The sequence below is a fragment of the Silene latifolia genome, chromosome 5 (genome assembly GCF_048544455.1).
Source record: "Silene latifolia isolate original U9 population chromosome 5, ASM4854445v1, whole genome shotgun sequence".
Classification (NCBI taxonomy): domain Eukaryota; kingdom Viridiplantae; phylum Streptophyta; class Magnoliopsida; order Caryophyllales; family Caryophyllaceae; genus Silene; species Silene latifolia.
The window spans coordinates 4,284,023-4,356,111 of record NC_133530.1 but is presented as its reverse complement, the minus strand read 5'-3'; the positions used below and the strand labels follow the sequence as shown (position 1 = coordinate 4,356,111).

Here is a 72,089-nt window from a genome sequence, read left to right as displayed (position 1 = left end):
TATACAAGCCTTCCGCCGAGGACTCCACCAGGATTCAGATCTCTACAAGGACCTGACGAAGCACCCTTGCACCACCTTTGAGGAAGTATAGTCAAAGGCAATTGTTGTCATAAGGCTGGAGGAAGATTCTGCACCCATCAGAGGTGTCTATGATTCAGACCCAGTATCCAGAAAAGCTCCAGTAGAGAACATGAGTGAAAGGCCCAAACCCTACAGCAGGAGCGTAAACAAAGTTTCTGGAAGTTCTGAAGGAAAAAGCGAAGCAGATCTGCCCCCAAAGGTAAGTGAGTATGGTTTTACCACTAATCTTGCAGGACTATTTAAAGCCTTGAAGGAGCGATAAGTAGGGTCGATCTCCACAGGGAGGCGGTCACTATCTACTTGTCAACTCGGTCTGTCTACGGTCACAATTGGGGGTTTGAGTTGAATAAACTAAACTAATGGAGATTAAGGCAAGAGAAAAGGTTAAGAGGAATTAATAAGAGAGAAAGAAAACTAGGATCGTCGGGTCATCAATGAATGTCAGTTGATTGCAGCTAAGGTCACAGATCGGTCGCATGTGTCGGTCTAAGGGGCAACGAATATCTCCTTCCGGTCTCAATTCGCCCTAAAATACTATTAGCTTAGCTTCCGCCCTCACTAAAGCATCCTATTGTTCATTGCGGGTCTCACCTCTTCCAACCTTCCGGTCTAGGTCAAGGCTTACCAAGGTTTAAATGGCTAAGTGCATCGATTCAAATAGCTGAGTACAGTTGATAGCAGTGATTAACAACACAGACATAACGACAACGAAAGATCCGTAACCTAGTTAGCAATTAACAACAAATCATCGAATCCCCTAAATCCTAGCAAAAGATTTAGCTACGCATAGTAATAAAAAAAAGCAAGAGCGAAAGATAAAGAAATAATAAGCATCGTAAATTAAAGAGAGTAAAGAGTAAGAGAAGATTACAGATTAAGATCTAGAAAATAGGGAGAAAAGCAGTGTTCAACAGTAAGGGAAAGAAAAATAAAGTATGAAGTGATATGTAAACCTCATGTCGTCTTTCCTATTTATAGGAAAGACAATTATTTAACCTAGAATACGAAATTAAAGAAAAGAAGCCCGAGCCCATTAGCGAATTACTCGATCGAGCAATTTAGAACTACTCGATCGAACAGATTCATAGCAAAACCTCTCGATCGAGTAGAAAACCTACTCGATCGAGGAACTCCAATTATGCGCAATTCGATCGAACATGGATTTCACTTGATCGAAGTCTTCTGCTATCCAAAACTACCCGATCGATCATAAAAGCCTTCGATCGAGTGACTTTGACTCAGCCAGCTACTTGTTTCGTTGATTTCAGTATTGACTTGTTTATTTAGCTTCCGAAATGACTTTACACGTCCCAAGATAGCAGCGTTTCGGCTCCAAATCCACCCATCCTCTAAATGCAAGCAAACTGGATGATAAAAGGCTTGATTCCGCTACTTTCGGGTCCATTCCTGCAAATAAAGCAAAACAAACCAAAGTAGAATATTTGGGGCATTTCGTAGTATAGAACCACGAGAATCGCATAGAAATACGTGCATAAGAGACTTAAAAGGATTATATAAAATGCACGTATCACAAACCAGAAAATTCCTGCAGGATCAATCGCCAGAATCTGCCATCAGTCACCTTTGACGAAACAGATGCTCAGTCTGCTCCAGAACAGCACCACGACGCTCTAATCATCACGCTCCCCATAGGAAATTGCGAGGTGAGAAAGATCTTGGTGGATACCGGAAGCTCCGTCAACTTGATCATGCTAGAGACACTCAAAGGCATGGGATTCACCGAGAAAGATCTAGCAAAGAAGGCGGTTCCCTTGGTTGGTTTCAGTGGCAAAACAAAGCATTCCCTAGGAGAAATCGTCATCCCAACCTATGCCGGAGGCGTAAACAAGCAGGTAAGATATCTGGTTATTGACGGACCCTCTACTTACAATGTGATCCTTGGCAGGCCCTGGATCCACGAGATGAAAGCAATACCCTCAACGTACCACCAGTGCCTGAAGTTTCCAACGCCTTGGGGGGTGCAAGAGATACGTGGGGACCAGGAAGAAGCTAAGGATTGCTATAAAGTGGCTCTAAAGTCAACAACCAGCTCGCCTGCATAGCAATTACAGAGCCAGCGCATCGAGGACGAGTACATCAAGCCCAAAGAAAGTGAACTAGACGAAGTCACCCCGACGCGCCGCATCCGCAACCAGGAATCGTGCTTATCGGATCAGAATGTACAGGTAACGTTCGCGAAGAACTCATTCGGTTGTTGAGAACTAACATGGATTGTTTTGCTTGGTCGCATAATAATATGATAGGGATAGACCCAAGCGTGATAACTCACAAGTTAAGTGTGGATCCAAGCTACAAACCTGTGCAGCAGAAAAGAAGAAAGTTTGCTTCTGAAAGGAACCAGGTCATAAACCAGGAAGTGGATAACCTGCTTGCTGCAGGAAAGATTCGGGAAGTGAAATATCCACAATGGTTGTCTAATGTGGTTGTCTGCGTTGATTTCACAGATTTGAATAAAGCTTGCCCAAAGGATCCGTTCCCACTACCACACATAGACGCCATGGTGGACGCTACTGCAGGTCATGAGATGCTGACATTCCTGGATCCCGACCCGCTTTGACCCGACCCATAACCGACCCGGGTGACCCAATTGCCACCTCTAACCCCAATATATTAAATGTGTGCTGTATACTACGAATAGTGAGATATTTTAGCGACTTGGGTTGGTTGGTCACGCCTAATAGAGCTAAGATCTATCTCTCGTTTTAAGTAAAGATAAATAAATAATTGGAATAAATGGATAATAGATTTAGACATTTTATTTGTACTCCAACGATAAATTCAAATTTAATTATCAGTACTTGGTGTGTCGACCATGAAAACATCAAAATCATCCCTTGTTTCTTGTTTTTCTTTGTTTTGACTAATCAAACCCACCTTCAATTTCCTATATACTCAGTATGTGCATTCCTTCTACTACACCTTTGTCGTAAACATATAAATTTGTCAGGTCTTTCGATTTTGTAATGAATACAAATAGTATTAAGACCCACAACAAAGTCTAGTCATTGCATCGAATCTTATATCTATCTATCTATATTAATAAAGGAAGCTTTTTTCGAACAATTTGGTAGTCTCCAAGCTTTTTAAACTACCTAAATATTATTAATTTGTTTTTAAATACCTAACTATTAATATTTATATATTAGAGGTGATAATATTTGATTATTATCTTATATACGTTAGATATCAACGTCCACTACTATTGATATGTTTTTTAATAAATAAACTAGAACTTTATCCAAATTTCACCTCCAGCTAATTCTTAAATCCAAATAGAAATACATTGTGTGTAAACCTTCTCCTGCTCAACTACATACACCTATGAGACGATCAAGGAGATGGACTCAATTTGTTGTTCTACAAACATAAATAAATAATTAAAAAACAATGAATATTCCATATAGGAATTTTGGTACATGACGACAACTAAGCTATATATCTAGGATATATATTAAGATAAAAATTGGACTAGCTATAATGATAATATAACTTCTACTTTTTGCATTTGATGACTATAAAAACTCTACTGGGAAAGAACTTCTATGTCATGCCTTCTATATATAGTCAACGAGGAAACAAGCAAGACGTTGTATTGATAATTTGTTTTCCGTTCATAATCATATATATATGTCATACGACTCATATTAGGTTGTAGTTTATTCTTAATAGCAGTTAATGCTCCTACTTTATATCTCATATTCATGTGTTGTTTTTCTTAATGATATGATTTGCACATTGTTTTTGTATGAGTTAAAACTTAGTGTTGATTTGTTAATATAATGTTGTTATTTTACTCACACTAACTAATAGCTTGAGTTTTCATTTTTTTTTTTGTAGGAAGTATTCCATCATGATCGAGACAAAATCAATTAGCAGCTCGAGCAACTTTTAAATGATAACATCGTCATTGATGCGGTTAGAAAAATTTTTCTTTTTTTCCCGAGAAACACGTAAAAGAGGCACACTTTTAAAACTACCCATATTTTAGAACTATTAAATTTAGAACTCAATATTAAGATATTGAAAACATTCGTTGAATTTTTATCCCACCTCTTTCATCTCTTTTAAAACTAAAAATTTAGAATTATTAAATTTACACTTTGATTTTGGTCGTGTGGCTTTTGTGGTTGATGCGCAATACGGTGAATTATGATCGATGAGCAATACGGTGATCGACGAGCAATACAAAGAGAAATTCAAATATTATATCACCACGTGCGATGTAGACAAATTTCTTAGAAACAGATTTTGTTAAATTAGTTAAACCAAGATATTACTTAATCATTGAAAAAGAATCTCATGCATGAGAAGAGTAGAGTACTACATATATTAGTTGGAAATTGAGAAAGATAATATTCTTCTCGATTTTTTACGTTCAAATTAAATGACACAATTAACCAAAATAGATGGAGTGTGGCAGTATGCTGCTTTGCTACTTATTATTCCTACTGCCGCAAACTTTATGTTCACAAATAAAGTTTAGAAGTTGAGAATATCAAAATGGACTTAAGAGTTAAGATCAATGACATGTTACTTTATTGGTGTGATACATTCATACGCATAACAAGCATAAAAATATGTTGAAAATAAGAGGATCAAAATACAAATAAGTTGAAATAATATTTTTTGGGAAAAAATTTTCATTACCGATTTAATTACAATTATCAAGCTTACTTTTAAAGTTATTGACGAAGAAATATGCCACTTTTATTAATATAACGCCAATATCGAATAAATAGTGGTAGCTTTTGAGAGCCACTTAACTGAAATATATATATTTTTTGGTGTTAACCAGGAGTATCCCTACCGACAGTTGAGGCAATCTCCTTCGGGATACTAAAGGCAATTTAATGGGTTGACCCTCCCAAGTTTGGCTTTTTCATTCGCAAGAGTCAGGAATCGAACCTCTAACCACTTGTTTAAGAGATGAGAGCCCTTACCCCTCACACCAGCCAACTTTGGTACTTAATATATTGATTTGCAATTTCGCATTTTTTTGTCAGCCTGAAAAAGTAAGATCATTTGATACTTAGAATAAGTATTTACGAAACAATCTAAACAAAGCGGTTTTTAATAATCTTCACGGACTTCTTTATTACTAGAAATCAACCATTAGAGGGCTAAATAATACCATTTTTATATAATTGAAAATATTACAAAAGATTCTATCAAATGGCCCGTGCATCGCACGGGCATTAAATCTAGTATATATATAAAACTGGGTTGAAACGCTGTGGATGCGCCACGTGTCAACCCAGCATTAAATACAAGTATTAATTACAGCTGAATATTAAATATAAATATAATAAATGCTGTATAAATCTCAGCAAAATATATTATAATTTAATAAATTAAATTATAAAATTAAATTAAATAATTAGAGTGATTTGATTCTAAATTTATTAAAAAGTTATTTTGATATAAATTCTAAAACGTAAATAATCACGTTCATTGCGAAAAATGCTTCAAATTGAGTATAATTTTCATTATATTTATTGAAATATTTTTTTTTTGTTGAAATGATTAAAGTGAGTGTCTCATAATGTTTTATGTTTACGTAAAAAGAAATTTTGAGAAAGTTATAAAACTTAAATCATTAAATGCTAAGAAAAATATATTTGGATGAGTCATTGTATTTCTTAAAAACATAACTTAAAAAGCCTACTAAAAGATAAGTTCTTAAGTGGGAATGAAAGAAAATATATTGCGAAAAACTGAATATATGTGAGATTTTGATAGCTTTAAATAGTGTGATAACGAGTATGTATGTACACAGTGATCGCGAGTGTATTTAAATAATCAAAACAAAAGTAATGATTATAAAATAATATAGAATTATAAACGACATGAAGAAGTAGAAAAAACGTTATATTTTTCTTTAATATTTTCAATTAAAATATGTATACGTCGAGTATAAATATTGATCATGACTAGCTAAATATTACTTTTAGTTAAATATTTTATATGTCATCTTCTAAATACTTTGAAGTTAAACCTCAAAAATATTATTTAAGAAAGTTTAACCTATTTTATTTACAGGTAAATTCTTAAACATCATTTATATATAGTTGTTTAAAAATACAAAAGGTGCAATTCTTATAGATATGTTTGTCGCATAACACGTGTAAGACACAACGAATACATTTGAATAAGTTGAGTTTGAACTCTATATGTTCGATACATTAATATCACACGTTATAAATAAAAAACAAAAAATTATATAAAATTATATTCACATTATTTTGAACGAATATTAATTGATTCGGAACATAAAGTATAGTGAAATGATATAATTTGAGAACTTAATGTTGATTGTTGCATTATTCGAATAAATTTTATTTTAATTAATATGATATTTGATCAGTCATAAAATAATTTATAAACATTGATCATGCATAATTAATTATCACTTATTAGTTTTAATTAAAACGGTATGTATTTTATTTTAAAACATTGAAGTTAAACTTAAAAAATTCAATTTGAGAAAAAATGATTTATTTTTATTTATAGTTAAAAATATTAAAGGTCATATACAAATTTTGTTATTTTTTTCAATTATAATAATAAAATTTTAAAACAGGCCGCCGCGCGAAACGCGGGATACTACCTAGTAATTTTGTATTTGTCAGGATTCAGGAACCATCAATACGTTGTATCAACTCAACAAGTTGTTCCTAATAGTTGACTTGGTCATAATTTGAGTGAATAATATGGGTATCACAAATTCTTATTTCAGACCGCAAGATCCGTCTGAAATAGTAAGTTTGACCATGATGAAAATTCATACTTATTTATAAATTATTAATATAGTAGGTATATAACTGTAATTTACAATCTATTATATTTATAAATTATTAATTAAAACTAAACTATATCTAACATTGCACGGCTATACGTATCATAACACATCTTCATCGTCCTCAAATCATAAGTTTATACCAATTAACAAAAAAAAAATGATAGATGTCCATGGAGTATGTACCGACTAAATGCGTACAAAATTGGCTTGATAACAAAATCGTAAAAATATGTTAGTTATCCTCTTTAGAACAACTTTTAGTTTGGTTAATATAATTGTAATACTAGAATTGCCTTATTAACCTTTGTCATTTCACTTTATACATTTGAAAATACTTGAGCAATTTACCATTATATCTATGAAACCAAATTAATGAACTAAACTTGATATGAAACATTGATGATGATTAGAGAATATGGAGTAATCTTATTATTGATATTTGTTATGATTACAAGCAATTTGATTATAGGAGGATGGTGTTCTATTTATAGTAGTTAGTTAAGTCGGTTAGAGCTAACTAGTGTTTGTTAGGTTTAGTTAGTTACAACTCTAGTTAGTTAGTTACAAGCCTAACTACCTTTATATGTTCTCATCCCCCCCTCAAGCTGGACAATCCTTTGAAATTTGAAGAAGTCCAAGCTTGGAAGATAACTTCTTGTGTTGAGGACCACCAAGAGGTTTTGTCTTGATGTCTGCCAATTGCTGATCTGAACTCACATGCTGAGTGTATAAGAAACCTTCTTCCAGTTTATCTCGAACAAAATGACAGTCTGCATTTAGGTGTTTAGTTCGTTCATGGAAGACAGGGTTCATAGCAATGTTTTGGGCTGCTTTATTGTCACAATAGAGAGGAATAGGTAGTGGCACAGTAACTTGCAGATCCTGGAGTAGAGCAGCTAACCAAACTATTTCACTGGTAGTATATGACATACTACGGTATTCTGCTTCTGTGGAGCTCTTACTGACAGTTTTTTGCTTTTTTGTTTTCCATGATATTAAAGCCTTGCCCAAGAACACACAATAACCACTGAGAGACCTAGAACTAAAAGGACAGTGTGCCCAATCTGCATCAGAATATGCCCTGAGTGTCATATCAGACTGTGCAGGATAGAATAGCCCCAGGTTTATAGTAGATTTCAGATATTTTACTACATGTAAGGCAGCAGTGAGGTGTGGCACTCTTGGTTGAGTTAGAAACTGGCTCAAATGCTGAACAGAATGGGAAATGTCAAGCCTGCTCAGGCTCAAATATAACATTCTTCCTATCAATCTCCTGTATTGTTCAGGATCAGAAAGTAATTCTCCTTTTTCAATGCTTAACTGTAGTCCCTTAGGCAGAGGAAACTCAGTGGTTGAGCAATTTTCCATTCCTATATCCTTAAGAATATCAAGAATGTACTTTCGTTGATTTATAAGGATACCTTTGTCATTCCTAGCAAGTTCCAGTCCAAGGAAATACCTAGCAGGACCCAAATCTTTGATGGTAAACTTTATATGCAACCCATCTTTCACCCTCTGAATTTGTTCTTTGCTATTTCCAGTAAGTAAGACATCATCTACATAGACTAAAGCAACAAGGAATGCTCCAGATTTTGTATCTTCCTTTGTAAACATGGAGTAATCATGTCTTGATTGTTTAAAACCTATGCCAAGTAAATATTTTGTAAGCTCCTTGTTTTATTGCCTTGAAGCTTGTTTTAAGCCATATAATGATCTTTTTAACTTGCATACTTGACCTGGTTGAGCCTTTGTATAACCTTGTGGCACTGTCATATAGACTTCTTCATCTAAAAATCCATGTAGGAAAGCATTATTGATATCTAACTGATGTAAAGGCCATTGTTTAGCAGATGCAAGTGCAATCAGTGTTCTCACTGTGGTAAATTTAGCAACAGGTGAGAATGTATCTTTGTAATCTTTGTCTTTTAGTTGGTTGTAGCCTTTGGCTACTAGTCTAGCCTTGTACCTCTCAATGGTACCATCTGCTTTGTGTTTAATCTTATAAACCCATTTATGTCCTATTGCCTTGTGACCTAGAGGCAACTCAGTTAGTTCCCATGTTCCTGTTCTTTCCAATGCCTCTAATTCCATCTTCATAGCATCAATCCATTTTGGATTCTTGACTGCTTGAGCATAATGAGTGGGCTCAGGCTCAGAAATAACATTTGATAATGAGACCACATATTCTTGATCAAACTGAGTAAGATCAGTCAATATAGATGCATGCAATGCTTGTCTTGCTTGATCAGAAGTAGATCTGGTAGGGAGTTTTATGCTGCATTGATAATCTTTAAATCTCCCTGTAGGAATAACAGGTCTTGTAGATCGTCTTGGTTCAGTCTCAGTGACTGTAAGAACCTCTGACCCTGCAGACCCTGAATTCATTGCAGGAGTAGTTGATGTTGCGGTAGGCATTTCAACTGCAACATTGGGTGTAATAACATGTTCTGCTGTCCTTGTAGCATCAACTATTGGTGATGGAATATCAGTAGCTACTGATGATGGAGTATCAATGTCAGTTGCAACTGAGGTCTCTATATTATTGGGTCTCTGAAAAACAAGATGCTGAGATGCACCAGGATTGACCAGAGTCAGTGGATCATCAGAACCATTTTTGTCTGATGTGCTATGAAGATTATTAGCTGAACCTTTTCTGAAGGGAAATATATTTTCCTGAAACTTTACATCCCTACTAAAGAAACACTTGTGTGTTTCTAGATCATAAACCTTGTAACCTTTCTTGCCAAAAGGATAAACAATCATAATGCACCTCCTTGCCTTTCCTGCAAATTTATCATGCTGACCCAATGGAATGCTTGCATAGCATAGACATCCAAAGACCCTTAATTCTTCATACTTGGGTTTTTCTTGAAACAAAATCTCATATGGAGTTTTCCAATTAAGAATTTTAGTTGGCATCTTATTTATAAGATATGTAGCAGCCAAAACACAATCTCCCCAAAACTTTGCAGGCAGATTAGCATGTAATTTTAAGGATCTAGCTGTCTCTATTAAGTGCCTGTGCTTTCTCTCAACACGGCCATTTTGCTGTGGTCTTCCTGCCATGCTAGTTTGATGAATGACACCCTTATTACAAAACATTTCATGGCATTGTGCTTGAATAAATTCAGAACCATTGTCACTTCTAAATACTTTGAGTTTTTTCTCAAATTGTGTGTTTATCTGGTTTAGAAACTGATTAAGGAGAGCTGGTACTTGCATTTTATTCTGAAGTAGTTAAACCCAAGTAGACCTAGAACAATCATCAACCAGTGTAAGAAAATAACTTGCTCCATTCAAAGCAAGTGTCCTATAAGGACCCCATAAATCAGCATGTATTAAATCAAATGGAGCATGAGCATGAGAAAGACTTCTTGTATAAGGAAGATTATGATGTTTAGCAATAGAACAAGTGTCACAATGAAATTGTTGAAGAGTACACTTATTCAACCCCACTACATGCTTTAACTTCTCAAAAGATGTATGACCCAGTCTGTCATGAATTAGCTGAGTTTCAATTGTTTTTACATTGAACACTTGTCTACTAACAATATCCTGGGATTGTCTAAGACTACAACTACTTATTCTAGTATTCCTTCCAGTTAAGCTCCCTGCTACTGGTTTATTCCTGCCAGTCATGCTCCCTGCTGCTGGACTAAGCTTGTAGAGATCCCCAATTCTTCTAGCTCTCCCCAGAATGTTCCTACTTGAAAGAACCTGTAAGATACATTCAGTAGGTGTGAAGATAGCTGTCATCTTAGACTGTTCTACAAGCTTACTAACAGAAAGAAGATTCTGTCTAAAACCAGGAATAACTAGAACATTATTCAATGTAATTGTAGGAGTTAAAACAACTCTTCCCATATTGTAAACAAATTTGATACTACCATCTGGTAGGGCAACAATAAGGGGCTTCTCTAATGTCTGAACATTACTCAGAATTGATAACTGAGATGTCATATGATCTGATGCCCCAGTATCAACAATCCAATTAAAAGCATCAAAACAGTTGACCACAGCATTGGACCAACCAAATTTACCTACAAAACTTGCAGTAGCTGTAGAACTAGTGCTAGTCTTGTCACTCAGGTTTTGCATAACTTTCTGCATAACTGAATCAACAATGCCATCAACCATGTTAGAATCAAAAGCAGAATTAACTTGTGAATGTGGAGCAAAATCCATCAGAGGCTCATACTGAATATATTCATTATAGTGCAGGACATCAGCATTGTTTGCATTTCTACCAGAATAACCTCCTCTAGTAGAACCTCCTCTATGATAACCACCTCGGCCTCTGCCTCTAATGCCCCTGCTTTGCTTATACCAAGTACAAATAGACTGAATATGACCCTTTTTACCACAGAAAGAGCAAGTCTTCAGTTGATAACACTCATCAATAGAATGCCCTTTTCTGTTACATTGAGTACACTTCTTGACAACAGTTTCAGCATCAGCAACTGCTGAACTATCAACCTTAGCCTTTTTAGCATCCGGTTACCTGACCTCAGCATTAGCTACATAAGCATTTGCCTCAGCAAGCACATCAACAGCATCAGAAACTTGCTTCTGCCTCTTAATCTTTTGGAGTAATGATAAAGCTTTGTTCAGAGGTGGTAATGGCTCCATAGACAAAATATTGGTCTTAACACCCTCATACCCACTATTTAATCCCATTAAAAACTGTATTAACTTGGTGTGAGTGTCCCTGTCAAGAATTCTTTTGAGTAACTGACAGGTACAAGCTGACAAAGCTCCACAAGTACAGGTGGGAATAGAGTCAAGAGTGTCAAGATTCTCCCATGTCCTCTTGAGAGTACTGTAATACTCAACCAGTGGAGTATTACCCTGACTGAATGACAGCATTCAAATCCTTACGCAACTGATATATTTCTATGGCATTAACATCACCATATCTCTCAATCATCTCATCCCATAAATCTTTAGAAGAATCAGCATATGACATATTTTCTTTTATATCAGTATCCATAGAATTACGCATCCAATGCCTAACCAAAATATCACATCTCATCCATTGGTGATACTTCTTATCAGTAATATCAGGTTTCTTAACAGACCCATCAATGAATCCTTCTTTGTTTTTGGAAATTAAAGCAACATAAGTATCCCTTTTCCAATTCAGAAAATTTTTACCATTGAACTTGTAATCAATCAGTTTTAAACATGGTTGATCATTAGTTGACAGAAACAATGGATCATCAAAGAAAGAATACGGAGAAACATCAGAAGTATTGACTGATTTAGGCATGATTATATTGCGTAACAAGAACAGAAAACAGAGTGATATGAAGGAATCAATAAATAAGCTTGATAAGAACAATGGTGAATGAAGAAATCAATACCAGAATGTTCCAAGAAGACGAAAATACAGCGGAAGAAAGAACTAATAACCCAGAAACGAACGCGCGATTGATACCATATGAAACCAAATTAATGAACTAAACTTGATATGAAACATTGATGATGATTAGAGAATATGGAGTAATCTTATTATTGATATTTGTTATGATTACAAGTAATTTGATTATAGGAGGATGGTGTTCTATTTATAGTAGTTAGTTAAGTCGGTTAGAGCTAACTAGTGTTTGTTAGGTTTAGTTAGTTACAACTCTAGTTAGTTAGTTACAAGCCTAACTACCTTTTTTACCATTATATCCCGGTGTTACTCAAATTGAGTACCACTCGGTATGGTCATCTCATTTTTTCCATTGACGACGGGTGTAAGGGTGTACTCTAGAATAGGTGAATTTGGAATTACCATTTTAATTGTCTATATGGAACATTATTAGGAAGAAAGAAGAGGTAGCATTGCATTCTTCAAAAGCTATCGACCATTAGTACCAATGGACATACTCTTGTAAAATCCCTTCAACTTCACAGCAATGAAGAACTTCGCATGACAGACTGGAGACTCATATAATTACAATAATGGATATTCACTTTCACATGTGGTTTTGAAGACTATTATCACCCGTCCACATTTGATTGCATAACGCGTCGACCAAGACTATTCTCACAGTAATGTACCCTGATATATTAAATGTGTGCAGTATACTACCAATAGTGAGATATTTTAGTAACCTGGATTGATTGGTCACACACTCACACCCAATAAATCTAAGATCCGTCTCTAATTTTAAGTAAAGATGAACAAATGATGGAAACAGATGGAGTATAGATTTAGACATTTTATTTGTGCTCCAGCCATAATAAATTCAAATTTAATTATCATCAATATTTGGTGTCGACCTTGAAAACATCGAGATCATCCCTTGTTTTTCTTTGTTTTGACTAATCAAACCCACCTTCGATTCCCCTGTGTATTATTCCTTCTCCACCTTTGTCGTAAACATATAAATTTGTCAGGTCTTTCGTTTTGGCAATGAATACAAATAATATTAAGACCCACAACAAAGACTAGTCATTGCTTCGAATAATACGTAGAGTCGACGTACAAGTTGTTCCCAATAGTAGACTCGGTTATAATATGAGTGAATAATATGGGTCTTCAATTTAATTTACATGGTATAGTTCCAAGTAATGGACAGCAGAAAATAAAGCAAATTCTAAATTCTAAAAAAGATTGACGAAATAAAATAAGTAATCAAGGAGGAAGAGGAGTGTAAATCGACCGTACCGTTGTTCTGGTTAAGATGTCTCTAAGTGATGAGGAGCAGATTGTTGCAACTACATACGACTCAGGTAACTTATTCATTCATTGCATCATGTTCATTTATGTAATATTCTAAGTGATGAGGAGCAGATTTTTTTTCTACTCAAATGAGCCATAAGAATAGTATAATGAAAAGGACGGTTATTCGAGACAATCAGCCTCTCGTCACGACCTATCATTTGATTTTCAATATTATTTAGACAATGGTATAATTTTAATCTCTCAATCAAACAATTTTGTAAAGTAGCGGTCATTCGATGTACTTCTCGACACAATTTTCATCTTGGTAATTCGGAAACAGCCTCTTTAGTTTGACCATGATGAAAATTCATACTTATTGTTTAATGATTTATTAGGGACAAAGCATGAGACATTGAAAAGAGGCAACATAAAAGTGACTACCATTAACAAGGAGGAAACGGGGATAGAAGAGAGCCATTTAAGTGTGTTTTTGGAGGTAACGGGATCAGGATACAAAAACGAGAGACCGGGGGTGGATATTGTGACGGTTTTAGATGTTGGCGAGAGCATGAAAGGTGAGAAATTGGAGACACTGAAAGGTGTTATGAGACTCTTGATCGATAAATTCAGCTCAGCTGATCGTCTTTCAATTGTGACCGTCTCAAAAAATCCTCAGAAGTTGTGTGGGTTACGACAGATGAGCCTTGTTTCTCAAGCTGAGATCGAAAAACTAGTTAGTGGTTTGGAAACGCGTCCTGGCAAAGACGTAAATGGCAGCCTGGACATGGCTTTTAAAGTGATCAATGACCGCAAGTACGTTACTGGACGGCGGGTGGCAATCCTGCTCATGTCTGACGGTGACCAATTCGAAGTTCCTATTAAACATACTTTCTTTGAATCGATGCCTGTTTACACATTCGGATTTGGTGATGATCTCATCAATTCAATGGTACACCCCTAGTTTTTCAGTCTCAGTCATTTGTTTGCATTTTTCTGATATCTTGGTCGTTTTAACATGTATGGTTGTTTCGGGTAGGTGCTAAACGACGTTGCAAAAAGTAGTGACGGAGGAATTCATTGTTCTATAGATGTTGCAAGCTCATGTCCAAGCAACTTGAGGAGTGCCGTTGCTGAATGCTTCGCGAAACTATTCACGGTAGTTGTAAGTGACTTAAAATTGACCGTCAAAAGGGCGAAATCAACGGCCAAGATAGACAACATTTGTGTAGGCACCTACTCTCGCTCGTACATCCCGTTTACAGCATTGGAAGACAATGTTATTGTTTCATTTGGCGATCTTTATGCCAACGAAACTTGTAAGGTTGAAGTCAATCTTCACCTTCCTCATGTGACTTCTCAACAACCTTGCGATCTTCTCCATTTCTCGTATTCATGGAGGTAATTCTTGTGCAAACTAGTTTTTTAGTCTCGATCTGTCATTTGTTTGCATTTTCTAAAATCTTTCTAAGAACAGTATGTAAACAAATGACTGAGACGAATAAAGTATTTGTACACATCCAACTATTTGCGTCATAAGTTTCTTAATCCTTCTCGATGTTATTGCTAGGTAATAGGTATAAACATGAGCAACTCACCTACATACATGCTCAAGATCATACCTAATCCTTGATGATTTTGCACTACTTTAATCTTAATAGAAAGGGGAAAAAGAATGGAAATTTGGATAATGTGTGAAGAAACTAGATTAAGGCTCTGTTCTTTTGGACTTATTTTTAGTTCTTATCAGTTCAGTTCATTTCAGCTCCATTAATTTCAGTTCAGTTCAGACAATTTTTGTCCAAAAGAACATGGCCTTAATAGTTAATCCTTTTACCAATTGTAGGGCAATGGAAGAAGTCTTTAATTCAAGTTCTCGACTTGTTCGTGTGAATCGCGTAGCCAATCATATCAGGGAAGGTGGTAGTGAACAAGAAAACGGCGAAACAGGGTTGAGGGATGTTGATCGTCTTAGCAAATTTCAAGGATTATCCGAGCTTCTAAAGGGGTTGTGGCTGCAATTAAACAACATTTCATCATGCATTTACAAGCTCTTGATCCCGCCTTTTCTAGTCGTTCTTAGCCTTCTCTCGTCGAGAACCCAAGACATGTTAAAAAGTCTTACAATGGTCTGGATCAGATTTCGGGAATCTATAAAATCTGAGGCGGGTGGCAATAAGGTGCCTACCAAGAAGAATGACCGGTCTCAAGCAGCACCGCTCAAGGGGCTTGGTTCACAGGTTATCGATGTTTCATTACGCATGTCCAAATACTTGTTCCCCCTTCTTATCATCATTCTAATCCTCTATGGTATGAGCAAACAAGTTGGGATTAAGAGTCCGATTGAGCGAGAAGTTTTACAAAGAGATGTTACCCGAGTTACTGATTTGAGGGCTTATTATTGTAACAGTCATGTGGGAATCTTGTCTGATCATCTAAGGACGGCGTTGGATTCTGTTATGATATTACGCGATATACTAAGCAATTACATGGAACAACATATTAGGCTTCAACCGCATGAAGGACAATCGAGTGATCATCTAGTTCGTTCGAGAAATGTCAAGGCCGCCTTAGGTGAGCATATACACATGACCTTTGAGTGGTCTAAAGCCATTAAAAAGGTATTACATAATGCTGAAACCATCCCGTTATATGTGAAGAATTGGGAGGCCAGAATTATCGATCAAAATCCCGTGAAAGACGAATCAAATAACAGTCGTAAATACTTGGCTTGTCTTGTTTTGCTCCTTGCAAGCCTTGTTGGAATGCGCCTCAATAAACTGTCAGTCCGATCACTTCAAGGCTGTCTAACTCATGTCTCGACGAGCATCAAAGCCATGGCAAAGAGTCTCCTTGGTTCATCCAAGAAGATTGACCCGTCTCTTACAGCGAAACTCATGGAAGACATGAGTAATCATATACAGAAAACCTTATATTCTGTTCAAATAATTCGGGGAATACTAAGCGATTATGTGAAGCAGCATACTGAGTTTGAAGATAACAACAATAACTCGAAAGACTCGGTTCGTTCCCGTAATGTGAAAGCCTTGGGTGACTATAGACATTTTCAGCTAGCCCTTACCTTGTAATTTGTGACAGCTATTGAAGCATTGAGATAATGTCGCTGTATTTGAATTGTACCAAGTTTAATACTTGGATTCTTTTGAATATTTAAATTGTGAAAGATTACCGAACACCCTTATTGTGCGGAAGCGTGAATATTCCCGTGTTGGGCCTCTGCTGCATCTGTGTCCATTGTCCATAATAGTACGATATTGTCCGCTTTGGGCCAAGCCCTCACGGATTTACTTTTGAGCTCCTTCCCAAAAGGCCTCGTACTATTATATTTTGTAGACACTTATATAGATGATCTTCCATCTTTATTCTACCGATGTGGGACATGAGTTTGCACCCTAACAACCCTAAAAAAAATCCTTGCGTCCCCCGAAGGTCGGTACTCCTTACACTCAAATAGAATCTACTAAATAGAATATTATAATAGCTGATGTATAAGGAGTATCGTCCTCCTCAAGGACAAAACAATTTTTTCCAAATTAAATACCCAACTCCCAAAGTATTTTACAGAATTAGTGTCAAGTTCCCATATAGCACACTACGATGGAATACTGGAGTCTAAAGGCCACTTCAATAGATCACGCATGTTCTTTGTATACTCATGGGGAGTTGAATTGGAGGTAGAAAACAATCAGACGAAAGTCAAAGTAGGATTTTTTTCTTGGGTCAATTCACTCGTCTCAAATCAGCACTTGCAACCAACAACTAACACAAACAACACAATGACGGCCGACTTTACACTACCCTATACCTACCTACCAAATTTCAGATCAAACAAAACATCCTAACCCCATTTAAATACCCACGAAAAACTCCATGACCACTCGCTTTACAGCTAGCCTCTCTGACTAGCCTTACTTTACACAGCAACAAACCTCACATAAGGCCACCTTTGACTATCATGTTGATAACCCCTGGAAAACTTGTATTGCAAGAACACCTCAAACCAATCTCGTTTGCAATTTCAAATATCGAATCAAAGTTACCCAATTGCAAAATGTTGAGTTCTCCGGCCAAAATATCGTGTTTGACAAAAAAAAATTATTGAGATTGTGTTTTACAAACTTTTTTTTAGAAAAGTGGTGTTTGAAAAAAAGTTATTTTAAAAAGTTGTGTTTGACAAAAAAAATCTACTGGTATTTTTTAAGGGTATTTGATTATACACATAAGCCATTATTCACTTGTCACTCAATAGCAACCCCCTACAAATGCACGGTCGCTCCTCTTTATTTAGGGTCCGTTTGGATTGAAGGAATTGGAGAGAAGGGGAGGGGAGGGAAAGGGAGGGATTTAATTTCCTTTGTTTGGATAAAAAATATGGGAGAAAGGAAATGGAAGGGGAGAGAAATGAGAGGACTTATTTTCCCTCCTATAGAACAAATTATAATCTTTCCAAGGGTGGCAAGATTTGGAAAGAAAACATTATTTGGACTCTAATTATACCACCACCATCCTTCAATCCTCCATCCATTCTTCATCTCCCTCCTTCCTCCCCTTCCATTTCCCTTCATAATTTTTGTTATCCAAACACTCACATTCCATTTGCCCTCCCCTTCTCTCCCCTCCCTTCACCTCCCCTCACTCCCCCTCCCCTCCCTTTCCCTCCTAAAATTGTATCCAAACGGACCCTTAGTCTTTGTGCATTGTGCCAAAACTAAAGATAAACAAATAATCGGGATGGAAGGAGTATTATGTATTATGAATACCAAAGAAATAACTTAGCATATTATAATCACACATAATATATAAGATACCATTCTTCCAAATTTTGCTACAACATTCATCCAAGCTCAATACTGAGGAGAGAAAGGTTGACGATACTAGATATAATAGTAAACAAATGCAACAAAAGTAATAATATTACTCGAGAGAATTAGACTCTCGAAACTATGGGGTGGGTCGAATGTATACAACCTTACATAAGTGATACGAAGACGTAAAAGCAAACAAGTGAAACAACTTTATTTTTTAGGAATGGTGCGACGATGAACTTTAACTTAGGTGACAACCTTGGCTGCATGAGCATGGTTTGAACTCGAGACCTTAATCAACAACATCTTCTAGGGAGGTAAAGGTGGCCAGTGGTGATAAAACTCTCACCCCCACTCTTGTTGTCTATGAAAGGACATCTAGGTGAGGGACCTATGAAAGCATTCCATGCAGCAGTGGTGTTCTCATTCGAGTACATCGTCCAAGTGGCGGTTGAATTCTCATATTTGCTGTGAGTGACTCTTGTGAACTTGTCTAGATTTTTATTCTTGTTTATGTCCGTCATATCAAGCTCTACGGTGAAAATATCACCGTAAGGCCTAACAGAGTGACTGAAAATAGGCAGAGAGATGGGATCACAGGAAATTGCAGCCAGGTCCGAGGCAACAACGAGAGACCTCCCGTCTGGGCTAAAAAAAGGATGGTTCACATGTCCAGCAAATAAATTACCCATGTAATCATATCCACTGTCGATAACCTTAACCACTGGGTAGCTTTTGTTGGTGACGTTCACAAGGTACACCCCAAAGTAGCCGGGATCAGGCAGATCCATTGGCTTCTTGGCCGTTTCATTGCCACGGTTTGATGAGAATGCAATCCAGTCTCCTCTCGGAGACCATTGGCAATGTGTGTCGGTCCATGGCCCATTTGTGATCCTTTCTACCTCCGCGTCACCAAACTCACCCATTGTTGCGTCCATTATGTATAGGTTCTTCGACCCTTCCCTTGTAGACCGATATACTACTCTCGTCCCTGTTTAATGTAGCCAATTATATACTTTATATAACTAGAGAGGTTAGTTACCTTCAGGGTTGGTTACCTTCAGGGTTGGTTGATGGGAAGGCATTATTATTACCATCTGTAAGTTCCTTGCGGAGTTGGGTGCCGCATCGAGGATGGCACATATGTCCACTGTTTGGGCTGTACTGAAAGAAGGACCTTTGCATATGTATAGTATATCCTTTTCTGGATTTTGATTCCATACCGGTGAGAAAACGCTGTTCGGACCTCTCATCTACATCATCATGTCATCCAAATTAGTTACCGAGTATTATACAAATATATATAAGTCCGCTTTCAAGTGATACTATCTAGAGAATTATATGCTCTTTTGGATTTAATTTCAGTTCTAATAAGTTCAGTTCAGTTCTATCCAAATCATTTTATTTTTGTTATTTCTTATAAGTTTAGTTCAGTTCAATCCCGCCAGTTTTAGTCCAAAGAACAGGCCTTTAGAGCATGAGCAATAGAGAGGATGGTATGATCCTCTTATTTATTCTTTCACCCTCTCATTTTTTGACATATCATCTTCTCTATGACCCACCTCCATTTCCACCATGTTTATCCTCCTCTCTATATTTTTGTCCACAATAGAGAGGATCCTCTTATCCATCCTCTACCCATATATGTACATTTTAACTTTTTACAAAAGAAAAAAAATAAAGGGAAATAATCCACATGGAAAAATATTATTAGATAGTTGGCACAAGGGTCAATGTTATACTTCCTCTAAAAGTAGAGGAAATAGAGAACATCCTCTTGCTAAGAGGATGTTCTATACATCTCCACAATAGAGAGGACCTCCTTTTATAGGAGAGAGAGTGCTAAGAGGAGGGTACATCCTCTCTATTGTGGGTGCTCTTATACTCCGCAATCAGCTAGGGGCAAAATTGGATGTTCACTTTTTTCTTGGAATAAATGGAGGGAAAATAAATACTCCCTCCTATTCATTTTAACCTTCCCCTTTTAAAATGGCACGCAAATTAAGGGTAGGATTATTTTATTGTAAAGTATTGTGGTGGTGTAAGGTAATTGGAGAGAGGGAAGGTATTATTGTGGGGTAAGATGATTAAAATAAGTATTGTTGTGGGGTAAGGTGATTAAAATAAGATAAAGTATGAGTATTGTGGGGTATTATTGTGGGGTAAGGTGATTAAAATAAGTATAAAACTTTACTAAATAAGGAAAGGGGGAAAGTTATATGAGTAGATGAAAAAGGAAAGGAGGAAGGTTAAAATGAATAGGAGGGAGTATAATGAAGCAATAGGTAGAAACTTGAAATACCTCGTATACGGCACGTAAACCTTTATTATCAGCGACCCATACTAGCCATATGACCAATTTAATTATTATATTAAACATTGTATTTTTCTTAGGGCTTAATCGTTGAATTAAGTACTCCGTATGTGTTTTACCTAATTTTTAGATGTGCTTTTAGTTACTAAAAGTTTAAACTTGACCAAACACAAATTTTTTGTATATAAACTAGTTTAAATTCCGTGTAATAAATGCACGGTATATATAGAGTTTCTTTTTAATAAATTACTTATATAATAGTGGCATCTCATTAATTATTCATATTTTTCGTCATTGTATTTTGTTTTGAGAAAAAAAAGTGGTAACTGACAATTAATCAAGAAAATTGAGTAACGTGTAATAAATGCACAGTATATATAGAGTTTCTTTTTAATAAATTACTCTGTTTTTCTCCCTTTTCCCCCTTTTTCTTTGTTTGATCTATTTATAGATTGAAAATGATTTTTGTGTTTTGTTTTTGGGAAATGAAAAGGCGCCACCGGGTGACACTTAATTTAGGCGCTACCCTTTCACATAGTGTGAGTAGAGACCCCTTTAATTAAGAATGGTTGTGAGAGGGTGGCACCCAATTTGGGCGTCATCCGGTGGCGCCCTATCACTTTTTTTGTTTGTTTTGCGGTCAAATGAGCGCATTTATATTGCAGGTAAAAATTGAACTTTTGACCTCATGGTTGCAGTAATTTTTATTGTTAACACTAATTTTTATTGTTAAAAATATTAAGGGTCTTTTTGCTAAAATAGATATTCTTTCAAAGTATTTGCCAAAATACAACCATATTACCAATTTAATTATTAGATTAAACATTAAAAAAAATTTAGGGGTTAGCCGTTGAATTAGAGGTGGCAAATAATGACACCACCTGAAAACATGACACGAACCCGTTAATAATTTTGGGTTAGACTTGATGACCCATTTATGTAAGTGGGGCGATATGAACATGACATGATATTTAATTGGGTTGTATTTGAGTTGGAACTCTCTAAACACGAATGACCTGTTTACTAAATTAATCCTAATTTTTCTTGATCCTCCATCACATTAATATATTTAAACTTTTTAAATATGGACATGACATAAAAACACGATACGAAACTAACGGGTTATGGTTGAGGCTTTATGACTCATTTATGTAAGTGGGTCGACACGAGATTTAATTTGCTCGAATTTGGGTTGGAGGGTTTGTGGGCTGTTTACATTTGACACAAATACGAACCCGACACTATCCCATCTGGTTGCCAAGTCTGGGTTGTATTATCAAATATGTGTTTTGCCTAATTTTTAGATGTGCTTTTTTTAGTTACTAAAAGCTTAAACTTGATGAAAAATTTGTAAGTTCTAAACATTTCAATAAAATAAGATAAATACTTCTTCATTCATATTTTCCATTCTGTATATAGATAGAGACCCATCTTAATATACTTTTACAATTTTTTTTTTTCATACACAAATAAAAACGCTAATTTCAATAAATAAATAAAAACACAGCTAATTTGTACCAAGTCGAATGCATCAACAATTTAACATCGTCAAGAATGAAACATACACAATTGACAATATACCTTATAGAAATGATTATAATTAAATCTCATCGAGAATGAAAGACAATTATTTTTTTTTTTTTTTTTTTTTTTTTTACAGAGATAAACTTTCATAAATAAAATAAAACTACGAAAGACAATTAGTTGCCAAAAATTATAGCCCGGTTCACAATTTCAATAAGTAGTAAGGTTAGATGCACAAGAGAAACTCACTAATTACACAAATTCTTGTTTCAGACGGACACTTTTCGTCTTATTTGTCAGACGGATAAAATGTTGCCATTTTTTAAGAAAATGTAACCAATTAATTCATAAAATGTTATGACTAGAGGTGTCATTTTTTAACCTGAAAATGATGTGAACAATAATGGTAACATGTTATCAGAAAATAACAACATTTTATTGTAAAATGATGACATGTTACCCGTCTTATTTCAGAGCAAAAGCAATGATCTTAAGAAAAACGGACTGCACTAATTATGATCAATAATTTAATTTAATTTTCCGCCATGGAACGAAATTGAATCGAATACCCATATTATTCACTCAAATTATGACCAAGTCAACTATTGGGAACAACTTGTTGCGTTGATACAACGTATTAATGGTTCCTGACAAATACAAAATTATTCACTCAAATTATGACCAAGTCAACTAGTCTTTGTTGTGGGTCTTAATACTATTTGTATTCATTGCAAAATCGAAAGACCTGACAAATTTATATGTTTACGACAACACAAATTCTCATTGAAGACATGACATATCCGTCACAAGCTGAAGACGGATACCATTTTACCTCACAATGTACCCACTTTTTCTCTCTCTGCAACACTATTCATGTGGTCCCCTTTCTCCACTAACCCATTTTGTTACCATTTTATCTCACAAAATATCCGCCACAAATGGTAATCCGTCACAAGGGAGACCAATTGTTACGACAAAAGTGTAGTAGAAGGAATGCAAATATATAGGAAATTGAAGGTGGGTTTGATTAGTCAAAACAAAGAAAAACAAGGGATGATCTCGATGTTTTTATGGTCGACATCAAGTATTGATAATTAAATTTGAATTTATCGCTAGAGCATAAATAAAATGTCTAAATCTATTATCCATTTGTTTTAATTATTTGTTTATCTTTACTTAAAACGAGAGATAGATCTTGGCTCTATTAGGCGTGAGTCCAACCAACCCAAGTCGCTAAAATATCTCACTATTCGTAGTATACAGCACACATTTAATATAGAATAATGAGATGGCTCCGTCGACGCGTTACACAATCGAATGTGGATGGGTGATAGATAATACACGTAGTCTTCAAAACCACATGTGAAAGTGAATATATAGTCTCCACTCTCCAGTCTGTCATGCGAACTAGAAGTTCATCATTATTGTCAAGTAGCACTGCTGGACTGGACGATATAGCTTATTTACCTTGTGAAGAACGCAAAGCTACCTCTTCTTTCGATATTTCTAATCATACAATTTTGCTTGTGACGGTCACAAACTTATGACCTTTTACAGGTGTCCTCCCATTTGCCTTCCCGGCCACTTGTTCTTTCACTTATTTCTTGTGAGAGGTTACAAGCTTGTGACGGAATAATATCGTTACAAATGAGAATTTTTGATTCCTAATAATGTCGCAAATAGACAATCAAAATGTTATTCCAAATTCACCTATTGTTGTACACACTTATACCCTTGGCCGATTAAAATTATTTCTCCGGCCTTTCTATTTAGTAGTACGACCTAACTAATTTGTGTTCAAGTTTAGATCAATAAGGTTGGCCTCATCACAGAACTTTTTGGCTAGGGTCTGGCTCGGAGCTCGATGAATCTAATGTTTTTTTCTGTCATAGTGTCATGTTTTTGTGGCTTAATGACGCAGGAAGTATTTTGGATGTTAAACTGTTTTGTCTTTCAATTAGGGTAATACCAAACACTAGTGTAGTTCAAAACTACCTCCCACGAAAATTTGTAAATCTACAAAATAAATAGAAAAAAAAAAGCTGAATAATTTGTCAAAAAGTTAATTAGAATTTACTCTTTTTTAAAATTCAGTTATTTTTAATTACTCTCTTTTTAAGTTTTTCCATAAAATTACTCCCTTAAATTGCATTTTGGCCTAAAATTGCTTCAAAATTCCAACTTAAATGACTTTTTATTAGAGATATAAGATATTAGGAGATATTATTATGGATAATATTCTACAGGATAGTCTACTTACTGATAATAATATCTTATATCTCTAATACTTTTTTTCCTTTGTTTTTGAACTCTCGCTCCCTTCATTTGTCTACCTAGTTATAACTTTGAAATTATAAATTCGCTAAGTTACAAATGGAAAAAGTTTAAAAACATACGAAATAAGCTACTTAGGTTCGAGTTATGAAACAATTATAGTTAAACATGCAAATTAAGGGACTAATTTTAGGAAAAAAAATTAAAAGTAAGTAATTTTTAAAATGTGAATTTCAAAAGGGAGTAAAATTTAATTAACTCTTTGTAAAATTATTAGTGAGTGGGACATTTTTATTTAACAATTCAACATTAACCTAGAAAAATCATTTTGGTTACGTACATTAAGAGACCGTTTCTCACAACCTTAATAAAAGACAATCAATAAGAGCATCTCCAATGGTTAAGCAAAAGGACTTGCTTGCAAATAAAAAAGTTTTCAAGCTACTTGCTTAACCATTGGAGCACTTTACATGTACTAGCTTAAATTGACCTAGTAGCTCAAATGGGCCCACAAGAAAAAATCTACCAATTAAAACAACACTTAAATATTTTTAATTTTTATTTTATAGATAAAATAAGTAAATGTATTAATTAAAAGAGTGATGTTGAAGGTAGTTGACATATGGTGTATTTAAGCCACAACACTAAGCTAGTAGCTTACCATTGTAGTAGTTTGTAAGTTAAAAATATTCTAGCTTGAAAATCTTATGTGGCAAAAGTAAGCTAGTAGCAACTAGCTTACCATTGTGCATGGATGCTCTAAACAAACTAATAATTAACTAAATAGAAAAACATAAATCATACTCTCATATCCACTATGATCTTTCACATTAGTTTTGGGGTAAAATTTAGTGGTAAGGTGATATGTGATATAAATGAAAGTAAGAGAGAGAATGTGGGGTCACAAATTACTATAACCACAAATGATAGACAAATAAGGAAAGTGGAATATCTTAGTGAATTTGCCGTTTTAGGAAATGTGGAAGATGTTAGAGAATAGGAGGGAGTAAAATAATAACTACCTCTCATGAGAGAGATCTCTCACTAACATTAATAAAAGACCGTGTTTCTTAAGAATTTGTGTTTAGTTATTGAACATACAACTAATTATATGTTAGTTAACTTACAATATATATTATTTATGCTTTAAAAATACCTATTATCAAATACTCTTAATCAAACCGAAGTAGAATAACAGATTATTTAAAAAATATTTATCAAATTTGTCAGGGTTCTGGCCCATGACACCATCGAGCATCAACCATTTTACGATAAAATATTGTTATCCATTTTATGTTAAAGAGTAACAAGATTAGTTATAACATTTTATTATTAAATGGTCACTTTTATAAATAAAAAAATGTAACATTTCCTCGTCATGTGTTGATGAGACCGTTTTAAGGGAGCTTATCACGTATTTAAAGATTGTCAATTTGTTGTTGTTATTATTATTATTATTATTGATGGGGCATATTCTGCACCGTTGACCAAGTCAACACACTGAGCAAGGTCAGAGACATCCACAGCAAAGTCAACATATCAGACAGCCTAGCCGACGCAATCCATCGGCCTGTCACTTGGGTCCCGGCCTGGCACCTAGCCAGCCGGGAGACATATCCGCGTACTCATATCCAAGACCCGTCGGCCGGCCTGCCATAGGTCCATCGGCCGAGGGTAGAACGGTCTTTCCACCCGCTAGCCACTTGGCCACTTGGCCACTACGTGACAAAAGGTGAAAGTCTATAAATACTCTTCAACCTTCGTTGAGGAAAGGATCCCACAACTTAACCTAAATACACTATTCATCTGGTAATATCCTCTTTATCTCTCTACAATACATACCTAGCCAAGTAACACAACTTAATCCTTTAAGTTTACTGACTTGAGCGTCGGAGTGAGTACGCTTGGCACAAAGCCAAGCCCTCAGTTCGTTCAGTGTTGCAGGGGAAGCCGAGAGGAACAATAGAGGCAAGAAGGGTTCAACTCAAGACATTATTCTACAAGCACGGGTGGTAACTTATAACTGCTCTGGAATTACACCCGGAACAATTGGCGCCGTCTGTGGGAAAGACACTAGAAGCTAGTCACATTCATTCCCAAACAAAAAAAAACAACAACAAAAACCCACCCAAAAAGCTAAGAAAATGTCGAAACAACAAGACGCAGTCGTGACCGACGAAACCGCGTTCTACCAAGATGATGCTTTCAACAACTCTGGAGTCGTGCAGCCCTCCACCGGCGGAGTAATCCAACCAGAGTTCGGGATGCCAATAATACCCGACACGCCGCTGCCAGCCAACCAGGTCGCCATCATGGGGCATGTGGTTGACATAGCGAAACTGAAAATGCTCCCGGACCTGTCGATGTCGCTGCTCACACTGTCACGCCGACAAGAGCGGCGGTAACCGTCCAGGAGACCAGGGCCCTAAACGTGACTCCAAGAAATTTGAACGGAGCACTAGGAGAAGCTGACCCAGTCAAGACGCCGGGGGAGCCCAAAGTGGGCGCGGTAGACCTAAGTCCTTCCCACACTCGTGGGAGGACAGCGTCCCCGCCACACGAACGAGGCTCACCCCAAAGGAGCCGGAGGAGTCCGACTCGGCGAGTTGGAGAAGAAGTCCGAGTCGAAGAAGGAGCCCCTCCCGCTACGGGGAGGAGCCAGGTTAGGGATGCGAGGAGCCGATCGCCGCGTGTCGTTCGACACGTGGTTAGGCAGCCCCTCAATGCCTACGTCCTAGAAGTCCCGGTGCCGACTAAGCTCAAGTTGCCACCCATATCATATAAAGGAGATAGTGATCCAGCCGACCACGCTGAGGCTTTCGAGTCTTACATGTCGGTATGGGAACAACTGATGAGGTCAGTGCCGAGTTTTCCCAACAACTTTGCATGGGATGGCTCAGAGCTGGTACAAAGGGCTTCCCGACGGCTCGGTGTACTATTACGCCGACCTGAAGGACGCTTTCCTAGCCCAGTATTCCTGCAACAAGAGAAGAGCCGTAGAGACATCTGACCTCCTGACTATCAGACAGGAGGGAGGCGAGTCTCTACGAAACTATGTGAAGAGGTTCGACGGAAAGGTCCAGCAGATTCGAGAAATCAATCCCGAACTGGCGGCCTTCGCACTAATGAAGGGCCTCCCAAGGGGAGATTTAAAAAATGAGCTCATCAAGTGCGGAGGCCTAGGTTTGGACGCCGCCAGGAAGTTGGCTGACCAAGCCATCAAGGTAGAAGACTACCACAAGACCTGGGTAGGCCCCAGCGAGGCCGAGCACTCAGAAAAGAAGAGCCGCCGGGAGGATAACCCGAACGAAAGACGCCGTGACAACAACGGGTCATGGTCCGGTGAAAGACGCCGTGAGAATAATAGGTCACGGTCAGAAAAGTCTGCCAGGAAACAAAGCTCGGCGGATGCCGGGGGGAGCTCGGGAACATACTACAAAAAACGGTACGATGATCACACTCCCCTAGTCGTGTCGGCCGCCGAGGTCTTCGCTTTGAGCAAGAACGAGGGCCAGAAATGGGAAAGACCCCCTAGGCCGAGGAGTGACGGTGACACGAGCGATCGTGAGTACCACGGCCACACCGGACACTTAACCAACGATTGCCGACACCGAAGGATGCCATTGAGGAGCCGATCCGGATGGGGAGCCTCGGCAAATATGTTGCCGAGGCCAAAAACCGAGATCTTGGCGGATCAAATAGCAGTCCGCTCCCGAGCGAGTAGGAGTAGTCAATGTCATCATCGGGGACAACGAGAGCGGTGGGTCCGCTCCCGGGCACAAACGGCACTGGATGAACCTTATCGTGCCATCAACTTTGTGCCCAACACAAAGAACCCCCCTTCCAACATCCCGACATGACCATCGGACAGGAGGACTACGAGGGAGTCGTCGCTCCTCATAGCGACCCACTTATGGTCCACCTAGACATAGCCAACCACTTGGTGAAGGGGTGCCGATTGACACAGCGCCTACACGAATGTTATGAACAGAGAATGCTTTCTCGGCCTCGGTCGAGGATTGAAGATTTGAGCCCCCGCACCAACCCGTTGTACGACTTTTTTTCTCGGGGCCGGCTGGCACCCACAGGGTCGGTCGGTTTGCCGTGAGGTTCGGCGAGGAGGTGCGCCAAGAATGTTATGTCTAAATTCGTAGTCATCGACGCACGCCCGCCCTACGACGTTCTCATAGGCCGGGTCACCTTGAGCGAAATCGACGCCAGTAATATCCATCCAAGCCCGACATTGATATATGTCTCGGACCGGGGGGAGGCACATAAGCTCATCTCGAAGAAAGAGGAAGATCCCGGTTTATGGAAGGTTTACGCTAACGGCCCCTCCACGACGAATAGCTCGAAGGCCGACATCGTTATCATCAGCCCAAACGGAGACGTATTCGAGCACGCCTCAAACAAAGAATCCAAATACGAGGCGGTGATAACCGGAATTGAGCTAGCTAAAACCGCCGGGGCAGAACGTATCATGGTGAAGACAGATTCGCTCCTCGTGACCAACCAGATCAGAGGGGAGTGCGAAGCCCAGGACTACGAGACGATAAGGTATCTAGTGAGGGTAAGAGCGCGTCGCCGGAACTAAAATCGTTCCTGGATACGATACACCCCCGGATCGGGAACGACCGGACCATCGGCATGGTCGAAGGAGCGAGACCGAGGAGGTAGAGATTGATCCGGCCGCACCGTAACCGTCGGTGTCAACACGGAACCAAAATTGAGCCGACCTCCTGGACTCTGCCGAGGAAGAACAAATATGTTTTCGCATACTCAGCGTCCGAGATGCCAGGCGTGAATCAGGAAGTGATTGTTCACAAGCTGAACGTACTCTCCACCGCTCGCCCAGTCAAGCAGAGAATGAGGAACTCCTCGGCCGAGAAGGACGAGGCCATCAAAGCCGAAGTAGATAAACTACTAGCGGCAGGTTTCATCATGCCTTGTACTTATCCTGAGTGGTTAGCAAATGTTGTAATGGTGAAGAAGTCATCGGGGACATGGAGAATGTGTGTAGACTTCACCAACCTTAATAAAGCATGCCCCAAAGATTGTTATCCCTTGCCTCGAATAGATAGTTTAATCGACGCCACGGCGGGCTACACCATGCTGAGCCTGCTGGACGCCTTCTCGGGGTATCACCAAGTGTTTATGGCCGAGGAAGACATGCCTAAATGCGCATTTATAACCGCCAACGACACATACATGTACAAAATGATGCCGTTTGGTTTGAAGAACGCCGGAGCAACGTACACGAGGCTGGTGGACAAAGTGTTCCAAAACCAAAAAGGACGAAACATTGAGGCTTACGTCGACGATGCTATTGTAAAAAGCAAGTCCGACAGCGAGCACCTGGCCGATTTACACGAGACGTTTTGTTCACTAAGGAAATACAAGATGAAGCTCAACCCAATGAAATGCAACTTTGTCCGGCAGTAATTCCTCGGCGTACTTGTCGGTGCGGAGGCATCGATGCAAATCCGGACAAAGTCCAAGCAATCCTGAGACTGCGGAACCAAGGAATCGAAAAGAGGTTATGATGCTGACCGGAAGAATGGCGGCGCTCGCCCGTTTCATCTCTCGGTCAGCCGACAAGAGCACCCCATTCTTCAAAGTCTTTGAAAGGAAATAAAGACTTCAGCTGGGAGGAACAAAGCACGGCTTTCAAGCAATCCGAAAGCTCATCTTCGACTCTCCCAACTCTGTCCCGTGCCGATATCTTTGGGGGAGGCGTTATACCTATACATAGCAGTTACCTCGGCCGCGGTCAGTGCCGTGATCGTCAGGGAAGAAGACAAACAGCAACACCCAATCTACTTTGTCAGCCATACACTGTTGCCCGCCGAGAGAAATTACCCGCTAATCGAAAAAGCACCTTGCGCGTAAGTCGTTGCCACAAGGAAGTTAAAACCCTACTTGACGCACACCCCGTGACGGTCCCTAACCGATCACCGTTGGAGAAAGCTTTGGAAAAATTCGAACAATCCGGCAGGCTCATCAAATGGGCGGTGGAACTCTCTGGTTTCGGCATTCAGTACAAACCAAGGCCTTCGATAAAGGGGCAAGCACTTGCAGATTTCCGGCCGAGTGCACGTATCGTGAAGTGCCAAACCCAGGCATATGGGAAGTCTACACCGACGGCTCCTCCACGACGAACAGCTCAGGAGCCGGCATCCTTATCATCAGCCCAAACGGGGACGAGTTCGAGTACGCCTTGAAATTCACCTTCTCGGCATCGAACAATGAATCCGAATACGAGGCGGTGATAACCGGAGTCGAGCTAGCTAGGGCTGCACGAGCGAACACATTGTGTTGAAGACAGACTCACTGTTGGTTACTAACCAAATCAGAGGGGAGTTTGAGGCTCGAGACGACGGAATGGTAAGGTACCTAGAGAGGGTAAAAGCCGACATAGCAAAGTTGAAATCTTTCCAAATCCATTGCGTTCCCAGATCCGAGAACAACCGGCCGACGCTCTCTCCAAACTGGCCACTCAACCATCAAGAATGTCGGTACCAACCGTGCTAGTAGATATCGAGAATGCGAAAAGCATCACTGAGACCATCGGCATGGTGGGTAACATAGAGACCGAGACGACGTGGATGACTCCGATAATGAAATACAAACTTACGGGTGAATTCACGGAGGGCCGCAATCCCTCGGCCAAAATAAAAAGGATCGCCGCCCGGTACTTGGTGTTCGAAGGGGAACCGTACGAAGATCCGTAATAAGACCACTCACTGAAGTGTGTCGGTCCAAACGACGCAGAATCGAGCATCGACAGAGATTCACGAAGGCATCTGTGGACATCACATGGGGGCAAGAACACTAGCCCACAAAGCTCTCCGAGCCGGCTACTTACTCGCCCACCATGCTTCAAGATTCCGAACAAAGACCAAGAAGTGCACGAATCGTCGGATGCATGCCCCGGTGATACACGCTCCCTCCATGGACCTACAACCGGTGCTTAGTCCCCTTCCTTTCGCACGAGTGGGGATGGACATGCTAGGGCCGTTCCCAACGGCCTCCGGAGGAAGGAAGTTCTTAATCGTCGCCGTCGATTACTTCACCAAATGGGTTGAAGCCGTAGATACCGGCCGAAGACCACACGGCGTGCCGAAAGGTGATCTGGGAAAATGTTATAACTCGCTTCGGATTACCCCAAGTTATGGTATTTGACCACGGCCGAGAGTTTTGGAGCGACCTGATAATGAACTGGTTAGAAGAGCTTGGCATCAAGTTTGCGTACTCCTCCGTCTGCCACCCACAGAGCAACGGGCAGGCGGAGGCAGCCAACAAAACAATCCTCAACGGTTTGAAGAAGACGGTTGAAGACCTTAAGGGAAGGTGGGCCGATGAACTACCCGGCGTCCTGTGGTCCCTTCGGACCACGGAGAAAGAAGCAACGGGGTACACCCCCTTCCACCTAGTCTACGGTTCGGCGATCCTACCAATTGAAGCGGTGTGCAACGTTGAACGGCTACCTTCAACCCGGTTGAAAACGAGGAAGGCCTGAGAGCCTCCCTAGACCTGGTCGAAGAAAGCCGAAATACCGCACGCCTCAACTTGGCCGTATACCAAAACCGGATGAAGAGAGCCTACAACCGCAGGGTCCACAAAAGGGACTTAAAAGTGGGAGACCTAGTCCTAAGGAAGTCGGCTGCCACCAACAAAGGAAATGTTCATGGTAAACTGACGGCCAACTGGGAGGGTCCCTACAAAGTGGTCGAAGAGATGAGGCCGGGTACATACCGGCTGACAGACATGGGAGGCGTGCCTTTGATGAGCCATTGGAACACCGATAACTTGAGAAAATACTTTGTATAGCGGCGGAGGTGTCCAAACCCATTGTGGACACCCCAACGCACGATCATGAACAAATAAATCGCCCAAGTTTCCCGTCAAAGTGTTTGTCCCCTCCACAAATTGCCACCAGGCAGGAACTCAAAGAGAAGAATCGCTATCGAAGCCGCAACCCCGATTACCTCGGTCAAAACCGAGAGCGACGGGGAACACGCCGGTCGATACGCTAAAAAAGAAACGTATACTCAGTGCAATTGAGACGCCAATCTAGCGGTCAATATGCCTACAGTTACGAACGCTAAAGACGTTAAACACAGTTGAGACATGCATTCAAGCTGCCTCGGTCATGCCGAGTGTAAAAACGAAGGCACTCAATTAATAACGCAAAGAGACAAACGAGGAATCGTGATCAAAGCCCCGGCCAAGCCAAAGGCCGATAAGATAAATTTATTAAAAATGATTGCAAGGAGAGTACAAACGACGGCCGTCCCCATAAGGATAGCCTAAACTCTACCTACCAGAGCTTTACAAAAAGCGAAGAAACAAAAAAACAAAAGGTTACAGACTTGGGATTTGAAGCGCCAAAAGGATGGCAGGGAGAGAAGGCTCAATAATTGGCCCCCGAACAGCTAAAGCTATCCGAGACGCCGGGTGAGTCTGGTGACGACCGCCCGTCTCCCTATGCCTTCGTTGCCCTCCTCCGTCGCAGCAACAAAGATCTTCGGTGGCCGGCTTTGAGGAAGGCTGAGCATCTTCAAGCAACTTCACCTCTCACCCTCCTTCACTTTCGCATCATGGGCCGCCTTGGCCTCAGCTATCTGGAGCCGCCTTCGCTGCCTCTGCCTTCTCTGCAGCCCGCGCCTCCTCGGCATCGGCCATCTCGTCCGGAAGCTGTTCAAATTTATCCCACGGGAAAGAGCCCTCGGGGACGAGTCTTCTTATCGCCTCCCTGGCCGCCTCCTCGGCCTGGTCCCGAAATTGGGCGCACATTTTAGGGAGAAGAACATCTTGAAGCATTTCGATATCCTTCTCCTTTTGATCAAGGGCAGCCTGCGCGTCCCTGAGCGCCTCGGCCTGGTTGTGGAACAGATCCTTCCACTTTTCTCCCTTGGCAGCCACGGCGTCATAAGCATCCTTGTACTTGTCCCGCTCTCCCATCATCCTGGCAGCGGCGGCATCAGCTTCCTCCACCTTGGCCCTCTCGGCCCCTAGCAGCTTCTCAATCTCCCCCACACGCCGGTGGCAAAAAGAGATCTGTTTAGCCTTCGCGGCTTCCCCCTTTGCGGCAGAGAGATCGAGTTTAAGTTTTGCGATCAGCGGCGCAGCTTGGCCCATGGTTTTCTCCTGCTCCAAGATGTAGGAGCCGGCTTGTTGGGTCCACTTGGCCATCCTCTTATAACATTTCACACCCTCTGCCACAAGCTCGGAGGGAGAAATCTTCTGAGCCGAGGAGTCAACGACGATGTTTCTGTCACCCGCCTTCTCAACAACCTTCTCAGGCTGTTTCCCTAATTGCCGTTCAGTGAGAACGGCGGCTGCCGAAGGAGGATCTACAAAAAATTTACACAAAGCATCCATGTCACCATGCATTGACACATCAGAAAGCCGGTCATCTGGAATGTCCAACGAACCAGCTAAATCCGAACCACAAGTTAGATCCGTACCGATCCGGACCCTCTTGGTTCGAGGGCCTACCGAGTCGCCTTCTCCCCGGCAGCGTTGGAAGCAGACGGAGGATCTTTTCTCTTCTTCGGAGAAAAGCCCTTAGCAACAGTCACCGACCCGTCAACGATTTCGACGACCTCCACAGGCTCCTGAACCACGAGGGTCGAAGAGGAGGAGGCACGACGCCGCCGCCGCTTGACGCCGACTTCTTTGATCTCTTGACACGCCACCAAGAACCCGTGCTTGAGCCGTCTCCCGATCCAACGCCCTCGTCTGTTTTGTCCATGAGTTCGTTAGGGGGGACGTCGGCGATCACGCGCTCACCGTAGGGATGACGGATGAGAACCTTCCCGTCCTTATCAAGCCCCCGGCCTCTCCAAGTCTTTCTCGGACAGATCCCGACCAAACCGATCTCGCAGGGATCAAACAAGAGTTACATAAAGGAAGTAAGAAAGCTCCAAACAGGAACATAACAAGCAAAGGTAGGCCTCACACCGACCCTACTCACCACGGCTGAGGGCCGGTATGAGGCCGACGCGGCATAGCAACTCGTCCTGAAGAATAATCTGAGTTGGGGGCAACCATCCCTTCTCGATCAAACAAACCGCATTGCCCGCCTCTCATCCGCATTAAGAGGGACCAACGAAGCGTCCATCTTGACCTTGATACCCCGGAGATATATTTCTCATACTCTTCCGGTCTCACACCGCAAGTGAACGGGACTGCGGAAAGACCGAGGCAATGGGTAGTCCTCCGGCACTTGGACGTACACCCATCGCTCTTGCCGCCTTTGCGAAGTAAGCTTGTTTACGGAGACATATCCTCGGCTCCGTCTGCACGCCGTACCACCCCACCTTTCGGGCGATTGACGGAAAGACTATGAAGTCGGCGGAATAAGTTGACCGTAGGGACCTCCCCTTTAAAGAGACAGAGCCACACAAAGCCGATTATCGTCCTCATGGCCAACGGATGCAGTTGGGCCACGGCAAGGTTCATAGCTTTGATGATGGCCATGACGTGTTCGCTCAAAGGAAACCGGAGCCCATACTCCAAATGCCTGATGTACACGCCGATATGGCCCGGGGGAGGGCAACAGACCACCTGACCCTCCTCAAGGATAACAATTTTATACCCCTCACCGAAGGAGAAATGATCTCCGAAAAGAGTTGCTCCGGAACTGCTTGCGAATTTGTTTGTCCAGGCACGGTCGAGGCCAGTCCTGCAGGCCTCACCATGATCCGGGATGGTCGTCCTCTCACCATCAACAGGAGCCCTCTCACCATCATCATCAGCATCATCCTCATCCTCCCCTTCCTCCGGAATGGACAGGCCAACTAAGGGAGAAGAAGACCTAGGGCCCCCAAACCTTAGCGGGATGGCATCTAGTATCCCCTCCTCGTCAAGACGCGACGGGGAACCCCCCGGCGCAGAAGTGCTAGTCCCGGCATCAGTAGAAGACATGTTCACAACAAATTACTAGCAAGATAAAAGAAAAAATTCGTTTGTTTACCTTAAAAGAAAAAACACTCGCCGGATCAAAGACTCTGAAGATTGGAAGGAAAGGAAGCCCTTGAAAGTTTAGAAAGATGAAGATTTTGGAGAAAATTTGAGAAAATGAAATTAGCGACCAAAATCACGGAAAAACTGCCCTATTTATAGGGAAAAAGCCCATGAAGAAGGACCAATCAGAGCACAGCCCATGAAGCGACAACAATCAATCGAATGAGCGACACGTGTCGAGCATGCAACCACGGAATGTCAATCGTCGCAATGATTTAAACGTCAATCAATGCAACAATGACCAAGCGTCTTCAACACGCCCATTCACATCTCTTCGACTATTCATCTTCCTCAACAAATTCCTAGGTATCTAGTCTCCCGCCACCGATCAACCAAGCTAGGAAGCACCGGCCGGGGGCAATCAAAATCAACCGGCACTCTCAGCCCTGGTCTCGGCCAGCGTCATGTTCTTTTCCACATCGGATGCCCTTTACGCATCCATGTGGAGGGGGGATATGGTATATGGTACGGCCTAACAAGAGCCACGCCGATGCACAAGAAGAAGCCGATACAGAAAAATTTGCGAAAATAACTTGTGCAGAATATATGCTCAGCATACATCGGAGCCCATACCGCGGCATAGACTACGCTGGGGGCAAATTGATGGGGCATATTCTGCACCGTTGACCAAGTCAACACACTGAGCAAGGTCAGAGACATCCACAGCAAAGTCAACATATCAGACAGCCTAGCCGACGCAATCCATCGGCCTGTCACCTGGGTCCCGGCCTGGCACCTAGCCAGCCGGGAGACATATCCGCGTACTCATATCCAAGACCCGTCGGCCGGCCTGCCATAGGTCCATCGGCCGAGGGTAGAACGGTCTTTCCACCCGCTAGCCACTTGGCCACTTGGCCACTACGTGACAAAAGGTGAAAGTCTATAAATACTCCTCAACCTTCGTTGAGGAAAGGATCCCACAACTTAACCTAAATACACTATTCATCTGGTAATATCCTCTTTATCTATCTACAATACATACCTAGCCAAGTAACACAACTTAATCCTTTAAGTTTACTGACTTGAGCGTCGGAGTGAGTACGCTTGGCACAAAGCCAAGCCCTCAGTTCGTTCAGTGTTGCAGGGGAAGCCGAGAGGAACAATAGAGGCAAGAAGGGTTCAACTCAAGACATTATTCTACAAGCACGGGTGGTAACTTATAACTGCTCTGGAATTACACCCGGAACAATTATTATTTTGGTTATTTACCAAAGTCAGTCGATGTGAGATGGCAATTTGGATCGTTTTTTCCAAATATACTCCAGGTTTTGGTACTATGTAAGTTTTAGATAAGAAGACCTATTATCAAATACTCTTAATTAACGCGGAATGTTTTATTAAAATAATATTCAAAAATAAAGAATTTAGGGGGCGTTTGGTACGGGAAAGGGTAAGAGAATGAAATCAAGAAAGGGTAAGAGAGGGAAATGAATGGGATCACCCATATTATACTTGGGTGTTTGGTTGACAATTAGAGGGAAAGGGAATTAAAAGCCAACATCCTTCACCTCCACCACCATTACCCACCACCTGCCACCATTATCTACACCGGCACCACCACAAGTAGCGGCGCCGACGATCTTCCTCACGGTACCCCACGGCGAACCTAATTACCGCGCCTCACGCCCTCAACAAACACCACAATCCCGACCCCAAACACCTTATTCATTCTAAAAAATCCACCACAACCCTTCGAAAACCCCTCCCCCACCCCTTAAAACACCAGATCTGGTGTGGCCGGCGTCGGGCGGTTGCAGTGGTGTGGCCGAGGAAGGTGCTGGTGGTGGTTGGTGGGGTGGGAGAGTTCCTGAAGGTGTTGGTGTAGTGTTTAGTGGTTGAGGATATGGGGTAGCGTGGACAGACGGCGTCGCTGGTGGTGGTTATGTCGGCGTCGCTGGTGGTGGTTGTGTCGGTGTGGTGGGTGTAAGGTGGCAGTGGCAGTGGTTGACGGTGTGAGAGGGTGTGGTGGATGTTGGTGGGAGTGGTGGAAATTGGGAGTAGGAGGAAGAAGGGATTATGGGGTTATGGGGCGCTTACCCAAGGGGGGGGGAGGGGTATGGATGAGAATGGTTTGGGGGTAAGGGGGGTTATGGGTTACCCTTTCTTTGTGTCAAACAAACAACAACAAAAGGAATCAACCATTTTTATTCTCTTTCCCTTTCCTTATTCCTCCCAATCAAACACCCCCTTATTGTTTTGGTTTGGAAACAAAACTATTTGTTAAAATAGGGTCCAACTATAAATGATAAATCAAAACCTAAAACCTCACTCAACCAAACCAACATACCATATTGATACCATTTTTATCATTCACCTTCACCCTCTCACCCACCACTACCCAGTCCCCATCCACACCGCTTGTAACACCGGTCAAAACCCTGGGTCGGGGGCGGTCACAGATCAACACAGGTCCTTTCCAGCGCATTTTGTTCTCACCCATACACATCCGGGAACCTTCCCAGGAGGTCACCCATCCTAAGACTACTCCCAGCCAAGCACGCTTAACCGTGGAGTTCTTTTACATTGATAACCATAAAAGAAAGTGCACTTTGGTGATATGAGTAGTACTTTCAATCCCTTTAAGTACTAGTCAGATTTTAAGCCTATCAATGGACCTCTTCAAGGAAATACCCACCCGAATAACGTCTTCGATTCAATGGGTATTACACTGCACCACCACTAGACCCCACCACCTTATTATTACCGGGACCGGCCAACACCATTAACATTGCCTAGAACCGACCGCCATCATCATTACTTGAACCCACCACCACCATTATCATTGCCGACTACCACCACTCACCGAAACCCACCACCACCAACCCACGTTACCCTCATCACACTTCGACAATCGTAAACCACCTCAGTAAATACCGCGTAAACCACCGAAAAATCCGTATGCAAACCTTACCACCACCATTGCCACACCAACCATCTTTATACCGTACCCAAACCCTACCTCGTGAGGCGCCTTACTCCGGTGACACGCCCACAATTCCGCAACCTCCTTCTCCATCACCGTTTACGACATCCCTTAGACCTACACAAAGAGCCGTCAAAACCGTAACCCAAACTCCGATCAGCGCCATTCCAAACTCCGATCAATTTCTCAATTTTTACAGTTGAACAACTACATTGTTATACAACAATCAGAAGAGGAGACTAAAGGAAATTGATTGGTACCCAAATTCCGATCAGCACATCGCCCTCCCAAACCTCTTCATCTCGGCCTATTTAGCCAGAATCTTTAGTTTCGGAATCGTGCCAAGCGAGGATTTGAGGTCGCCCAGAGATGTTGAGCCTTTTAATAGCGAGGAAGGGTCGCCAAAGACGAAGTAGGCAAATTCTGGCTGTAGCTTGAGGAAAGAGAGAGAAGCAGTGGTGGTAGTTGGTAGTTTAGGAGGAAATTCGTTTTGGTGGTAATGGTGGTTGGCAGTGGACGTTGGGAATTACGGTGGTGGTAATGGTATGACAGACTAGCAGTGGGTGATATGAAAGAATGGGGTTGTGGGAGAACGACGGTGATAGAGTCAAAGGCGTTGGGGTAAGTTTAGGTTGGGGATTTTGTATCCTAGGTGGACACTCAAACCACTTAACTTTAACAAAAAGTGAAATTGAACCCTGATTTTTAAATTTCACTTAAATCTCAACAAAAATTCATTTTATATTTATATTATACAACTAATATGACATTAAAAGTACTAATTTTAACATTATTAATTAATATAAAATTAATTATCCACCTAAATAATAATTTTACATTAATTTATAATAAACATAATAAAAATATGATAAAGTTTTATGAACTATTCTCACATTCATAATAAATTATTTAACAATTGTCCAATTATAAAAAAAAAACACTCGTTATTACAATTATATATTGTATAAAAGTTGTAAGATTATAAAAAAAAAAATTAATTGATTAATTAGATTATAAAGTGAATTTTGGAGGAATTTCATGAGAAATTAAAAAATGGAGTTTAATTCACTTTTAGCTCAAGTTAAGTGGTTTCATTGCTACAATTGAAATTTAAGGGTCCTGATTTCACCATTGAACAAAGTTAAGGGGGAAATTGTCACTTTCGCGCGATACGAAGAATCACATGCTGTTATGTTTAAACTAAAGAGTTACTCCACTCATTACCAATTGGTTTTGGGATGAAACCTCATTGGAATTGTGAGGCGAACACTCTCTCCACCTCGACGACAGTGGCTCAGGCCCATGTGCGAGCTAACATTATAAAACTCGAAAATTTTATTATAAAACTAAAAAAACGGAATCACAAATTGTGCATTTGTGCTACAACTGATGCTATAATCTATTAATAAATTTAAGATGGCACTATCTCTGAGTCTTAAGGCAGACCGGGGTGTGTGTGTTAAACTACTTGAATAAAACAAAAGCTAAAACGAGTCACACAAATTCTCATTTGTAACTGCCATATCCATCGCAAGCGTGTCGCGGGTCAAGTACTATCTATGTGGATAGATAAAACAAAACAGACATATATGTCTGTCACAAGTAGACCTGGCAAAACCAACCCGACCCGAATGACACGACCCGAAAAGGCTGACCCGAGACTCGAGATTGACCCAAACTACAACCCTCGGCTTTGACCCGAAACCCGAATCGATCCGACCCGAACTTTGTTGACTCGGAACTCACCAGATCCGAAACCACCCGACTCGAGAACGACCCGACAAAATAGAACTCTAATTGAACAAAATAGACTTAAAATGGCTAATTTAAGAGCACAATTAATATTATTAATGTTAAAAATAAAGAATTAATTATCAAAACTGAAGTAAAAATAGGTAATAACACTTAACGTACTTTTTTCTGTCTTAATCGTTGACCCGAAAATGACCCGAACCTGAAATAACCCGACCCGCTTGACCCAAAAAATAACCCGACCATATATCCGAAACCCAATCGACCCGAACCAACCCGAAATAACCGGATAATATGAGAGACCCGAACTGACCCGACCCGAATTGATCCGACCCAAACCCAACCTGGTGAGCCGTTTTGCCAGCTTTATCACAAGTAGACATGTCAAAACTCGACCCGACCCGAAACCCCGACCCGCCCGACCCGTTTTTTAGGGTTGCAAACCCGTTACTTTTGACCTGCGATCTAGAGGTGATCATGGGCCGGGTCGGGCCGGGTCCAAGCATTAAATTAAGCCCAAGTGCGCGGGTCGGGCCTGGCCGGGCTACAAGTGCGGGCCTATTTTGTTGGCCCAAACCCGGCCCATGCGGGCTTAAGCGGGCTTTCGGGGCCGATTCGGGCCAATTCGGGCTAAATATTTTTCCTCTTGAAATAAGTTTAGAAATCCCCATTATGAAGTTATAATACTTTGTGTATTTGTTATCAAAAATTTCGTATAGAATTGTGTGATTTTTTTCGTGTATTGCAATTAAGAAGTAGTAACCTAATGTAGCTTTTATGAACGTACTGCTTGAGGTGACTCATACAAACTAAATGCACAATTTTTAGTAGTGTAATAATATATTTTAGTGCGGTGCTCACTGTATGTTGTTGTAGTTTTGTAATTGATTTGATATTTGTTTTTCTTTAGGCTCAAAAACATTGACTTAGCACGCCGATAATGGTAAACAATTATGATACAAAACCATTAGCTCATTTTTTATCATATAAATACTGGTGAAGAAAAATACTAAGCCTTATCAAACTAATACATGTAAACAAGTTATTACGGCTTATTTACAATACAACAATTGATTGGTTAATTATTTTACTTAATGCTTATTAACATTCTTAAATTGTATATATTCGTAAATTTTGCATATGTTCGGGCCGGGCCGGGCCAAAATTCGGGCCGTAAAAGCGGCCCAAACCCGGCCCTATTATATTGAATCGGGTTATGGGCTTCGGGCAGTGGGCTTTTCGGGCCTAAAATCGAGGCCCAAGCCCGGGGAAAAATCGGGCTGGGCCGGGTCGGGCTAGCGGGCCTGGGCCATATGATCAGCTCTACCGCGATCCCGTTTGATCCGAACCCGAAATGACTCGTTATTTTAGGGTCGAGACCCGACCCAAACGTGTCGACCCGTTGCGTCAAAAGTAAATCATAAATTTTATTAAAACATTAATATTTATATATTATATTTGAAAAAATAGTTAAAAAATTATGTTTTTATTACTTAAAATTATAAACACAACTAAAAAGTCAATTTTAAATCACTTTTATAATATTTAATAATAAAATACTCTCTCTTATTCTAAATAACCTTCCCTCTCTTTTTTTTTCTATTCACAATATCTTCCCTATTTCCTTTTTTTTGCTAAAGTTTTATACTTATTTTAATCATCTTACCACACAACAATACCACACAATACCCATACTTTATACGTATTTTAATCATTTCATCCTACAACAATACCCCACAATACATTCCCTCTCTCCAATTACCTCAACCCACAATAATACTTTATGCTTATTTTAATCAAACCCTTAAATCATGTGTCAGTCATATAAAGGTTATCAAGACTAGGAGGGAGTGTTTATTAAAACACAAAATCTCATTGAAGACGGCATGTATCCTTCACTTTGGAGTGACGGATACCATTTCCTCTCATAAATGACCCAAATAGAGGAGAGAGGGAAGCACATGAGGGCACGACCCCACCTTGTCCCCCTATCCGTTTTGTGAGTGACATTACCCGTAACTTGCTCCGATCCGTCTTCAGCAAGACTAATTGTTATTAAAAAAACGTTGAATGTGACTAAAATATTAGTTTTAAATATGTTTTACCTTTTTTATAAAAAAAAATTTTAATTAAAATAAAAAGACGTTAAAAATTATTTCTTGATCCGTATTTTGAATCTAATCCGACCCGTAACCCGTATGACCTGTATTCGACCCGACCTATATCCTAATCCGACCCGTTTAACTCGATCCGGGACCCGAGCCACTCAACCCGTTTAACAGGTCTCCAAGGGAGACTTGGTGACTGACTCAAGTATATGAACCGCTTATACCTAGCCTTTTAAGACAATCCTTGCCTATTTACACACGAAACAAGGAATTACTTGGAATTCGAAAATCTCCGTTTCTTCTCTTCCTGAATAACTCTCTTACTCACTTTCCTATGACTGCCATGGATATTTCAATCCTCACTGAAGATGATCTTCAGGTAATCTCAATATTTTCGAAACTTTATACTCCCTCCCAGTTACTATAATGTTCTCACTTTCCCGAAACGGATTATTCAACTAATGTTCACATTTCATTTTTTGGTAACTTTTACTCTTATTTTATTCATTCATCTCTCCTATCACCAAACCCCACACAACTCTTTTACTCCTATTTTATACTTTCCTTAAGTATTATGCCCAAATGGTAACAATATAGTGACTGGGAGGGAGTATATTTAATTTTTAGGTTTATCGTCATTAAGGTGCAAGGCCTCCTTTCTTCTTTGCTATCCATTATATATCACTCATATCATTGCTCTTTATTACGTGTATATGTTAGTATGGAATAGGTCTCCCTTGTGACGGGTCAAGTATTATCCAGTTGGGTAGATAAAACAAAAGTAAGAGTGCCTAAAAAATCACAAATGACTTGTCTTTATCTCCCCAAGTGGGTTTTATCTGACCCGTCATAAGCTTGTGACAATATAATCCGTCACAAATGAAAATTTGTGGTTAGGAAATGTATTACTCCCCTGTCCGATCATTTATTTGTCAATTTCATTTATGGTTGTTTCATTAATTTGTTTACATTTATGTATTTTGAATATTTTTGAAGGGTAATTTAGTTATCTATATCAATTATTGTTCATTTGTCACTCAATAGCATCACCCATAAATGGTCTCATATCCTCTTCTTAGTCTTTGTGCCAAAATTAAAAGTAAACAAATGACCGGAACGGAGGAAGTAATTACGAAATATAAAACTTAACTTTGACTTTGATTGCATTTGTACTACTATTTCTTTCTTTTTTGGGGGTGAAAAGAAATTGAAATAGACTTTAGTTGGTGTTTAGAATTGTGAAATTGATGATTCCATTTTTATGGTTTCAATTTTACTCATTTAAATATTTATACTCCCTCCTATTCACAATAAACTTCCCTATTTTCTTTTCCGTCTATTCACAATAACTTCCCTATTTCCTTTTTTAGTAAGTGTTTGTGTCAGGGTTTTAAATCTCGGCCGAGACGTATCGTATCGCCCGAGATGTATCGGTATCGAAGGCCGCCGATACGAGATATCCCGAGATGTATCGGGTAAATTGAAAAGAAGAAAGTATCGGCCGAGACGACCGATTTATAACGTGTATCGGCCAACTCGGCCCGACATGACCGCGATGAACCCGATATGAACGAGTTATAACTTGTACCGGCCAAGTTTTTTAATGGAAAGCTCTTAGAAATTGTATAGCATTGATCAAATTAATTATCCTAAGTAGAATTAATCTTAACTTTATATGAAATAGTCAATAGATGATGAAATATCTACAAAAGCTTGTAAAATAAATATCACCGCGATAATAGCGATTCGGAGCGCGACGGCCGAGTCGGGGACGATTCCGCGACTCCGTTACCGCGACCGCGATCGCGACCGATACCGCTATTTAAAACCCTGGTTTGTGTGGTCCAAATTTAATTGTATGGTGGGGTAGTGTATTTGTGTGGTCCAAATTTAATTATATGGTGGGATAGTGTGTTTCCTTAATATTTATGCCAAAATAAAATGGGAGGTTTATTGTGAATAGGAGGGAGTATTCAATTTCATATCCAATTCAATAAAGATGTTTAGTGATCATCTTGAATTCAATTTTGAATTTAAATTTCTCAATGAAGCTTGGGATTCCAAGTTATCCGAAGTGGAACAGGAGTTGGACGGTGGGGTTGTCAGGGTCTTAAAAAAATTAAAATGTTTTTATTAAAAGAATATATTGCCACTAGGAAAATATTTATTATAAAGACGGATAGTGTTCCTCACACAAATGAAAGTAGGTAGTGTAAGTAGGTGGGAAATGGATATCCTCATTTGCCCTCCAACTTTAATTTTGTGAGAGGGCAACTATCCGTCTATAATTATAGACGAATAGTGGTCGTCTATAATGAGACGGGCCCTAAAAAAATAGAATGTTTCTATGATGCACCCCAGTGTTTATTCGAATTTATGATACTTCTTTGGGTTTTCAGAAACACACAAGATACCCCTAAATTCTATAACATGCTCTAGAAATACCCTAAATAGTAAATGCCTAACTTTACAATTTTAAGTTTTACTATCATGTGCCCACTAGACACATGTATGTTAAAAAACCCTAAAATGGAAATAATTAAAGCTATTTTCACGGGAAATTGAGATAGGCAACCACCTTTACCCTTTTTTCCATAAAAATAGCTTTAAATGTTTCCATTTTTGGTTTCTTTATTTATATTTGTTTAACTTATAGGGAGTATATTACTCCCTCCTATTCTTTATCTTCTTCCACATTGGTTTTTGGGGTGTTTTTAAGAGGAGTGAAATATGTGGAGGAAAATGGAAGAAAATGAAAGGAAGGGAGAAAATGTGGGGTCAAAAGAAACACAAATTATAGATAAATAAGGAAAGTGAAAGATTTTAGTGAATTTGTTGTTTTAAGAAATGTGGAAGATGTTAGAGAATAGGAGGGAGTACTTTTGTATTTACAATTATATCATAAAATAGCCCGCAATGGCGGAGTGTAGTGTATAAAAACCAGGGTGAGATCTCGGGGGGGTTTGAAGTTCAAGCAAAGCCCTTTCAAGAAGTGCTCAAACGTTAAATTTTTTAGTTTCACTAAGACCGAGCCTCAAGATTCAGTGCCGATCTCGACCTTATTGATCTGAACTCGAGCATTGGTTGCCTTGGTTACACTTCTAGTTATAGGGGAGAAAATAGTTTTTATCAACAGGAATAACATTTTGATTGTGTGTTTCCAATATTAGGAAGAAAGACGAGGTAGCATTGCGTTCTTCACAAGTTATCGTCCACCAGTTCCACTCGACATATACTCTTGCAAAATCTCTCCAACTTCCGAAAATGATGATGAACTCCTGATGACAGACGGAGAGTCATATAATTACAATGGCCATTCACTTTCTCCTGCGGCTTTGAAGACAATTCTCACCCATACACATTTGATCGCAGAAGGCGTAGACAAAGAAGCTGTTTCGGGCATGATTATGGTCTCAGAGCGAACTGACAATCTAGAAACGCTTCATATAGCCATACACTCTGCTGTAAAACCAGTGAGAATCTTCAATTTCGCCAAGTTGTATGGCACGTATGATAAGGTACGCATGGAAGACAGTGGGTGCATTTGCATTGACGGTGACGATTGTTATCTTGTGTACGTGACCACCAAAGACCCGGCTGATCGTCGTCGACAGCCTTGGACTTCTGTTTATAGAACGAACCTCAAGGATGGACAAACTCAGCGCCTGACTCCACCAAGCAAGTCACTTATCTTACCCTTTGCTTTTCTTATATTACTTCTTGATTATTATCTTACATTTTCATGTAAGAATTCGTGTTATTGATTATCATGGAATTTGTGTTATTGGTTATTGATTATTATTTTCTGACATTCTTGATTATTACCGGGCAAAATCAACCTGACCCGAAAAGACTCGTCCGAGACCCGATATTAACCCGAACTGTTGCACCCGAATGACACCCGAATCCCAAATTGACCAGGCCCGACCCGAAAATGACCGACAAAACATAACTTACTGAAAAATTCTTGGGTACACCGGGTGTACCACGTCATCGTACACCTAAGCTAATAAGATTATTAGAATTACCCACACTTTCTATAAATAATAAAGCAAAATCTAAATGGAATATGGTTAAAGGTTTATCATTGGTTAGGGTGAACGATAATCTTGTACACCCGGTGTACCCAAAAATCTTTCTAACTTTAACTTTAATTGAGCCCAGAAGACTTGAAATGCCTTTTTTATCTTAATCATTAACCCGAAAATGACCTTACCCGAAATAAGCCGACCCGCTTGCCCCGAAACAAACCCGAAATAGACCCCTAACCTGAAATGACCCGACCCGAACTAGCCCAATTCGAACCCGACCCGATTGACCCGTTTGCCAGGTCTAGGTGTGTGCACAACACTCCAAGAGCGCACCCATTATCGAAAACAAAAATTAAGATTGATGAAACCTCATTGTGATTTTGCAGTAGACAATTTTTCTTGCCGATGTCCATGTGTTTGAATTTGGTTCTAAGGGCCTATTGCGGAAGACTCTAGTTAATGTTGTTCGTATTTGTACAGCTGAAGCGGATTTAAGCCCCTCGGTGTCACCAGATAGAAAAAGGGTAGCAATGGCATCATTCCAGAACAGGGGAGGTTGGAATGGAGAGATCGAAAGCATGAAGACCGATATATATATCATGAATATCAAGGAGCCTTTCAATCGGAAATTATTCATCACGGATGCTGGCTGGCCAACATGGGGTAGTGACAATGTCATCTTTTTTCATCGGAAAGTTGGCAAATTTTGGGCTGTATTTCGAGCTCAAATGATCGGATGTTTCACAATGGTTCGTAGAGTTACTCCAGATGGTATTGATGCCGTAACTCCAGTAGCTATCAACTCCAACACTGTGTCCGTAGTAACTATCCGTCCAAAATTGGAGTCGTCCTCTGATGAAACTGCAAAAGAGCCTCAATATCGACATATTGAAATATTCGATTTTTCTGGAACACGGCCGCCCATTGAAATAACCAGAGGTATCAGACCAGATGCCGACCATTTTAACCCGTTTGTTATAGCGGACATGGGTGGAGAAACCCGCATTGGATATCATCGTTGCAGAAGCAACAAACTCGATCAGGTTCGTATCTCTTGTAACTACTCGTGTCATTCATTCTTCTAACTATAAATCTTGAATTTGCCGTTGTATGCAGAGCCATGAGAATAATATTGAGAAAACCTTTAGCAAGCTTCAATGTCCGAAATCAGATATTGGATTATTCCGAGTGTCGGGAGCTTTTCCGACGTTTAGTGCTGATGGCTCCAAGCTTGCCTTTGTAGACAATGAGTTCAAGAAAGTGTGGGTAGCTGATAATACCGGATTGAATATTCGTTTTGAGGTACAACCACTACACACTACCTAAAAATTTATTTCGTTACAAGTCCGTATTTGATCCGTCTCAGTAAATTGTTTACATGTATATGGAGTAATTTTTTAACATGCACCGAGAAAGATATATACAAAGTTATGAATTTCGTCATAACTATTTGCGTGTTTTGTAGCAACAACACGCAAATAGTGTTTTCTCAACGGTATGGAATCAGAATCCAAAGAAGGATATACTTTATGTATGCGTGGGACCTTCGTTCGACACCAGGGCGACCGTTGACATATGTGCCATCCTTAAGGTTTCCGATGGCACGCTACTGCGTAAGGAATTAACCGAAAAGTTCAACAATGCATTTCCATCCACAAATCCAGAAGGTAAATATTTATGACATTATTGGTTCTTTTACTCAACATTATTCTGTTTTGCCATTACGAGTATCTCAACCAAACGCTTCTGTTGCTCGATACTTACACGTGGATTAGGGGTGGGGAACATCCGGTCAGACCGGAAAAATGGACCGGTCTGGACCAGAATCTAACGGACCGGGACCGAAATTATTTATATTTTATTTTTTTCCTTAAAATATTAATTAAAAATACATTGAGTGCCTACTTAATCCGGTCCAATCCAGTCCGGATTTATGGACCAGAGTTTGAAAAGGTGGGTATGTAAAATTAATTCCGGTCCGGACCGGTCTGGGACCGGAATTTTCAGGTCCGGTCCGGTTCCGGTCCGAGATTTGTGATGATTTCGGTTCCGGTCTGGTTTTGGACCGGTGCCCAGCCCTAAAGTCGTGGATAAACTGGTTAATATGAGGTTCTTTACCGAAACCGTTAATGGGCGGCCAAAATTCACACATGAACTACTCCATGTCTCTCACAGGGACAAAATTAGTATACAGATCAACCAGAGACCATGGTGGAGATAAACCATACAAGAACCTATACATAATGGAGGACGCGCAAGTAGGTGAGTTTGGAGACGGAAAAATAACAAGGCTAACCGAAGGCAATTGGATCGACACACAAGCCTAAAGATGCTCCTGAGAAAGACAATGATCTAGACCCGGGTTACTACGGAGCATTTATTGTCAAGGCAAATGATAAAAATGTATGGGTAAGAGTTTTAACTAGTGGAAATGATATTTCGGGTCATATAAACCACCCCTTTTTCAGCCCGGATGGAAAGAGCATTGTCGTCGTTGCAGATCTTGCTGGTGTTTCCGTTGATCCCATTTCTTTGCCGCACTTTTTACATTCAGTGAGACCTTACGGGGACATATTTGTAATCGATATTGATCCAACGGACATTAGAAAGAACGAGAATATTCAAGCGTTCAAGCGGATGACACACAGTAGGTACGAAAACTCGACTGGTACGTGGACCGTGTTCTCAACCCGAGATCCAAATGCTGCGTGGAATCAACATATCAAAAACGCCAATGCTGCTACTTCTTGTCCATATCAAAATCAAAATTCCAATCGACAAGTTTCAAACTACCTTGCCGTACCAAAACGATGTCGTAGTTGATTTCTTAGAACATTCACATTGAAGGGAATTGATCATCGTCTTAACACTCTCTTATCTACGAGGATGTCCTCTTCCATGGGGAACCATTATTACTCTTTTAAGCATACCATACCAAGAAGTTGTATTCTTGTAAGTTTTTCATTTTAACTAATTATAATTTTGTACCAATGTATCAATTTATGCAGTTTGGTTATTTTCTTTTTCAATATGTAACTCTATGTCATCATTAAACATCCAATAATTCACAAATATCAAAAGAGTATTCACAAGAGTAAACACAAACTAAGAGATAGATGTCTAATTATTCCCTTTGAAAAAAGGGTTCGCCGTCTTAATTTAAACTAAGATAGACATGTTGGTATTGGCGACACTAGCTGGTATTGGCGAAAAAGAGTGTATTGGCGAAAAGTATGCAAGGGGAAAGACATGTTGGTAGGAGCATATCAGCTTAATTTTTCGAGTAATCACTTAACGACTAAAACTGAGTTTAATTGACGGAAAATAAAGTTTAGGGGTATATTTAGTGATAATGACAACAATTAGGGGTACCATGTATGTTTTAATAAGTGTAAGGGTACTATGTAGAAAGTCGAAAACTTGAGGGGTACCATATAGAATATCCCTTTATAGTTTTATACTCCCTTTGCACATAAGTGTTCACCCCATTTCTCTAATATATGTAAGGAGTATTTTATTGAAATGGAGTAAACATAGGTGTGCGGTTAATTTAGTAACTCTAAACAATAATCTTGAAAAATTCTTAGATCCTCCAGGAGGACAATTAATGTGTCCTCTAGCCAATTAGAAGCCTTCATGACTATATTTATTTTATATTTAGCTTTATATTTATTACTTTTAAGGGTTTTTCTATCCTATGCCCACTAGGCATAGGATAAGAAAACAAAAAGGGAAAGAATTAATGATGTTTTTATGGGAAATTGTAATATCTTATCACTTTACAAGAAAAACATCATTAATTCTTTCCTTTTTAGATTTCTTATCCTATGCCTAGTGGGCATAGGATAGAAAAACCGTACTTTTAAATAGCTATGAAAGCTTCTTATTGGTTGGGAAGGACACAATAATTGTCTTCCTGGAGGACCTAAGATGGTTTCCCACTTTGAAATGATTTCAATACCTGAGAGGATCTCAGATTGTAAGACCATTCATTTGTAAAAAAAAAAAAACAAAGTTGAAATTTATCAACGTAAAATTAATATAAAAGTAACTATATTACAAATAAGATTCAGATCATAAAATGAATGTTATCATCATTTAAAAGTAATAATAATAAAAAGTAGTAATAGGAGCTTTAAATTACAAATAACCATATTAAAACATATAAAATAGATCCGTGAATTTCACGGGTTTAAACCTAGTATAATTGAAAGCAGTATAAGGTAATATGTACACAAAATATATAGACCGCCAACTATTATGACGAATTTAACATATCAAAATTACCCACCTTTTATAAGTGGGTATAGACCCCGCGTTTAGTGTAACATACAAAGGATACATATTTTTTACTTTATGAAAAATGAAATAGCACCAACACTGTCTATTATAGTCAATTAGGATTCTCTCAATTTTTTAAAAGAAATGGAGAGGCCATTTTCTATAAATGGTCTAGATTTTATCTTGCAACGATTTAACGGACCTTATTTTAGTGTGAAAAATAAAGGTAAAAGCAAATAAAATCGAAATAACAATATTAAATTGTATTGTGAGAGGAAATAGACTTCCATTTCTTTTAGAAAATGGAGAGGATCTTTGCTCATCTATGGTTCCTTTAGACTGGATGAGATTACTTGAAATTTCTTTAACACGGCCGGGTTTACTTTACTTTAGATGAGTCAATGTTCTCCGTTGAAGATGCACCAGCACTTCCCTAAAAGTGACGTATTCGAATTAAGACAATTAGAGAAGAAAAGCAATGTATTTTATCATCATCATCACAACTCTATATGTTTAGATGAATTGTTTTAAATTTTCACATGACAATGAAGAAAAGAAATAAATAACTGTTTTTCACTTTCATAAAGCCAACTAATCAACTAATCAACTAATCAAGTTATCTAGAAATTAAAAGAGATAAGGGTAAGTTTAGGGACTAAACTTTAAGATTTTTTTACAGGTAAGGACCCAAACTTCTAAACTTTCCAGTTAAGGGATTGTAAGAATTTCCGTTAGCATTGTCGTTTGTCCTGTGCTACTGTCTTTAGTTTTTGGAAAAGTCAGACACTTGTTTTACACATTTACACTTTTTTTGCTTTACTTCTTGAATCTTGATGCTAAAATAGGAGTATTAATTTGCCTTCTCTTTGATATTGGTATTTAATGATTTAATGTGATGAATTGGTGTTTCATATGTTCTTATTTATGGGTTTTGTTCGATATCTAGTTTTAATAGCGGTTTATAGGTCATCCCGTCCATTGAACTATGTTCGTCCCGCCCGCTATACCAACAAGGCATTTTAAGAAAATTACAAAAGCCCGACCCACTAACTCGTCCCAAACCGGCTAACCCCCTTCTCCGTTGGCCAAATATTTAACTGAGCTCAGCCCATATCCGACACAAGCCCGCATTTGATCACCTCTAATTTTATAATATTATATTGCTCTGTATGTATTTTTTAATGTCTTTAATTACGGTCTTAAAATGGTTGTCTTGTGCCTTTGTTGGTGTTTTTAAAATTTCGTAGTCTAACAGTGTATAAGTTTTAAAAATAAACAATGGATTACGAAGAAAAGATAATTTAAATTTTATTTTAACTAGCAGTAGAATACACTAGTTCATTTATCAATTAAGTTAATTTATAGCATTTTAATTGAAAATTATCGTATTCTTGACGGAGTTACTTATTTTGATATTTTTTTCAATTGTTCTCTCTTTTATTTGTGTCAACTTTAGGGTTGAGCAAAACCATATACCCGGATACGGTTTTAAAAAACCGTGTCGTATATACGGTTCTTAAGCTCATAAATTTACCGATATGGATCCGACACGCTTTAACCGTATACCCGAATACGGATATCTTTTCAAAAACCGTATCGAAAACCGTATTCTAGGTTTTGTTTTTGCCCGACCCGAACCCGATTGTCCCGATACGGTTTTCAAAGAACCATATCGATACATGGAAATTCATATAAATAAAAACTAACACAAATATATAGAGTAACGGTCCGTTTTTCTTAAGACCATTGCTTTTGGTCTGAAATAAGACGGGTAACATGTCATCATTTTACAATAAAATATTGTTATTCGAACATACTTACTGTACACAAATCTTCAAAGTCTCAAAAGTGAATTGCATTAGAAAAAGTATGAAAGAGAAGGGGAATTCAATTAGTGGAGACTTTTTTTTTTTGAAATTAGCATGAAATCGAATCTAAGTCATTGCTAGTTTGCTACCCCAACACGATGCAAGTTGGAATTACATGGGGAAAAACATACTGTATACACTAATAGCTAGAGGTAGAACTTTAACTTTAATATACTATATGATATGATGCCTAAAAAAAAAACTTTCCTTCTCCATTTCAATCTATTTTACCCTTAATTAAAATAGCAACCAGCTCCCATAAGCTGGACAACCAATTACGTTTCGTATCAACCTCTACTTTCTCTCACCCCTTTTTTCTCTCTAAAAACCCTAGCCTCCAACAATCAGATCCGGGGCTTCCATCGATCATTAATCGATGGTAAGCCCCATAAAATTTTTATTTAGCAATTATTAGTATGAAAATTTATGAATCCATTAATAAAAGTCTCCCTTTTGGTGAGATCCGTTTGTCTGTCTCCAATTTCGGAGTTTTTTCTGTCCTTTATATCATTCTAGGGTTTTGTTTTATTGGAAATATAGATAAGAGCAATTTGTTGATGATTTGTCATACGACTCTACAATTGATACGCGTTATTCGCCGACGATCTATGGTGCCGATAAAAGGTAAATTCTCTCCATCAATGAATCAAACGAAGGATCCCCTTAAAAGCTATATGAAGAGAGCGATACAAGGACGAGCCGAATTGTCATATCATGTTTTGAGATCCCAAGTTTTAAGAGAGGAATTTGTTCTTTGGCTTCTATTAGATTTGTTGTTTTCGATTATACCTATCTCTTGTAAGTGCCGTTTGGCGATTTATTAATGAATTAATCTTTTCCTTCAAAAAAAATTAGTGGAGACTTTTTCCCAAGAATAAAGGGGTTAACCAATCTAACGGCAGAACAAACGGAAATATATTTGAAGTCCTTAACTGGAAAGTTTAAAAGTTCGGGTCCTTAACTATAAAAAATCTCAAAGTATAATCCCTTGTCTTACCCTTATCTCGAAATTAAAATGTATGTTTTTGTAACATTTTCTTACCTCTTCGAGTAACCGCATTCTATCTGGCTTCTCTCTTTTTGTAGCAGCGGGAACTAACTTGACAATCACCTTAAGCAAAACGGTCCGATTTGCTGCAACTCCAATAATTGAACACATGACAAAGATAACTATGGCTGCCCATAAAGCACTGTAATTTATTGCGGTGTAGATGCCTGCCATAAATGCTACTAAGGTTCCATATAGTGAATGCATTAACAAGAACACACTTCGATCAACCAATAGCCGAGCCATGTTGGGTTCAGAAACCATAGACCAAACCAAGCAGAACAAGACCAACATGGATGTACACATAGCATATACATCCGCCAGTAAAAATACTAAGAAACCTGCTCTCTTTGCAAGAATTGCTTCTCCAGAGTTACTGTCTAGTCCACCAGGAAGAGTGAATCCTGCTGCGAATGTTATTGTTGCCAAAGGTGCAGCAACAACAGAAAGGGTGTTTCGTATTTGTTCCAAATTGCTTCCCGGCTGAATATATGATGTTTTAAGATATGGATTCACTTTGATTAGCTTGCACATTTTCTCCTGCAATGGGAACTTTTAACATTGTATCTGGAATTGCAACAGTGAACTGATTGAACCTTAAATTCCAGACAAAGATTACTTTGTGTACTATATCACACGTAAGACCGTCTTATTTGAAATGTTATAGAAACTTTTAACGTCAAACTTCAATAATTGGATCTGATAGCTTTAAAACCAACCTAGCCCATGTGTGATGCTAGTTTTTTGTATATAGGCGGACAGATAGATATAGAAGATGGGTCGGATTTCAGAACGCCAATCATTTCTTGGCTTCTTATCTAACTCACAAATTGTTTGTTAAAAGCAGAGGTTGTATTGAGGTTGTTGTTCAAAAAATTTGGAGAATGGCTGGACAAGACAGACGACAAAGGATTCACAATACTTCATAAATGGGCAGAGGACGGGGAAGCAAGGCCGTGCAAGCTACTTTTAGAAGGCGGCGATGTTGGTGAAGCGAGAACCAAAATATTTAAACACAAGATTTCCGAGAAAGAAAAGAAGGCATCCGACACTCCATTGCATATAGCCGCGAGGAAAAAGGATTCTGAACTCGTCCAAATCTTGATATATGGATATCAGCAACAAGCAAGTGTAAGCGAGAGTGAAAACCAAGAGTACGTGGCTTTAGAATTTCCTCTTTGGAAAATAAAGAACAACTATGAGAATACACCATTACATTGCGCCTTGTATGCATCAGGAAAACATGAAGAACTTGCACTAGAGATCCTCTCAATTGATCCAACTTCGTGTAAGATTCACAATAACAAGGGTGAGAGTCCTTTCTTTCTCGCTGTCAGGTCAGGTTGTGCTCGAGTTGTGGATGAAATCATGGACTTTGAGGAACCTCGTTTCCAAATGCTTCGTCGCAATGATGGAACTATTAACCAAATATCTCACAATTAGGAAATTGTATAAAGTAATCAAGTAAATATTGAAAATATAGTTTTCTTTATTCTGTAGATTATCTCCTTACCATAATCGCTAACCTATGTACACTATAAATACTTGTACCCTATTCAATGTTAAATACAACTTTTATTCTCAAACTTATATCTCTTATATGGTATCAAAAGGCTCTCATCGATCCAACCTCAAACTCCGACCAAAAAAACCCTCCTTCAAACGACAAGCCACCTCTTCCTTGCCCTTCTTCCCACTCGACATGGCTGCCAACACTTCTCACAATGAAACAATCATTCCCAACCCTCATGAGAACTCCAAACCTTTAACCTCGCTAAACTTAAACCACTGCGTCAAACTCAATGCCCTCAATTACACCGCCTGGCGATTTCAACTAACCAATATTCTCTTTGGTTTTAGTCTCCTCGGTTTCGTAACTGGAACCGAAACCCCACCTGCCAAAACCGTGACCGACGCCAAAGGTGAGCAACCAAACCCGTCTTACTTGACATGGCTCAAACAAGACGGTCTTATTCTCGGGGCCCTTATGGGTACCCTCTCGGCTGCCCTATAACCTCTCATAGTACGGGCCAAAACCGCTAAGGAAGCATGGGATATCCTTGCTCAAACCTATGCAAACCCTTCGAGGGCACACATAATGCAACTTAAAAATCGCTTTGAGTCTATTGTTAAAACCTCCGACCAAACCATAACCGATTACATGAACTCGATCAAAGTTTGTGTTGATCAACTCGCTCTCATGGGTAAAATACTTGACCCAGAAGATATCATAGATCGAGTCCTCAAAGGTCTTGACTATGAAACCTACAAACCCGTCATCACCACCGTAAGAGGCCGAGATACACCCATCTCCTTCGAAGCTCTTCACGAGCAACTATTAAACCACGACCTTATGTCTAATCATGACAGCTCCACCACTCACAACCACTTCACTCTCTCGGCCAATCCTGCACACCGTGGTTCCAACCAATATCGCAACAACAATCGCCAACAACCTACCACATATTATCAACAAACTTCTCATCAAACCCCACCTTCGAACCCGCCTGTTTCACGCCCCTTCAAAGGTCGATGCCAATGGTGTCGGGAAACAGGACACGTAATCGCCAATTGTCCTCTATTTCGAAAACTATTTCCTAACATCACGTTTCCTGAACCGAACTATCGTCAACACCATAACCAGACCCAACCCCCACCGCAAGCACACGTTGCCAATTATGGCAACCAATCCTACACCAACACCATACCCAACCCGAATTTCTTGTTCGACAGTGGTGCCTCACATCATTTGACCCATGATTTAGACACTCTCGCATTCCACTCACCTTACGACGGCCTAGACGATCTCATCATTGGTGATGGCTCTGCCCTCCAAATCGAAAATACAGGTTCGTTTATAATGCAAAGTCTTAGTTCAATGACGTTCTTCATGTTCCTAAAATCTCACGCAATATTGTATCTATTTCGAAATTGTGTAAAGATAACAATGCTTATGTTCTTTTCACTGACAATTATTTCTTTGTAAAGGATCGTCACAACCAGAAAACCCTCCTCCAGGGCCGAGCAACCAAGGGAGTGTATGAATGGTGTCCGCCACCGGTCGTCCATCAAGCCGCTCTCCAAAATAGAGGAACCACGCCTCCTTCGTGGGAAGGAACCACGCCTCTTTCGTGGCACCACAAGTTGGGTCATCCCACATACGATGTACTTCAACTAATCAATAAAAATTTATCTTTTCGCATTCGAAATTTTGATCATTGTCATGCGTGTTGCATCTCTAAAAACAAGAAAATTCCATTCTCTACTTCGTCCATCACCTCCAACGCACCCTTAGACCTAATTTTTTCCGACCTATGGACTAGCCCTGTCTTATCTCGTGACAACTATAAATATTACGTCGTATTTGTAGACCATTATACTAAATATGTTTGGTTATATCCTTTAAAATGAAAGTCCGAGACAACTCTAGTTTTCACGCAATTTAAGGCACTAGTCGAGGAATATTTTAATAAACCCATTCGTCGCTTCTTTTCCGATAATGGTGGCGAATTTACAAAATTAAACCATACATTACTTACTAATGGCATATCACATAATACTAGTCCGCCTCACACACCCGAACACAATGGCTATGCCGAAAGACGACATAGACATATTGTAGAAACCGGTCTTGCCTTACTTAATCATGCCGGCCTTCCCACCATTTACTGGCCGTTTGCTTTCGCTACCGCAACATATCTCATCAATCGCTTACCAACCAAAACTTTGAATGGTGACTCACCTTATTTTCGACTTCATAACATTCAACCCAACTATCATAAGCTTCGCAATTTCGGATGCCTATGCTATCCGTGGTTGAGAACGTATACAAAACACAAGTTAGAAGACCGCTCCATCGCTTGTATTTTTATTGGTTATTCTAACACTCAAAGTGCGTACTATTGTTTAGACCCAAAAACTCATCGTATATATACCTCTCGACATGTAAAATTCGTTGAACACCACTACCCATTTCTCAAACCCACATCGTCATCTCCTCCACCCGTGGTTGATGATTGGTGTACTCTTCATATTCCTCTTCTCTCTCCGCTGCCCACAACCATGTCCACACCCACAACCCAGCCTTCTCCTTCCATCGAACCCACCCCACGCCCTCCTGTCACAGTCACCTATTCAAGACGACCTCGCCCTTCGCCCATGCCTACTTCCACGGCATCTCACACCCAGACCATCCCACAGATCAACCCCACGTCTATCCCTCCTTCTGCCACTCCTCAGCCTCGCAAACAAGCAACCCTACCACCTCCTACGACCATCGTCACTCGTCTAGATAATGGTATTAGAAAACCCAATCCTAACTACACTAACAACCTCGCTCAAGCATCATCAACCAGTGATAGTTTACCCAACACAGTAAAACAAGCCCTCATTCTTCCTCAATGGCGTACCGCCATGCAAGAGGAATTTGCTGCACTTGAACGTAACGAAACCTGGACGCTAGTCCCACGCAACTCCTCTCAAAATGTTATAGGATGTAAGTGGGTCTTTCGAAATAAATTCAATCCCGATGGCACCCTCAAACAACACAAGGCTCGTCTTGTGGCTAAGGATTTTCATCAGCGACCTGGCATTGACTTTAATGGGACATTTAGTCCTGTCATTAAACCTACAACCGTCCGTTTAATTTTATCCTTAGCAGTCACAAACTCATGGTCGCTACGGCAATTAGATGTTAACAATGCATTCCTCCAAGGCACATTACGTGATGATGTGTATGGTTCAACCACCTGGTTTCGTTAACCAATCCAAAGTCGATCATGTTTGCAAATTGAACAAAGCTATTTACGGCCTTAAACAGGCTCCTCGAGCCTGGTACATGGAATTAACCTCCTACCTTCTCAACTATGGTTTTAAACAATCCGTTTCTGATTCATCTCTATTCATTTTACAGACACAAACCACCTTTATCTACATGCTTATCTACGTTGATGACATTATCATCACTGGACCGAATCCCAAGCAACTACACCACTTCATTGCAACCTTGTCCCAACGCTTCTCGCTTAAAGACCTCGGACCGTTGTCTTATTTTCTAGGCATTGAGGTTGCTCATAATTCTCATGGCATTCACCTAAACCAATCTAAATATGTTCATGATCTTTTAACCAAGTACAAAATGCTCGAGGCTAAGCCAAATTCGACACCTATGGCTACCTCTCCTCCATTACTTCGTGAAGACCACCTCGCTATTGATAACCATTCGGACTATCGGGCCATCGTTGGTAGTCTCCAATATCTATCACTCACACAGCCTGACATTGCATTCGCCATTAATCGTCTTGCCCAATTCTTACATCACCCCACCACCACTCATTGGACTGCATTAAAACGGCTTCTTCGTTACTTACAGGGAACTCAAACCGTTGGCCTTCAACTGTATCGCAACTCTCCATCTCGTCTTCATGCATTTTGTGATGCTGATCATGCCGGCGACAAAGACACCTATGTTTCCACCACTGGTTACATCCTTTACCTTGGTCGCAATCCCGTCTCCTGGTCATCCAAAAAATAGCGAGGTCTTGCTCTCTCTACCACTGAGGCCGAATTTCGAGCAATTGCCTCTGTCACGACCGAACTTCTCTGGCTTCGCAACCTTCTAACCGCGCTCAATATATCCATTCCCACACCTCCTGCCATTTTTTGTGACAACATTTCCACCACCCTTTATGCCAAGAATCCGGTCTTCCACTCGCGCATGAAGCACATGGCCTTATCGTTCCACTTCGTCAAACAACAATTGCTTCATGGCAACATTCGCATCCAGCATGTCGCAAGCAAAGATCAACTGGCTGACATTCTAACCAAGCCTCTTCACAAGCCTCAGCATCTTCTACTTCGCTCCAAGATTGGTCTTACCCATCGGACGTCCATCTTGCGGGGTGATATAGGACCATTTTGCACTCTTTTTCCCTCTATTTTCATGCATATCCGACCCCATTTAAGGCGGTTTTGTACCCCCTTTACTCTCGTTTCTAGTCCCGATTCCCTTTACTATGACACTTTGGCCCCCTTGCGAAAATTGAGGCGGAACGGCGAAACGAAGCTAGAAAGACGGGATTTCTAAGCTTTGCATGAAAGATGAAGGGGATTATCTTTGAGGAGTACCCTCACCAATGGTGGGCCGAGCAATGGCTAGCCAGCCGGGAGTACATCTACAAGGAAATGAAGGAAGAATTGTGAAGAAGCATCCCAAAGGTGGCTTGGCGGTGCAGTGACCTACTGGGAGGACATTTGAGCTTAGGAGATGCAAAGAAGTGAAGAAGGTTATAGGAATCTCTCAGTAGGTCAAATGACCGTGGCCGCCGGCCGGGAGTTCCTTCAAATGCCAAAGTCAAGATTGAAGTCAAGGGTGCCTCACCATTGGACGATGGCCGGCCGGTTGACCGCCGTGCACACCGATGACTTCAAAACTTCAACCAAAAATCCAGAAACTCCCAGCCGGTCAAATGACCGGGCGGTTGACCGACCGGGAGTGCATATACGTGTTTCAAAGCCCATTTCCAATTTCGGTCCTAATCCTTGTATAACCTATATATACCCCTCTCCTTAAACCCTTTTACACACAACCCTAGATCCAGAATATTTACCCTTTCAAGCTTTAAACTTTCTTAATCTCTTTGTTAATCTTTCTTTAATTAGAGAAGTTCTTCAATCAATTAGTGATTGAATTTGGGGTTTGTAAGAAGATTGAAGGATTTCCTTCTTTATTATTTCTATCCAAATTCCTCTTTCACTATTTTGTTGGTATTAATTCTCTCCTTATTTTCATTTGTTTACATTATTGTTCTTCTTTTATGTTTGTTTGATTGTTTATGTTGAAATTATTGTTGTTGTTTGTTTGTTGTTGTTAATTCCATCATTGTCTCTCTTTTCATTGTTCATCTTTCCTTTGTTCCTCTTTCTTTTGTTCATCCTCGGGTAGTTGTCCTCAAAGACTTAATCTTTGAGTTGATTTGATTAAAGATTGTGTCTTTAGGTTTAATCACTCTCATTATTAGATTAAATCATCTTTCCTTACACCCATTGTTAGATTGTTGCATGTTTAGTAGTGAATTTCATCTTCTCACCATGTTTGTGACCAAAGTTTCCATCTTTATTGTTAGTTTTGCAATTAGGACCATGATTAGTGAGTAGTCTTCCACTAGGGCTCGGCTTGACCCGACATGAGTAATTTCATTAATTAAATTTCATAAAGGCTAATTATTTGGGGAAATTGGTGAGGGTAGTTTAGAGGAATGACTTGGGTTATGGGTTGACTCTTGGGTAGTGTTGACTTTACCCTTGACCACCAACGAGAGTTGGTTAGGTTGTGATTTGGGTGCCCGAGACTTGACCCTATTGTTGACCTCGGTTGAGACCGAAAGGGAGAACCGGGGTAGGACACCTCTAAATTAGTGTTTGAAATCGACCCTCGAGAGAGGGAGTGGGATGACCCGGGAATTGATGGGGCTTAATGACCTTAGCGAATATCGGACTACCTCGGGAGAATGCATGTTTTTGGGGTAGTGGGGTATTGAGTTAGGGATTCCGACCTTCGAACCCGAGAGGGGGGTTGGTGGGTAGTGCTAGTGTCCTATTTCGAACCCGAGAGGGGGGTCTTAGGCGAATTAGAGCCGTCACCTCCTCACCTAACTACCTTTGTGATTAGCCTAGGGATTTAATTATGTGGAATTGCGAATTGTTTGGGAAGAACCGAGTCCTAGACCTTTTAACCATTTGAATTACAACCTATCCTTCGTTCTTGCTTATTTTCCTTGTTTTTTTTTTGTTAAGTTTGCATTTCATTTTGTTTTAGGTAGCATTAGTATAACAACCATCCTCTCTTATTTTCGACTTAGCTAAACGATCGGATTAGAACAATTAGTAATCTTTTCAACTCCTTGTGGGATCGACCCTTAATAGTGTACAACGATAGAATCGTGCACTTGCGAGGTATAGCTTGATACCATCAAGTTTTTGGCGCCGTTGCCGGGGAGTTCGGCTAGATATTAATTGTTTTCATTCTTGTTTAGACTAAGTCTTTTGTTACTAATCCCTCTCTTGAGTGTGTAGGACTTTTTGCATGAGAAGGAGAACTCGGAGAGGTCATCCAATTCGTCCGATTGACCACGAGATCGAAGCAACCGCGAGAAGACTAAATTCACTTCGTAGAAGAGGACTTATAGAAACACCGATTCCTCAAGAAAATCCCGTAATTGAGGACCTTCAAGAAGAACCACGGGTCTTTGAAGCTTTCGAAAATCCTTTTGCAACCCCGGAAACGGAAGTAACAATGGCCGCGGTTCCTATGAGAGATAACTTGGCTCCGAAAAAGGTGGTGAATCCGAGTATTGTCAAGCCACCTATTCAAGCTAACAATTTTGATGTGAAAGCCACCCTGCTACAACTAGTCCAAGGGAATCAATTCGGAGGGGGAGCCACCGAAAACCCCAACGAGCATCTCAACGAGTTCTTGGATAGTTGTGACATGTTCAAGGCCAATGGAGTGACGGAGGATGCCGTACGCCTTAGGCTTTTCCCTTACTCTTTGAGGGGAAGTGCCAAGGAGTGGCTTAAAAGTTGTGAACCCGACTCTCTTCGGACTTGGGATGATGTCTCTAAGGCTTTTCTCAACAAGTATTTCCCACCCCAACGAACCGCAAGAATCAAGAGTGAGCTCCAAGGGTTCACCCAACAAGAAGATGAGACCCTTTATGAAGCATGGGAGAGGTACAAGGGCCTCCAAAGGCTATGTCCTCACCACGGTATTGGAGATGATGAGCTCATCAACAATTTCTATGAAGGGTTAAACAATGATATGAAGATGAACCTTGATTCCGGCTCGGGGAAGGGAGCTTTGGATAAGATAGACCACAAGACGGCGAAAGAGCTTATTGAAGAAATGGCTTCTCGTACCTTTCATTGGAACAATGATAGGCACAAGAGGAAGGGGAAGTCAACGGTCGAGTCGGCCAACAATGTGGAAGTGAAAGAGATGATAGAAGAGCTTAAGCAACAAGTTGCCTTGATGAGCTCAAGCAAAACATCTAGCAATTCTTCTATGAGGAACCAAGTCTATAGTTGTGAGCTTTGTGGAGACCAAGGACATCCACCCAACGAGTGTCCTTTGGTGGTTGGAGATGGAAGTGGTATGGAGCAAGTGAACGGGATATGGGAGTCTAGTCCGGCCAAGCAAGCATTTAACAACAACCAATATCACCCCGGATTGAGAGCCCACCCCAACTTCTCTTATGGCTCTCAAAATGTCCAAAACCCAACCTTCCAACAAAAGTCACAACAACCAAACTTCCAAACTCAAAAACAAAACACGACATTCAATCAAGGTCCACCGGGTTTCCAAGGAAGAACCTTCCAACCAAGACAACAACAATTTCAATCACTTAACCCACCAACCACCCAACCATTCCAACAAACAACCCAACCTTTCCAACAAAATTTCCAACCATTCCAACAACCCACCCAACCAAAGTCAAACATGGAACTCATGATGGAACAAATGATGAGTCATCAAACACAATTCATCAACCATACCACCCAAAAACAAGAAGAGACAACCTCATCCATCAACCAACTTAGGACCCAAATGCAAGCTTCTCAACGGATGACGGACAACCAAATCTCCCAATTGGCTACCCAAATGAGCCAACTACAAGCCTCCCAAGGTAAGTTCCCGGGTAAAACCGAGGAAAATCCGAAAACCATGAATGCTATTCACTTGAGGAGTGGTAGAGATTTGGAAGACCGGGAATTTGTCAAGAAAAGGAAGAGTAGTAGACCGGGCAATGTCATTGAACCTCAAATGATGGTTGAACCTCCTAAGGTAATTGAAGAAAAGGAGGGAAAAGATGAGCTTGTGGAAATTGTTGTGGAAACTCCAAAAGTGATTGATGAACCAACAAGGGTGGTTGAAGAGCCTCAACAACAAGTGGTAAGAACTTATGTACCACCGGTTCCCTTTCCACAAAGGTTGGCAAGAGCCAAACTTGAACAAAAGTATGGGAAGTTCATGGACATGATGAAGGGTATCAACATTACCATGCCTTTCATTGATGCCGTAAAGGAGATTCCAAGCTATGGCAAGTTCTTGAAGGAGCTTATCTCAAACAAAAACTCTTTGAGCCCAACAACTACGGTGAGCTTATCCAAAGAGTGTAGTGCAATTCTCATGAATGAAGCTCCTCAAAAGCTTGAAGACCCGGGGAGTTTTTCCATACCTTGTAAGATTGGGACCGTGCACATTGAGAGAGCTTTGTGTGATTTAGGGGCAAGCATTAGTCTTATGCCCCTCAAAATTTTCAAGAGGTTGAAGGGTTATGAGCTTTCACCAACAAGGGTTTCTCTCCAACTTGCGGATAGGTCGGTAAGATACCCTATTGGTCTTGTGGAGGATGTCCCACTCAAGGTGGGGAAACTTGCATTTCCATGTGATTTCTATGTAATGGACATCCCCGAAGACTCAAATATTCCCATCATATTGGGGCGCCCTTGCCTTGCTACGGGGGGTGCCATGATTGATGTGAAGAATGGGAAGCTTTCTTTGCAAGTGGGTGAAGATAAGGTTGAATTCTCCTTGAACAAGGCTATGAAAGAGCCTTCGGAAGAAAAGTCTTGTTATATGATTGATGTGGTAGAAGAATGGGTTGATATGAAGAAATTTGATGAAGACAAGGGTTTGCAAGGGTTCCTTGAGGGCAAGGTAAAGGATTGCAAGGAGCACCGGGAGTATGCTTTAGCTATGGAAGCAACAATTGAAGAAGACCCGGACAAAGAATTTGAAAGCTTGAGGAGAGATGATAAGAAAGAGGAGAGATCCACGCCTCCTCAAGTGGAGTTGAAACCTCTTCCTTCTACTCTTAAACATGCTTTCCTTGGCCCTAATGATACTTACCCTATTATTGTCAATAGTGCACTCAATGACACCGAACTTCAAAAATTACTTGATGTTGTGAGAAAATACAAAGATGTCATTGGGTACTCAATTGATGATATCAAGGGGATTAGCCCTTCTTTTTGCACCCATCGCATTCACTTGGAGGATGAGAGTGCATCTTCCATTGAGCCTCAACGCCGCCTTAACCCCGCTATGAAAGAAGTGGTTAGGAAGGAGGTGTTGAAGCTCTATGATGCAAGCATAATTTACCCTATCTCCGATAGTGCATGGGTGAGCCCGGTGCATGTTGTCCGAAGAAGGGGGGGGTCACGGTAGTCACCAATGATAAGAATGAACTAATTCCAACAAGAGTCACAACCGGGTGGAGAATGTGTATAGACTATAGGCGCCTAAACAAGGCGACTAGGAAAGACCATTTCCCCCTCCCTTTCCTTGACCAAATGTTGGAAAGACTTGCCCAACATTCTCATTTTTGCTACCTTGACGGGTTTTCGGGATTTTTCCAAATCCCGATTCACCCTAATGACCAAGAAAAGACCACATTCACGTGCCCATTCGGCACCTTTGCTTATAGGCGCATGCCCTTTGGGCTTTGCAATGCGCCGGCCACATTTCAAAGATGCATGTTAGCTATATTTTCCGAGTATGTTGAGAATATCATGGAGGTGTTTATGGACGACTTCTCGGTCGTAGGCACCTCATTTGATGGATGTCTAGCTAATTTGGGTAAGGTCTTGAAAAGATGTCAAGAGAGTGGTCTAGTCTTGAATTGGGAGAAATGTCACTTCATGGTGACATCCGGGGTTGTTTTGGGTCATGTAGTGTCAAGTAAGGGCTTGGAGGTTGATCAAGCCAAGATTGAAGTGATCAAAACACTACCCCCTCCCACTAATGTAAAAGGAATTAGGAGTTTTCTTGGGCATGCCGGTTTTTACCGGAGATTCATTAAGGATTTCTCTTTGATTGCCCGACCTTTAACTTTGTTGCTTGGAAAAGATGTGCCGTTTGAATTTACTAATGAGTGTTTGGATGCATTCAATAGGTTGAAGGAAGCTCTCATCACCGCTCCAATCATGCAACCTCCCACTTGGGGAGAACCTTTCGAATTGATGTGCGATGCTAGTGATGTGGCGGTGGGAGCGGTGCTAGGACAAAAGAAGAATGGTAAACTCCATGCCATATATTATGCAAGCAAGACTTTGGATGAAGCTCAATCACATTACACTACCACCGAAAAGGAGCTTTTGGCGGTCATTTATGCCATGAACAAGTTTCGTTCTTATTTGGTGGGCTCTAAGGTAATTGTGCACACCGATCACACGGCGTTGAGACACTTGCTAATCAAGAAGGAGTCAAAGCCCCGCTTGATTCGGTGGATACTATTGTTGCAAGAGTTCGATATCGAGATTAGAGACAAGAAAGGTGTAGAAAATGTGGTAGCCGATCATCTTTCTCGGCTACTACATGTCAAGGATAAGGATGGATTGCCGATTGATGACACATTACCGGATGATCAACTATTCGCACTAGCTTTGATGGATACCCCGTGGTACGCGGACTATGTAAATTATTTGGTATCCGGGGTCATCCCACACGGTTATGATTCCCATAAGAGAAAGAAATTCTTCCATGACCTTAAGCAATATTTTTGGGAAGAACCGTGTCTCTACAAAGCTTGTGCCGACGGGATAATTAGAAGATGCATCCCCAATGAAGAAGTTCAACCCATAATCTCTCATTGCCACGACATGCCAAGTGGAGGGCATGGTAGTTCACGAAAAACCGCCGCGAGGGTGCTCCAATGTGGATTCTTTTGGCCTTCCCTATTTCACGATGTGGCCACCTACGTCAAGAAGTGTGACAAGTGTCAAAGAAGTGGTAACATTTCAAAGAGGCATGAAATGCCAATGAACTACATACTTGAAGTGGAGGTATTCGACGTATGGGGCATTGACTATCAAGGCCCTTTTCCCTCATCAAATGGGAATGAGTATATCCTTGTTGCGGTGGACTACGTGAGCAAATGGGTTGAAGCAATTCCAACAAAGACTTGTGACGCAAACTCCGTGACCAAGCTCATGGAGACAATCATATTCCCCCGGTTTGGAGTCCCACGGATTGTGATTAGTGACCGTGGAACTCATTTCCGGGAGAGGACTCTTGATGCTTTACTCAAGAAGCATGGGGTGCAACATAGGCGGAGCCTTGCCTATCACCCACAAGCCAACGGCCAAGCCGAAATCTCTAATCGTGAAATCAAGATGATCCTCGAAAAGACCGTGAGCCGGTCAAGGAAAGATTGGTCTACCAAGCTCAACGATGCATTGTGGGCTTACCGGACCGCCTTTAAAACACCAATAGGAACTTCACCGTTCCGGTTGGTGTACGGTAAGCCTTGTCATTTACCGGTTGAGTTGGAGCACAAGGCACATTGGGCCATCCGTCTACTTAACTTTGACTTAAAGAGCGCCGGGGAGAAGCGGCTACTTGACCTCAATGAGCTTGAAGAATTCCGACTAGAGGCTTATGAGAGCTCTAGGTTGTACAAGGAAAAGACCAAGCGGTTCCATGACAAAGCTATTATAAGGAGGGAATTCAAGGAGGGGGACTTGGTTCTCCTCTTTAACTCAAGGTACAAGCTCTTTTCGGGAAAATTAAAGTCAAAATGGTCGGGGCCTTTCACCGTGGTCCGAGCTTTTCCCTATGGGTCGGTTGAAGTTTCCGATGGAGACCAAACATTCAAGGTAAATGGACAACGGCTAAAGCACTACATTGCCGGAACCCCTATTATCAAGAATGTGAGCTCAATTGCCACTTTTATTCCAAGTTATTGATTGTCATTCATAACTCCGTCGAGCCTACGACATAAAACAAGGGCGCTTCATGGGAGGCAACCCATGCATCTTTGTATATATCATGCATTTAGGTAGAATTTGAGGAATTTTGGATGGATACTACTTGTCAATTTGATTGTTGTCGGCCATGAGTGTTGAAGACTTGGGGTTTTTGTTTGATGAACAAGCGTTTGACCATTTATTGGCCTTTATCCGACGTCCCGAGTCGGGTTTGAAAGTCGAAAACACGGAAAACGAGGCCAATAAATGATGGGAAATGGAATAAGGGGTTTATTGGAGAAAACATGATGAAAGGGAGTCCCACTGGTTGATCCGCGGCGGTCCCCCGACCTACCGGGAAGTTCTGTAAATTTAATGGAATTTTGACGAAAAACAAGGAAGAGTAGTCCCAGTGGCAAGAGTTTCGGCAGAAATGCCCACCTACCGGGAGTGCGATACAATTGAAATGTATCAAATTGGATTGAAGGGGAGTCCCACTCAGTAGCGGAAATGTCCACCACCCGGGGATACGCTATGAGGGATTGTTAACGTTTTACTTAAGAGAGAAGTCCCAGCCAAGAGAGGGGCGGCCCATCCACCTACGGGAATGCACATATGAAGAAAATGAGAAATGGGTGTCCTCCCAGTGGGGTGACGGGCCTCCTGACCGGGCCGGGAGTTTTCTCGATCTTTTTTTTGGAATTTCAAAAATCACCCGAACTCCCAGCCGGGTGACCGGCGGCCGGTCTCCTGACCGGCTGGGAGCCCTCTGATCGTATATTGAACTCAATTTCGCCCAAATTGCCTCATATTTTTCGACACCTTCCTCTCTCATCTCTCACTCTCAATCAACCCTACCCTACCCTACCCTCACCTCAACCTTTCCTACCACCACCTCAACCACCAACAACCACCCCAACCTCCTTCCCAACCTTTCACCCACCATCAAAATCACAAACATGGCCCCAAAAAAGAGAGTGAGGAGAGGAGACTTGGCTCTTCAACAGGCGGAGGCGGTAGCGGCGGCGGCGACCGACATGAGCTCCGATCCCGACTTCCCGGATATCCAATTCACCTCAATCACAATGAAAGGTAAGTTTGTCTTGTTCAAGAAACGCCCTATTGTCCCTACCCGATTTATTGATCGACAATCCATGCGGGAACTAGGATTAGATCAAGTTACTCTTGACTTATTTGATGGGGTGGGAATGAAAATGATGTATGGAATTCATGAGCGGACCTATGTCCGTCTTACTTGGGAGTTTTTGAGCTCCCTCCGTCTTGACAAGCATCGCCAAACCCAAAAGGTAGCCTTTTTGCACTTTAGATTGATGAACAAGGACTACTCCTTGACCCTTCCGACCTTCGCATCCCATTTTGGGCTTGACACTAGCCCTCCTCACAAGGCACCCGAGACATTTGACCATGGGGCCTTATGGAAGGCTATTACGGGTTTAGATGATGTTAAGGGGTCAAGAGAGCCGCTAATACCGTCCCACAATGCGGCTATCCGGGTTTGGCATCGGTACATGGGTTGGACCATCTTTGGCCGAGAGGAAAATCATAATTTCAGAACGGAGGAATTGGAAATTCTCGGCTCTTACCTTCGTTCCAACCCAACTACTTTCAAAATTGACATTGCCCACCATTTGGCCCTTACTTTACAACGGCTTAGCAATTCTCCGGCCTCTAATACGGCCGTTGTCGTGGGTGGACTCATCACCCATTTGTTGAAGAGGCTCAATCGGAGGGTCAACTTGGGTGGCTTGCGTTCTATGATTGGTGATACAATGTTGTTCAAAAATTATATCCACCACAACCTCGGTTGGTTGAAGACCAACCCGAATGATGGCCTAGACTATTGGCAAATTCGGGTTGATGGAGTTGATCGAAATTCTATCCCTCTTCCCAACCCCGACAAAATGAAAGTAGTGCCCAACCAAGAATATTACTTGCTTGAGATTGAAGATCTTGAAGATCCCTCCGTCCCCCAACAAATTAACCCTAATCTTCGCTATGCTCGTGGCCGACCCATCATTCCCGCAAGGTCTACCTTGCGGTATGCCACACCGACTACTCCTTTTGTCCCCGGCCCCCTGCAACAAGGAGAGGGGTCCTCCAGTCAATACCAACAACAATCGCCTCCTCTCCATGCCGACCTCGTCTCCTTCATGGCGGAGATGAAGATTAATATGACAAACGCCGCAAACGAGCGGCATGGCCTTCAACAAAGACTTGACCGGATTTACTATGACCACTCTCTTGGTCAATTCCCGGTCTATGATGATTGTATGAGGAACCATTACAAGCACCCCTCCGGCCTTCACCCCTCCTACTATTTATTCCCGGATGGCGGACATCCGGAAGACGGGACCTTCCGCTACGGAGATATTAACTTGCGGCCCGACTACTTTAGCGCTCCGGTTTTTCCCACCCCGCCTACCACCCAAGGGGAGGGACATGACGCGAGGTGGTTCGGGGGTGCCCCTTCGATCTTCCAAGAGGGCGGGTCTAGTGGTGCCGGAGGGCACCCGGAGATGTTTGTTGGCATGAGCCAAGCCATGGAGGATTTTAGCTCGGATGTCCACTTGAACACGGACGATTTCATTCGTGACTCCGAGTTCGGGGCAATTCAAGGTGATGGTGATGGTAATGAAGATGATGGAGACGATGATGATGATGAGATGGGGTCTTAGTCCCAAGAGGCCGAGTTGATGGCCTATTATTACTCCCTTATCAATCCAAATGACAAGTATGAATTCTCCCTTTTATCCAAATTCCTCATTCATGTTTAATTTTTTCGCATGCATTTAGTTAATAATTCATTTAGTTGCATCATATAGGATTGCATTAGATTTCAATTTTGTAATATATTGTCACATTTAGTAATGCATTCACTTAGCATAATTTGCATTGTCATTTCAATTTTGCATGTAGAATAGAGCATGCATTGCATTTTCAAAATAAAAACCAACTAAAAATTGAAAAATGAAAAAAAAAACCACCAAAAACATGTTATTTTATTTCACTAATATGCCCTCCCATGTCTATAAATAAGTGTGGGGAGGGCCTAAAAAAAAACAACAAAAATATGTCTTTTAATTTGTACTCCCTCCACACATTTATTTCCATTTGGAAGTAATGTAAATAAATAAGTGTGGGGAGGGAGTTCTCATATCAAAAACCCAAAAAAAAAAAAAAAAAAAAAAAAAATATGTCTTTTTAATTTTTCAAAACCAAAAATCCCAAAAATATGTTATTTTCCCTTTGAAAAATCAAAAAACAAAAAAAAAAATATGTTCCTTTCTTTTTCTTATTCACTCCCTATGCTTTTGTCCATTGAGGACAATGTACATCTCAAGTGTGGGGAGGGAAATATCCACTCGTGTGAATATTTGTTTATGATTATAATTGTTTATAAATTAAAGAAAATGCCTAAAAATTGAAAAATTGAAAAATTCATAAAATTTTGCATTGTATATATATGTTTTGTCTAACCTTTGGCTCGGCGCATTGACCACTTGAGGCAAAAAGGAGCTTGAAGACCGCTTGGTATAATCCTTCCTATCTCTTGCTCCTTTTTACTATTCTTTCTTTTTGGTATCTTTGATATTTTGAAGGAGGATGGGAACTTTGTTGCTTTGGGTGTCTCCTTGGGAGACCGTTTGGAATTTTGGTGTTGATGTGCTGCTAGGTCTAGCCAATTTGTTGCATGTTTCATTTCGTGTTTGTTTAAATTTCCGCATGCATTTGTTCACATGTAAATACTTGTTGCATTTCTTTCTTTTGCATTGAGTTTGTAAATAAGTTTTTAAGGAAGAACATGGTCAAAGGAAGGGAACCAAGTACCCCCATGATGAACTAATGTGCCCAATAGTGCCTTTCCCCTCCTCGTGACTCGCACCCGTGGCCTCTTAGTTAGCCGAGGAAGGGGGAGCTTGACCAATGAGTCTAGACCGATCTTGTGAGACCTAGGGCCGTAGACTAGACCTTTGGCTCGACTTAACTACTCAAAGGTAAGGGTAGAGCCTCCTAGGGCGGGTACATTCATACCCCGCCCTCATCTAGGTTTGAGAGTAGGTCTCCTCGCGAGGCGTGTCACATCATTACGCATAAGTGTGTCGCATCGTCCTTAGATCATGAAATTGCATTACATTTTTGTGCATATGATTTGAAGCAAAAATCAGTTTATATGAACCTCACAATAGCCAAATAGCCTTGTTTTATTCCCTACATTATCTCCCTTTTTGATTCACCCCCTTTGGGCCTTAGCCTTTTCGTTGGCAAACCCGCTAAATTAACTACATTCCATAAACACCTTTCCTTAATCAAGAATTGGTCGGTTTTGTAGTTGTGTTGTAGGAGGTGATTTGGGGCATAGTGATGGATAGTTCACATATCCGTTTGGGTCGGAATTTGGTATGCATTTGGCATTATATATAAATAAGAGGTTTTGAAAAAGAAATGAAAAACAAAATAGAAAAGTGAAAAAGTCATGAAAAATCAAAAAAAAAAAAAAAAAAAAAAAAAAAAAAAAAAAAACGAGTTGTGTTGTATATATTTGTTTGTTGTCAAGAAAAAGAAAAAGGCGAGCAACACCCCTACTCATCATTTAAAGGGGTAGAAAAAGCCGTTGCTAAATAAAAAGGGGGCAAATTGATGTTTTTCCAAAAATGAGTCGGGTCTACACATTTTTTGCATGGCTTTGGAAACCGAGTCGTTGTTACGGTGTAGACGTTACCATTTGTTTAAATAAAAGGAGTTTTATCAAATTTTTCCTACTTGAGTTGGGTTTATGCAATTTTTGCAT

At 40.5% G+C, this 72,089-nt stretch overlaps 2 protein-coding genes, 1 long non-coding RNA gene and 1 other non-coding gene across 4 annotated transcripts; 2 read left to right on the top strand and 2 right to left on the bottom strand.

The window, feature by feature from the left end:
- Positions 1-13,323: 13,323 nt before the first annotated feature.
- Positions 13,324-16,746, top strand: LOC141656476 (uncharacterized). The gene is made up of 4 exons (XM_074463385.1): positions 13,324-13,624; positions 13,952-14,505; positions 14,593-14,954; positions 15,400-16,746. Exons 1-4 carry the CDS (start codon positions 13,576-13,578, stop codon positions 16,640-16,642), a joined length of 2,208 nt encoding a protein of 735 aa, XP_074319486.1. The 5' UTR covers positions 13,324-13,575; the 3' UTR covers positions 16,643-16,746.
- A 1,585-nt stretch (positions 16,747-18,331) lies between these two features.
- On the bottom strand, positions 18,332-20,723 carry LOC141655814 (uncharacterized). The gene is made up of 3 exons (XR_012548193.1): positions 20,682-20,723; positions 19,438-19,632; positions 18,332-19,370 (listed from the first exon to the last, which is right to left on the bottom strand). It is a non-coding gene; the product is annotated as an uncharacterized LOC141655814 (long non-coding RNA).
- Positions 20,724-42,548: 21,825 nt separating this feature from the next.
- Positions 42,549-49,365, top strand: LOC141656475 (uncharacterized). Its single transcript, XM_074463384.1, has 6 exons — positions 42,549-42,684; positions 45,476-45,983; positions 46,817-47,379; positions 47,453-47,638; positions 47,802-48,003; positions 48,512-49,365. The coding sequence occupies exons 1-6, from the start codon at positions 42,640-42,642 to the stop codon at positions 48,661-48,663; spliced, it is 1,656 nt and encodes a 551-aa protein (XP_074319485.1). The 5' UTR covers positions 42,549-42,639; the 3' UTR covers positions 48,664-49,365.
- A 12,830-nt stretch (positions 49,366-62,195) lies between these two features.
- On the bottom strand, positions 62,196-62,302 carry LOC141658061 (small nucleolar RNA R71). The gene has a single exon (XR_012548971.1). It is a non-coding gene; the product is annotated as a small nucleolar RNA R71 (small nucleolar RNA).
- Between the last annotated feature and the right edge of the window lie 9,787 nt (positions 62,303-72,089).

What these genes read in the sequence shown, in the direction of transcription:
- LOC141656475 (XM_074463384.1), top strand. Translation starts at nt 42,640, where the DNA reads ATGACTGCCATGGATATTTCAATCCTCACTGAAGATGATCTTCAG. An exon ending in TCAGCGCCTGACTCCACCAA is followed by an intron (nt 45,984 to 46,816) that starts GCAAGTCACTTA and finishes GTATTTGTACAG; the next exon opens with CTGAAGCGGATTTAAGCCCC. An exon ending in GATTGAATATTCGTTTTGAG is followed by an intron (nt 47,639 to 47,801) that starts GTACAACCACTA and finishes CGTGTTTTGTAG; the next exon opens with CAACAACACGCAAATAGTGT.
- LOC141656476 (XM_074463385.1), top strand. Translation starts at nt 13,576, where the DNA reads ATGTCTCTAAGTGATGAGGAGCAGATTGTTGCAACTACATACGACTCA. An exon ending in TGCAACTACATACGACTCAG is followed by an intron (nt 13,625 to 13,951) that starts GTAACTTATTCA and finishes ATGATTTATTAG; the next exon opens with GGACAAAGCATGAGACATTG. An exon ending in CATTTCTCGTATTCATGGAG is followed by an intron (nt 14,955 to 15,399) that starts GTAATTCTTGTG and finishes TACCAATTGTAG; the next exon opens with GGCAATGGAAGAAGTCTTTA.